At 44.9% G+C, this 72089-nt stretch overlaps 1 protein-coding gene across 1 annotated transcript; it reads left to right on the top strand.

Moving 5' to 3' along the window:
- Positions 1-31998: 31998 nt before the first annotated feature.
- LOC132387116 (killer cell lectin-like receptor subfamily B member 1A) lies at positions 31999-51398 on the top strand. Its single transcript, XM_059959471.1, has 6 exons — positions 31999-32036; positions 37115-37228; positions 44124-44291; positions 48212-48354; positions 49054-49118; positions 50174-51398. Exons 2-6 carry the CDS (start codon positions 37120-37122, stop codon positions 50352-50354), a joined length of 666 nt encoding a protein of 221 aa, XP_059815454.1. The 5' UTR covers positions 31999-32036; positions 37115-37119; the 3' UTR covers positions 50355-51398.
- Positions 51399-72089: the final 20691 nt, after the last annotated feature.

The raw sequence follows: 72089 nt of genomic DNA, 5'->3' as shown, positions 1-72089 counted from the left end.
GTCTCTCCGCAGTCTTTGACAATCCTCCACACGATCCACAACACCACAAACCTTCGGGTCGTTTGAAAACCTGCCAACCCAGATGTCTACCCCCACATTCAGGTCGTTAATAATATTCACGAAAAGGAGGAGTCCCAGAACCGACATTGTGGGAAACCACTAGACACAGCCCTCCAATCCGAATGTACTCCCTCCACCACGACCCCCTGTTTTCTGCAGGCAAGCCAACTCTGAATCCACCTGGCCAAACTTCCCTGGAGCCCATGTCTTCTGCCTTTCTGAATAAGCCTACCGTGTGGAACCTTATCAAATATAGGTTCCGGTGAGTTTTGTTTCGTTAGTTTAGAGTTATAGAACATGTCAGGCAGGATGTTGGAATGTACTCCTTGAAGGGTGAGGGTAGTCAGGGAGACCTTCTCTGTCGCTAACAATGACACCTGCATGAAGTGCATCCAGCTACAGCTCCTAACCTCCGGATCAATCCCGAGAATGATGAGTTTATAGATAGTGGTTTCAGGGAGGTAGTTACGGCAAAGAAGCAGCGCACCGGTAATTGGGTTATCGTCACGCGAGGGAAGGGGGAAAGGGCAGACAGAGCAGGGATCCCCCGTGGCCTTTCCCCTCAACAACATGTATACCGATTTGGATGCTGTTGGGAGGGATGACTGACAAGCTGCGGCTGCCGGATCTCTGGCACTGAGTCTGGTTCTGCGGTGCAGAAGGGAGGGGGCAGATGAGGAGAGCGGTAGTGATAGGAGACTCGATAGATAGAGGTATAGAAAAAAAAAAAACTTCCTTTAATATCCCCCTTGAACATCCCACCCCTTACCTTAAAGCCATGTCCTCTTGTACTGATCAGTGGTGCCCTGCAGAAGAAGCGCTGGCTATCCACTCCATGCATTCTTCTTAATATCTTATACATCTCCGACATGTCTCCTCACATCCTCCTTCTCTCTTTGTAATGCCCTCGCTCCCTTAATATCTGATCATCATCCAAACTCTCTAAACCAGGTAAATCTGCTCTGTACCCTTTCCAATGCTTCCGCATCCTTTCTATAGTGAGGTGACCAGAACTGGACACAGTACTCCAAGTGTGGCCGAACCAGACTTTTCTAGAGCTGCACCATTACCTCGTGACTCTTAAACATAGAACATCGAATAGTACAGAACATTACAGGTCCTTCGGCCCACAATTCCTCCATATACTTGTCTCGTAGTTTATTAAACGTCACTGGTGTATCTGTCTCCACCACTGACTCAGGCAGTGCATTCCACGCACCAACCACTCTCCTAGTGAAATACCTTTCTCTAATATCCCCGGTAAACATTCTTCCCCTTATCTTAAAGCCATATCCTCTTGTATTGAGCAGTGGTGCCCTGGGAAAGAGGCGCTGGCTGTCCACTATTTCTATTCCACTTAAAATCTTGTATACCTCTATCATGTCTCCTCTCCAGGCATGCGTTAACGTTCCGTGTGTCAGACACACGCATGAACCCAAACCCAAAACCTCTCACTCACCCCCATTTCCGCCATAGCTACTCATCGCACGCGCACAATGTCAAACACAGAGTCCCAGCGTACACACACGGGGTGAGACATAGTTTTAAGATCCCTGCACCGTCCGATCACACACTAACACGGTCAGACGCAGATTGAATCTTCCTCCCCGCGGACCTATCACACACTCCAGGGTCAGACGTGGAGTGAAGCTCCGTGAACACTGCCTTTTATAAACGCCCGGGGTCAGACGTGGAGTGAAGCTCCCTGCATACGGCCTTTAATAATCGCCCGAGGTCAGACGTGGAGTGAAGCTCCGTGAACACTGCCTTTTATAAACGCCCGGGGTCAGACGTGGAGTGAAGCTCCATGCACACTGTCTTTTATCAACGCCCGGAATCAGACGTGGAGTGAAGCTTCCATCTACATTGTCCCATCAAACACTCTCGGAGACAGACACAGACACTCATTCCAGCGGTCAGACGTGATGTGAATTTTCTTTCACACCATCCTGTCACACTTTTCCCAGGTTAGATTCTGAGTGTTCCTCCTTGTGCACCGCCCCCACACACTCCCGGGGTCAGACACAGAGTAAGGCTCGCTCAACACCGCCCCTCACACACTCCCTGGATCAGAGAACAGAATTTAGATCCTCTACAAAGTCTAATCACACACAGCTTGATCAGACACAGTGTGAATCTCTCTTTCCTAGGCCCCATCACACTCTCCAGCGATCAGACACAGAAGGAAACTCCCTCAGCGCACACGACGAATATCGGACTGAGAATGATTATCCATCGTCTGCTTCTCAACGCAGCACACAGCAAATTTCAGACACAGAGTGAAGCTACCTCCACACAACCCCATCTCACACTCCCGAGTATAGAACAGTGTGAATCTCCGTCTTTACGTCCCAACACGCAATTCCTGGAGGGTCACAGAGTGAGGCTCTCTCTGAACAGTTCCATCACAACCACCTGTGTTTTCACACAAAGCGAAGCTCCGCCCGCACCCTCCCATGGCACACTCACCGGGTCAGACTCCCTCCACAATATCCAATCACACAATCCGGTGTCACATAGAATAAGCATCCATCTGCATTGTCCCATCACCACTCCTGGGATCAAACGCAAACCCTCTCTCTCTGCGATCCCATCAAACACTCCCGGATTCAAAGTGAAAAGCTCTCTCCACCGGGCCATTACACACTTCAGGGGTTAGACATGGGGTGTATCCCTCTGGGCAGTGTCCCATCAGACACTCCCAGAGTGAGACATGGAGTGAAGCAGCAATGTTACGTCACGCAATCCCGTGTTCAAAAACAGAGTGAATCCACCTCAACAACGTCCCATCACACTCTCCTAGATTCAGTGACAGAAGAGAAAAACCCTCCATGCAGTCCCATCATGCTCACCGGGTCAAACATAGTGTGGAACACCCTCCATCCAATCTCTTCACACACACCGGATGTCAAGCACAGAGTGACGCTTCCTCTCTCCATGCCTGCCCTGTGATGAGGAGCGGGTGAAAGAGGGGGATGATGCCTCACCTCTTCTGCTGGTCAACAATTCACAGATTTGAGCTTTGGCTTCTTTGACAGATCTGTACTTCGTTTCCATCTCAGTGAACTGGTGACGGAGATCGCTGTTCATTCGTATAAGATCGGACAGATTAGAGTTTCGGTGCCATGTTTCGTAAGACTGACGAATCTGTGACACTGAGAGAGATGGTGAGGGATGTTTAGCGTTTACAGTGACACGTGAGTCAGCGTCACGCTACCGAACTGGTCACAGAGAGTGTTTTGTCAGTGTCCCGGTGAAGAGTGTCACAGTGAAGGATGTGCTGGTGGCACAGTGAGAGGCGTAGGCGCCACATTGTCTGGCGTGTCTGTTTCACGCTGAAGGGTTATCAATGTCCCGGTGAAGGTTTTTTTGTTGTTTCCGTGGGGGTCTGCGTCAGTATCGTGCGAGGAATGTCCGAGTTGCTGTGAGTGGCGTGTCGGTATCACTGTGATAGGGGATTCTGTGCCCCGGCGGGAGGTGTGCCGGATCACAATGAAGTGTATCTCGATGTCAAGTCGAAGAAAATGTCACGGTGAGGGCCTCGTGGTGTCATGGTGGGTGGAGTATCTGTGTCACGGTGTGGGGTGCGCTGGTTTCACAGCGAGGGGTAAGTCTGTATCACGGTGAGATTCATGTCATGGCCACGGTGTGTGTGAGAGTGTCACACTGAGGTATGTGTCGGTGTCACGGAGAGGACTATGTCGGTGTCATTGTGAATTTAGATGTCTGCATCACGGTAAGGGGTTTGCCTGTGTCAGGGTGAGCTGTGGGTAATTACCTCAGTGATCTGTGCATCGGCGTTATGTTGAGGAGCGATGCTGTCACGTTAAGGTGTTTTACAGTGACGTCTGAGTATTTATCACGATGCGGTGCGGAGCGGATCACATTGAGGAGCGTGAATATGTCACGGTGTACGCAACCTCAGCGTCACGGTGAAGAACGTGTCAGTGTCACTGTGAGGTGTGTTTCAGTGCTGCCTTGAGGAGTTTATCAGTAACACCGTCAGGGACATGTCGATGTTACTGAAGGGTACCATGCGGTCAGTGTAACTGTCATGTGCGTGTCACAGCGATGATCGTGCCGGTGTCGCGGGTAGGAGTGTATCTGTGTCTCTTTGAATGTCGTGACCGTAATACGGTAAGAGAATTGTCAATGTTATGGTGAATGGCGTGTCGGAGTCAGCATGAGTCTTGATTGTGTTACTGTCAAGGCAGGGTTTTTATCACGGTTAGGGGAGTGTCCGTGTTATCGAAGATAGAGCATAGAATTGTACAGCACAGAACAGGCATTTCGGCCTACAATGTTATGCCGACCCGTAAACCCTGCCCCACATACCTGTCCAACAGCCTCTTAAAATTTACTGATGAATCTGACTCCACTACTGATTCAGGCACGAACCATTGTCTGACTAAAAAAAAAAATAAAATCTTCCTCTAATATCCCCCTTCAACTTCCTACCCCTTACTTTAAAAGCAGGTCCTGTTGTATTGAGCAGTGCGCCCTTGGGGAAGAGGCGCTAGCTGTCCACTCTGACTATTCCTGTTAATATCTTGCATACCCCTACAATGTCTCCTCTCATCCTCCTTCTCTCCAAAGAGTAAAGCTTTAGCTCCTTAATCTCTGGTCATAATCCATACTCTCTAAACCAGGCAGCATCCTTGTAAATCTCCTCTGTTCCCTTTCCAATGCTTCCACATCCTTCCTATAGTGTGGCGATCAGAACCGTACACCAAGTGTGGCCTAACTTGATTTTTATAGAGCTACACCATTAACTCACTTAATGATGCTGTTGGCGAGGAAAGCCGACCAGGTGTGAGCCACAGTGACAGGGCCTCTGGCACTGAGTCTGACCCTGTGGTGCAGAAGGACGGGATGGAGAAGAGGAGATCTGTCGTCATTGGAGACTCGATAGTCAGGGGAGCAGACAGGACATTTTGTGGATGTGAGAAGGAAACCCGCATGGTTTGTTGCCTCCAGGTTTCCAGGGTCCAGGATGAATCAGACCGGGTGCTTGACATCCTGGTACGAGAGGGAAAGAATTAGTGATACATGTTGGTACCAACGACATAGGCTGAAAGAGTGATGAGGTCCAGAAGTGTGAGTTTCGGGAACTAGACAGAAGGCTGAAGATCAGGAACTCAAGGGTGGCGTTCTCAGGAATGCTGCCAGTGTTACGTGATAGTGATGGTAAGAATTGAAGGAGATGGCAATTGAATGCGTGGCTGAGGAGCTGGTACATGGTGCAGGGTTTGAGATTTTTGGATCGTTGGGATCTATTCTGGGGAATTTAGGACGTTTACAGATTAGATGTGTTGCACCTGAAGTCGAGGGGGAGCAATATTCTTGCAAGTATGTTTGCTAGCATGGTTCAGGAAGTTTTAGATTAATTTGCAAGGGGGATGGGACCCGGAGCGATAGAGAAGTGAAAGAAGTGCATGGAGTAAAGCCAGATCAAAAATATAGAGAAGCATTGAGGAAAGAGAATCAGAATAAAGGGTGTAAAGATAGTAAAGTAGAAGGGCGAAAGTCTGTGTAGAATGCAAGAAGCATCATGAACAACGGTGATGAACTGACAGCTTGGATACATAAATAGAATTATGATGTAGAGGCCATGACGGAGACTTGGCTGGCACCAGGGCAGGAATGGATTCTCAATTTTCTTGGACTTCAGTGCTTTCAAAGCAATAGAGAGGTGGGAAAGGGACAGAGGGGTGGCATTACTGGTCAGGTATACTATTACAGCTGCAGAAATGGTGGGAAATGTAGCAGGATCCTCTTTTGAGTCTGTATGAGCGGAGGCAGGGAAAGGTAGGCAGTTACTGTACCTGGGGCAATCTACTGGTAGCAGCAGAGGTACAGAGGAACAGATTGGAAAGCAGATTTTGAAAAGGTGCAAAAATAACAGGGTTGTTATCATAGGTGACATTAACTTCCAAATATTGATCGGCACGTGTTTAATTCCAAGGGCTTGGATGGTGCAGAGTTTGTTAAGTGTGTCCAGGACGGATTCCTGTCACAGTATATTGACAGGCCGATTAGGAGGAATGCCAGACTAGATCTAGTATTAGGTAACGAACCGGATCAGGGCACAGATCTGTCAATGTGTGAGTATCTGGGGGAGAGTGATCACCGCTCCCCGGCCTTTAGCATTATCATGGAAAAGGATAGAATCAGAGAGGACAGAAAAATGTTTAAATGGGGAAGGGGAAATTATGTGGCTATGATTAGCATCATTGCCTCACACCTACTTGCGGGTGTGAATTGGGCTGATGTTGTTGCAGGGAAATGTACTATGTATATCTTGCAGGACATTAGGGATAAAATTTTCCCGGTGAAGAAGATAAAGAATGGTAGGGTGAAGGAACCATGGGTGACAAGTGAAGTGGAAAATCTATTCAGTTGGAAGAAAGCAGCATACATGAGGTTTAGGAAGCAAGGATCAGATGGGTCTACTGTGGAATACAGGGTAGCAAGAAAGAAGCTTAAAAGGGGCTGAGAAGAGCAAGAAGGGGTCAAGAGAAAGCTTTGAGTAGGGTAAAGGAAAACCCCAAAGCATTCTTCAATCTGTGAACAACAAAAGGATGACAAGAGTAATGGTTGGACCAATTAGCGATAAAAGTGGGCAGCTGTGCCTGGAGGCTGCTGGGGTGAGCGAGGTCCACAGTGAATACTTCTCTTCGGTTTTCATCAATGAGCGTGTATTTGCTGACGGTAAGGACAATATGTGTGAGGCTGATGTTCTAGAGCATATTTATATTAAGGGAGAAGAGGTGTTGGAGTTGTTAAAATGCATTAGGACGGAAAAGTCCCCGGGGCCTGACGGAATACTCCCCAGGCTGCTCCACGAGGCGAAGGAAGAGATTGCCGAGCACCTGTCTAGGATCTTTCTGTCCTCGTTGTCCACGGGAATGGTACCAGAGGATTGGAGGAAGGCGAAAAGGTTAGTTCAAAAAGGTTAGTAGGGATAGGGATTGTGTACTAGGGATATAAAATACTGCTTAGGCCACACTTGGTTCTGGTCACCGCACTATAGAAAGGATGCGGAAGCACTGGAAAGGATAGAGAGGAAATTTACCAGGATGCTGCCTGGTTTAGAGAGTATGGATTATGATCAGTGATTAAGGGATCTAGGGCTTTACTGTTTCGAGAGAAGGAGGATGAGAGGAGACTTGATAGAGGTGTACAAGATATTAAAAGGATTAGATAGTGTAGACAGCTATAATTATATTAATTATAGAAAGTGAGCCTTACGTCTGTGGTGGGAAAGCAGTTGGAAAAGATTCTTATAGATTGGATCAAAGAGAATTTAGAGAATCATGGTCTGTTCAGAGACGGTCAGCATGGCTTTGTGAAGGACATATCATGTCTAACAAGCCTGATAGATTTCTTTGAGTTGGTGACGAGGCATATAGATGAGAGCAGTGCAGTATATATGATCCGCATGGATTTTAGCAAGGCACTTGACAAGGTTCCACACAGTATGCGTATTCAGAAAGTCAAAAGGCATGGGATCCATGGAGATTTGGCCGGGTGGATCAGAATTGACTTGCCTGCAGAAGGCAGAGGGTCGTGGTGAAGGGAGAACATTCCGAATGGAGGGTTCTGACTAGTGGTGTCCCACAAGGATCTGTTCTGGGACCTTTAATTCCCGTGATTTTTTAACGACCTGGATACTGTGGTAGAATTGTGGGTTAGCAAGTTTGCAGACGACACAATGGTTGTTCGTGTTGTAGATAGGGTAGAGGATTGTCGAAGTTAAGGGGACGGAAATTCAAGGGGGATTTTGGAGAAAGGTTTTTCACTCAGAGAGTGTTTGGTGCGTGTAATGCACTGCCTAAGTCAGTGGTGGAGGCAGATTTAAGAGGGAAGTTTAAGAAACTACCAGACAGTTATATTGAGGAATTTAAGTTTGGAGTTATATGGGAGGCACAACATTGGGGGTTGAAGGGCCTGTAATGTGCTATGTTCTCACAACTCTTAAACTCTATCCCTCGACTTTTAAATGCTAATACCCCATAAGCTTTATTAAGTACCCTAACTACCTGTGAGGCAAATTTTGGGGATCTGTGGACATGTACACCCAGAGACTCCTGCTCCTCCACACTACCATGTGTACTGCAATTTACTTTTTATACTGCCTTGGAGATTGTCCTTACAAAGTGTATCACCACACACTTCTCTGGGTTGAACACCAACTGGTACTTCTCAATCAACTTCTGCATCCAATCAATGTCTCTGCAATTTTCCACAATCCTCCACATTATCTACAACACCACCACACTTTGTGTCGTCTGCAAACTTGCCAACCCATCCTTCTACCCTCACATTCAGGTCGATAATGAAAATTACAACAAGTAAAGGTCCCAGAACAGATCCTTGATGGAAACCCCTGGTCACAACCTTCCAATCCGAATAGACTTCCCCAACCACAAACCTCTGTTTTCTGCAGAAAAAATAAATACCGCATTCACCTGTCCAAATCTGCCTGTATCCCATGTCTTCTGATTTTATGAATTAGCCTAGAGTTTGGAACCTTGTCAAACTCCTTATTAACCGCCATCTATATCATATCGACTGAACTAGTTTCATCTGTAAGTTTGGTCATCTCCTCAAGTAAATCTATCAGGCTTGTTAGACACGATCTATCTTTCATAAAGCCATGCTGACGATCCCTGACCAGGCCATTATTCTTTAAATATCCATAGATCATCTGTCTAAGAATCTTTTCTAACAGCTTTCCCACGCCCGACGTCAGGCTCACTGGTCTATAATTACCCGGACTATCCCTACTACCTTTCTCGAACAAGAGGGCAACATTCGCCTCCCTCCAATTCTGCGGTACCATTCTGTGGAGAACGAGCACATAACGATCCTTACCAGAGGCTCAGCAATGATTATCCTCAACTCGAGGAGCAGCCCGGGGAAAATTCCGTCAGGCCCCTTAACTTTCCCGTTCTCATGAATTTTAACAACTCCAACACGTCATCTCCACTACAATCAACATGCTCTAGAACATCAACGTTCGTCATATTGTCCTCACCGTCATCAAGTTCACTCTCATTGGTGACTACCGAAGATAAGTATGCATTGAAGACCTCGCTCTCTTCCGCATTCGCCAGGCACAACTGTATCCCATATTTATCTCTAATCAGTCCTTCCTGCTCTCCTGCCTTCTTTTCATTCTTCACAGAACGGAGGAATGCCTTACCCTACCCGCCAAGGCCTTCTCACGTCCGCTTCTGGCTCTCCTGAGCCCCCTCTTAAGCTCCTTTCTTGCTATCTTATATTCCTCAATAGTCCCATCTGTTCTTTTCTTCCCAAACAGCATGTATGCTGTCTTCTTACACCTGCTAGACTTTTCACCTCACTTATTACCCATGGTTGCTTCACCCTACCATTCTTTATCTTACTCACCAAGACAAATTTATCCCTAACATCGTGCATGAGATTCCTAAACAACGACCATATGTCCTGTGACTAGTTGTGTGCCTGTGGCTTGTGGTGTGCCCCAGGGATCAGTGCTGGGTCCATTTTTATTTGTCATCTATATCAATGATCTGGAATGTAATGTAGTAAATTGGATCAGCAAATGTGCTGATGATACAAAGATTGGAGGTGTAGTGTACAGTGAGGAAGATTTTCAAAGCCTGCAGAAGTATTTGTACCAGCTGATAAAATAGGCTGAAGAATGGCAGATGGAGCTTAATATAGACAAGAGTGAAGTATTGCACTTTGTAATGGCAAACCAAGGGAGAACATGCAAGGTAAATGGTAGGGCACTGAAGAATTCAGTGGAACAGAGCGATCTGGGAATACAGATACACAATTTTCTAAAACTGGCGTCACAAGTAGATAGGGTCGTAAACAGAGCTTTCGGCATACTGGTCTTTCTGAATCAAGTTATCTAGGATAAGAGTTGGAATGTTATGGCGAGGTTTTATAAGACATTGATGAGGCCGAATTTGAGTGTTCCGTTTAGTTTTGTTCACCTACTTAGTGGAAGGATATACATAGTGTTGAAATAGTGCAAAAAGGTTTACAAGGATGATGCCGGCACTTGAGAAATTTGCACAGGAAGGTTGGATAGCTTAGGACTTTATTCCACGGAGAGTGAAGAATGAGGGGAGATTTGATAGATGTGTATAAAATTATGGCGTGTATAAGTGGAGTGAATGCAAGCAGGCTTTTTCCACTGGGTTAGGGGAGAATAAAGAAACGAAGTACATGGGTTCAGGGTGAAGGGCGAAAAGTTGAAATGTCACATTAGTGAGGGCTTCTTCACACAGAGAGTAGTGGGAGTGTGGAATGAGCTGTCATTTGAAGTGGTGACTGCAGGCTCACATTTATCATTTAAGAAAAGCTTGGACTGGTCTATGGATGAGAGTTGTACGCAGGGATATGGTCTAGCCGCAGGTCAGTGGAATTAGGCAGTAAAAATAGGTCAGCACCTCCAAGACGAGCCAAAAAGCCTGCTTCTGTGCTGTAATGTTCTATGGTTGGCAGTTGTGTGTCCGTATCACTTTGAGCGATGTGTTGGTGGGGGTTGTGTCGGGGTCACGGTGAGGGAAATGTCTGAGTCATTGAAAGCGGCCGTCAGTACCACGGTGAGGGGTGTCTTGGTCTCACAGTGAAGGGCGTTTCGGTCTAATGTTGGGAATGTGTCTCCATTTTTATTCTGTGCTGTTTGGTCGTTGCGACCGGTGTGAAACTCACCGTGAATCCTCCAGCAGATACCCGTGATGATGAGGGCCGCTGTTAAAACGCAGATTAGCGATATGCTTGAGTCTAATCGGTCTCTACCTGCGGATCGATCACTTACCATGTCGTCTGTGGAAAAAAAAATCGTTTCGTGACTTTGTTAATCGTCATTTTCCCTGATCTAATCCACCCCTGCTCTTGCCACTCTGCGCGTTCAAATCAGTCCTTGCCCTCCTGAAAAGCAATGAACGGAAATGACAGAAAAGAAACTCCACATGCAACTCGAGTTCAAGAACTCTCCCAAATACTCTCATGCACAGTACTGACAAACCTTCCCGCTAGGATATCAGCTCCACTCCATTACAGAAGTAACCCGTCTTCCATCTCTTCTATACAGATACAACCTTTCTTGGAAAAAAAATTACAATGATTCCAAATTTTGGAGCCCTCCCTCTTACACCACGTGCTAAACTGTATGCACTTCTTATATCTAGACTCACTGGGAGGTGCAGTAGTCCCGTCCCTTAATTTAATAGCTAAATCCCTGTCAAAACTTTGCAAAACTAGCTTTCCACACATACGGATTTCATTTGTACATATATGCTGCTCACTCACACACTTAAGAATCATAGAGAAGGAATGGTGTGCTGGGAAAAGGGGATGGAATGCGAGGAGAGTGGGGCCACAGAAAGTGTGTTCAGATTGCAGCCGTCGGAGCTGAACGTGTGAGTTGCCATTTTCTTGCTCCTTATCTGTAATTGGAGTCTGCTTAATCGCCGAAATCCACTGACCTATGACTAAGTGTCCGAGAAAGAGGAAGGAAACAATCCCATCACACACTCTTGGAAACATACACTGCGTAACGCTCCCTCCGCAAAGATCCATCACAAGCTCCACGGTCATACACAGAGTAAAGCTCTGTGAGTGGACTGTGTGCTGTTGGAAGAGGCCGGCTGGGGAGAAGAGATGAGGCGAGGGAAAGGGTGGTGAGATTGAAGGTTACGGAAAGGTTTGCCAGTGCAATTCCGCATGGTTTAAACAAGATTTGCAGGGGGAGGGGAACCAGAAAGTCAGAGAAGATATTGAGGTGGAGGAGGATAAAGGTCATGCGAGAACTGCAAGTATTGTGCTTGGAGAAAAGCCAGATCTAACATATAAAGAGGCTTTGTGGAAAGAGAAGCAGATTAAAGGGAGTAAAATGTGGTAAGGTACAGAGGATAAAATTTGTGTACTGCAATGCAAGAAGCATCAGGAAGAAAGGTGTTGAACTGAAAGCTTGGATACATACATGGAATTATGATGTCGTGGCCATTACAGAGACTTGGCTCGCTCAAGAGCTGGAATGGATTCTCAATTTCCCTGGATTTCAGCGATTTAAAAGGGATAGAGAGCAGGAAAAAGGGGAGGAGGGGTGACATTATTGTTCAGAGACACTATTACAACTACAGAGAGGGTGGGTAATGTAGCAGGATCCTCCTTTGAGTCAGTATGGGTGGAAGTCAGGAACAGGAAGTGAACACTTACTCCATTGGTAGTATTCTATTGGACCGCTGGTAGCAGCAGAGATATCGAGGAGCAGATTGGTCGGCAGACTTTGGAAATGTGCAAGAGTAACAGTGTTGTCATCGTGGGTGACTTTATCTTCCCTAATATTGATTGGCATCTGATTAGTTTCCATGGTTTGTAGGGGACAGAGGTTGTTCAGTGTGTCTAGGACGTATTCCTGTCACAGTATGTTGACAGGCCGACTAGGGGGGGATGCCAAACTAGACCTCGTATTACGTAGGTAACCGGGTTAGGTTAAGCATCTGGGGGACAGTGACCACTGTTTCACGGCCTTTAGCATTATCATGGAAAAGGATAGAATCAAAAGAACAGGATATTTTTTTTTAATTTGTGAAGGACAAATTATGAGGCTATACGGCTGGAATTTTCGGTCGTGAGTTGTGATGATGCTTTTGCAGGGAAATGTACGAAGGACATGTTGTCGTTGTTTAGGGATCTCTCTCCGAATGTTAAGGTTACATTTGTCCCGGTGAGGAAGCTAAAGAATGGTAGGGTGACGGAACCATGGGTGACAAGTGAAGTGAAAAATCTCGTCAGTAGGAAGAAGGCAGCAGACATGATGTTTAGGAAGCAAGGATCGGATGGAATTATTGAATAATATATGCTACCAAGAAAGGAGCTTAAGAAGGGGCTGAGAACAGCAAGATGAGAGCATGAAAATGCCTTGGCGAGGAGGGTAAATGAAAACCCCGAGCATTCTTCAATGATGTGAAGAACAAAAAGATGACTGAGCTGTAGGTTGGACCAATTAGAGAAAAAGGGGGGAAGATGAGCCTGGAGGCTGTTGAAGTGAGCGAGGTCCTCAATGAATACTTTTCTTCGGTATTCACAATTGAGAGGAAACTTGATGACGGTGAGGATTATATGATTAGGTTGCTGTTCTGGAGCAGGTTGATATCAAAGATAAGTCTGTGTTGGAGCTGTAAAAATACTTTAGGACGGATAAGTCCTCGGGGCCTCACAGAATATTCCAAAGGCTGCTCCACGTGGCGAGGGAAGAGATATCCCAGCCTCTGGTTAGGATCTGTATGTCCTCGTTGTCCAGGGGAATGGAACCGGACGATCGGAGGGAGGCGAATGCTGTCCGCTTGTTCAAGAAAGATAGTAGGGATAGTCCAGGTAATTATAGACCAGTGAGTCTTACGTCTGTGGTCGGAAAGCTGTTGGAAAAGTTTCTTAGAGATGAAATCTATGCGTATTTAGAGAACTATGGTCTGATCAGAGACAGTCAGCATGGCTTTGCGAAGGGCGGATTGAGTCTAACAAGCCTGGTAGAGTACTTTGAGTAAGTGATCAGGCATATAGATGAGGGTAGTGCAGTGTGTGATCTACATGGATTTCAGTAAGGCATTTGATAATTTTCCACGCTATAGGCTTATTCAGAAAGTCAGAAGGCATGGAATCCAGGGAAGTTTGGCCAGGTGGATTTAGGATTGGCTTGTCTGCATAAAGCAGAGTATCGTTGTGGAGGGAGTACATTCCAATTGGATGTTTGTGATTAGTGCTGTCTCCCCAGGATCGGTTCTGCGAACCCTAACTTTCGTGACATTTATAAACGGCCTAGATCTGGTGCTAGAGGGGTGGGTTGGCAAGTTTGCAGACGACACAACGTTTGGTGTTGTTGTGGAGAGTGCAGAGGATTGTCGAAGATTGCAGATACATTGATGGGATGCAGGACTGTGCTGAAAATTGGCAGATGCGTTCAACTTGGAGAAGTGTGAGGTAGTACACTTTGGAAGGACAAACTCCATGACGGAGTACAAAGTAAATTGCAGGATATTAGCTAGCGGGGAGGAGCAGAGGGATCGGCGGGTATATTTCCACAGATCCCTGAAAGTTGCCTACCAGATAGTTCGGGTAGTTAAGAAAGCTTATTGTGTGTTATCTTTCATAAGTCGAGGGATAGAGTTTAAGAGTCTTGAGGTAATGATGCAGCTCTATAAAACCATGGTTAGGCCGCACTTGGAGTACTGTGTCCAGTTCTGGTCGCCTCACTATTTGAAAAATGTGCAAGCACTGGAAAGGGTAAAGAGGAGATTTAGCAGGATGCTGCCTGGTGTAGAGTGTATGCATTATGATCAGAGATGGAGAGAACTAGGGTATTACTCTTTGGAGAGAAGGTGGATGAGAGGAGACATGCTTGAGGTGTGCAAGATCTTAAGAGGAATACACAGAGTGGACAGCCAGCGCCTCTTCCCCAGGGTACCACTGCTCAATGAAAGAAGACATGTCTTAAAGTTAAGGGGTGTGATGTTCAAGTGGATATTAGAGGAAGATGTTTTACGCTGAGAGAGGGTGGCGAGTGGATTGCACTGCCTGAGTCAGTGGTGGAGGCAGATACACTAGTGAAATTTAACAGACTACTGGACAGGTATATTGAGGAATATAAGTTCGGGGTTTATATTGGCGGCAGGGTTTATGGGTCGGCACAAAATTGTGGGCCGAATTGCCTGTACTGTATTTTCTGTTCTATGTTGTAAAATTGCCATCCGTTACTTATTCGTCATTTGCACCCATAAATACTCACTTAGAGAAGTTGTCCTGTCTGTTCTGACTGTCCTCTGCAGTGACATTTTCTCAGCCCAGTAATGTCACCGCTCCTCCTTCAATTCCTTCCGATTTTTCACGACTAAAAATAGGGAAACTAGAAAATTCGTGCTGCCCTGTCCCGCTCCTCCTACACTCTGTTCTCAATAATGGCTGCAGTCTCATATTCACTGTGTTGATTCATGCCCTGAGCTCAACTGCGCTTCTTTGAAGCTTCCTGGATTGAAATATACGGAGCTCAGGGCACCCTTCGCGTGATGCACAAACCTTTGATTCCTGCTTCTGTCTGAGGTCTTGGTCTCCATATCGATTCTGCTATCTGCTCTGGAGCTTTGAATCCCATCCCCCTGCAACTCAAGATGAAAAAGCTCTTCCAAAAACTCTCATACACAGTACGGAAAAACATTCATAATGGAATATCAGTTCCCCTCAGGTTCAGGTGTAAACCGTCTTCCATCTCTTCTATACAGATCCCAACAAATGTTGCTGCCCTCCCACTTACACCACGTGCTACACTGCATGCTCTTCCCCTGTCTGTACGCACTGGGCCGGTTAGTGGTATTGTCATTAAATTTAACAGCTAAATCCCTGACCTCACTTGGCAAAAACATCTTCCCGTACATAATGATTTCATTTGTACATATATGCTGCTCAATCACCCACTTAAGAATCTTCGAGAAGGAATAGTGTGATGAAAAAAGAGGAAGGGGATGAGAGAGAGGCCACAGAAAGAGTGTTCAGTTTGCAGCAGTTGGAGCAGAACGTGTGAGGCACCATTTTCTGTCTCCCAGTTTTTGTTTTGAGCCTGTTTAAACGCCGAATCCATGGCCAGGAGTCACAGACAGAGCAAGAATCCCTCCATACAATCCCATGACACACCTCCTGGAAACATATACGGAGTAACGCTCCCTCCGCAACGATCATCACACAGCCCTGGGATCACACACAGAGTGCAACTCCCTCCCTCCATATTGTTTCAACACACACTCCGGGTTTACACACGGAGTGAAGCTCCGTCCACACCGTCCAAACGCAGAGTTCCTGGGTCGGATAACCAGCGAAGCTCCCTAAATATTATCCCATCACACTCCTGGACTCAGACATATACCTCCCGCACCGTCGCAGCACACACTACCGGAGTCAGCAAAAGTATGAAACCCCCTCCCTCCTCCCGTCTCCCCACTCACCAATACCCAGACTTTCGGCTTTCCAGTAGTCTTGAATCTTGTGTGTCTCTCGGAGATGGTGTGTGTGTGTGTGTGAGCGGACTGTGTGCTGCCGTTAGAGGAAGGAAGGGGAGGAGAGAGGAGGCCAGGGAAAGGGTGGTGAGAATGCGAACACTGATACAAGTGGTGTGGAAGGACGTGACCGGGCTGTGCATGCACAGTTGTGGAGAGATTCAGATCCTGGCGATCGAAAGCCAAGGTAGGGGGGAAGGTGAAACACCAGCCATCATCTATCACTCATACTCCGCACCATTACCTGTGTCACAGAGTTGGAGGAGAGTAGAGATGCGACGTAGATGGGGAGCATGTAGCGGTTGGAGTGTATCACGGAGACGGGGCGGGTCGTATGGGTACGTACGGGATGATGGAGACGGCAAAATGTGCAGGAGAGGATGTGGGTGACGGAGACGGGTGTTGCTTGTAGGAGAGGGATGGGTGACGGACGGGAATGGTGTACTGCAGTCTGAGTGACGGTGACTAGGAGTAGAGTAGGAGTAGGGTGACGGAGTCGAGGAGTGGTTTTGGAGAGGGAGGTGGTTATTCATAAGGGGAGGACTGTATTCGAGTTAGAGTGCAGGGCCTGACTCTGTGTTGGTATCGTTGAGTGGTGAGATCCTGCTGTGGCGCAGAGCCTGTCAGTGTGTCAGTGTCACGATGAGGGGCGTGTTCATGCCAGATGCGGGTTGTGGCAGTGACACCGAAACACTTTCAGTGTCCCATTGAAGAACATCTCCGTGTCACAGTGAGGGTTATGTGCGTCGCTCATAGCTTAAGCAGACGGTACTGTCCTGCTGCTTCAAGTCTCACTAATATCTACAGTTTAAGGCTTAGATGCCTTGACCCCTGACCTGACAGCAACTGCCCTTCGAAATACTTCCTGCATTGAAACGGTCGCAGCACAGAACATGAGTCCCAGCGGGCTCAACCTTTTGCTTTCTGACTTTGTCTTAGGACTGAAGAACATTTGTATCAACAGCCACTCAACTACCTGTAATGGCGCTCTTGTTTACATCTCCCAGCAACTCCCGTTTCTACCAGCACTCTTCCCCATCCCTTCTCATGGCAAACCTTACCACAGGGATATTAGATCCAATCCAGATCAGGTGTAAACCGAGAGAGCTGCTCATGGGAGACGAAATGGAGAAGCTGAGCAAGGTAGGGACGGTGTGGCGCCTCCACCAGACCGGAGACTGTGCTCTCCCCTCCCCCCAGTGTTCGCTCGGCAGAAGACAAGCACTGTTGTGAACATTTGTAGATTACCGTGACGTTCAAAATACCCAGGGGCCTCAACCTGCATAACTCTGTATGTGTGTGTGTGTGTGTGTGTGTGTGCGCGCGCGTATGTGTTGGCATGTGTGGTGTGTGCGCGCGAGCGCACGTGTTAAATAAACCGCTAATGGACTTTACCCATCACACATATGCTTGCTATCTTTCTAATTTATACATATTATGTGATCTTTGTGTCGCCTGGGACTATTGGCATTGCGTTTAACAGCCTAGTCCTAACTGTATTCATGGGCATTCCTATGTGATGGAATTACAGTCAGACATCACTCGAAATTAATTGAAATAAAAAGAAACCGTTTCGTCTGTAGAGGTCGCACCATCCGTGGAAGCGATCCCAGTGATACACATACCTGAAGACCTTGTTCCAACCCTAATCCATTAACCACTTGTTAAAATAAATGTTATTTCGAATCGTAATTTCCTAATTATCGATTGACATATCCCTAAAGCAAAAGGTTTAGCTGGGGTGGAGATTGTTAGCTGTGTTCAGGAACGGTTCGTGATACAATACGTAGATAAGCCTACAAGAGGAGAGGCTGTACTTCATTTGGTATTGGGGAATAAACCTGGGTAGTTGTCAGATCTCTCAGTGGGAAGCATTTAGGAGATAGTGATCATAATTCGTTCGCCTTTACAATACCATTTGAGAGAGACAGGAACAGACAAGTTTTAAAAGGGTTGAATTGGAGTAAAGCGAATTATGACGCAGGAAATTGCAGGCTTTAATTTGAAACACTTGTTCTCAGTGAAAAGTAGGAAAGAAATGTGGCAAATATTCAGGGGATATTTGTATGGTGTTCTGTATAGGCACGTTCCAATGAGACAGGGATGCTATGGTAGGGTACAGGAACCGGGGTGTAAAAAAGGCAGTAATAGATCTAGTCAAGGAGAAAAAGAAAAGCTAACAAAAAGTTCAGAGAGATTGATATTGATAGAGAGCTAGAGGGTTATATGGCTAATAGAAAGGAGCTTAAGAAGGAAATTAGGTGAATCAGAAGTGGCCATGAGAAGGCCTTGGCGGTCAGAATTAAGGAAAACGCCAAGACATTCTATAAGTATGTGAAGAGCAAGAGGATAAAACATTAAAGAATAGGACCTATCAAGAGTAACAATGGGAATGTGTGTTTGGAACCAGAGGAAATAACAGAGGTACTTAATGAATATTTTACTTCATAATTCACTATGGAAATGGATCTTAGTGATCGTAGTGATGACTTTCGGCAGACTGAAAAGCTTGAGCTTGGAGATATCAAAAAGACGATGTGCTGGAGCTTTTGTAAAGCATCAAGATAGATAGGCCGCCGGAACCGGATGACATATACTCCAGGCTGCTGTGGGAGGCGAGGGAGCAGATTGTTGAGCCTCTGGCGATGATCTTTGAATCATCAATGGGAATGAGGGATGATCCGGTGGAATGGAGGGTTGCGAATTCTGTTCCTTTATTCAGGATAGGGAGTAGAGATAGCCCAGGAAATTATAGAGCAGTGAGTCTTACATCAGAGGTTGTTAAGTTGATGGAGAGTTCCTGAGTTGCAGGATTTATGGACATTTGTAGAGGTATAGAATGATTAGATTTAGACAGCATGAATTTATGGTAGTTCGTGCCTTACTGATTGAATTTTGGTGGAGGGTAGCTTTGCTAGTCAGGGAAATTGTTACAGCAGTACTTAGTTAGGACAGATCAGAGGGCTTGGCTACCCTCTACCGAGGATGGAGCTGAGCTGAAGTCTCACCACATTAATGGGGTTGTATTATAGACCACCAAATAATCAGCGAGAATTGGAGGACCAAATCTGCACAGAGATAGCTGACAACTGCAGGAAACATATAGTTATGTTAGTCGGGGATTTCAATTTTCCACGTATTGATTGGGATTGCCATACTGTTAAAGGTCTAGAAGGGTTAGATCTTGTAAAATGTGTTCAGGAAAGATCTCTAAACCAATAAATGGCGGTACCGACTGCAGAGAATAGAGTATTAGATCTTCTATTAGGAAACGAGTTAAGACAGGTGACGGAAGAGTGTGTAGGGGAACACGTTGTTTCCAGTGATCATAACACCATTACTTTCAACTTGATCATGGGTAAAGATAGATCTGGTCTTCGGGTTGAGGTTCTTATCTGGAAAAAGTCCAAATTTGAAGAAATGAGAAAGGATCGAATAAACGTGGATTGGGACAGGTTGTTCTCTGGCAAAGATGTTATTGGTTACTGGGAGGTCTCCAGTGGTGTTACTTTGAGAGAGCAGAGTTTGTATGTTCCTGTCAGTATTGAAAGGCAAAGTGAAAGAGAATAAGGAACCTTGGTTCTCGAGGGATACTGGAACTCTGATAAAGAAGACGAGAGAGATGTATAATGTGTATAGGCAGCAGGGAGCTTTGAGTTCCCTTTTTGTCCACAATCTTGAGTATTGAAACTTCTTCATTTTAGTAATACACAAGTCCTGCACCTTACTCAAATTTCCCAGAAACGAAAGCAATTGCAGCTCTGCTGAAATTCTTTGCAGAAATGGACGGAGAAATGGCTGATGAGTTCAACGTTTAAAAAGACAAAGATATAGCACACTATTAAAGACAAAACAGGTTCGATGAATAGAGAGATCTTGTTTGTTGCTCCATGAACGGGGCTCCACAGTTTGCAGGCGAAATAGGGATAAGTGGAGGGGCAGTTAGTTTTGAGGAAGTAGACAGGCTACAGAAGGGCTTAGACAGGGCAAAGAAATGGCATATGTACTGTTGTGTTGAAACATGCATGGTCATGCACTTTGGGAGAAAGTAAAATGGTTGACTATTTTCTAAATGGAGAGAAAGCAGAAAAAAATATCAGATTCAAGGGGACTTTAAAGTCCTTGTGCGGGATTCCCTAATGGTTAATTTGCAGGTTGAACATAGAAATCTACAGCACATTTCCGGCCCCTCAGCCCACAATGTTGTGCCGATGTTGTAACCTTCTCAAGCTGAGTCGGTGGTGAGGAGGGCAAATGCATTTCAACATTTCGACTCGAATATAAAAGGAAAGGTGTGATTCTGAGACTTTATAAAGCACTGGTGAGGCCTCACGTGGAGTATAGTGAATAGTTTTGGGCCTCTCATCTTAGAAAGATTGTGCACAAAGTGGAGAGGGTTCAAAAGAGGTTCATAAAAATGTTTCCAAGATTAAAGGGCCTTAAATGAGAAGTGCTTGATATCCCTAGGCCTGCACTCTCTGGAATTTAGAATGAAGAAGGGTGACCCCATTGAAATCTATTGAGTATTTAAATTCATTGAACGAGTGTGTATGGAAAGGAAAAATTCTATGGTTAGGGAGTCGAAGACCAGAGGACAACGACTTAGAAGATTGGGACGAGCGTTTAGAACAGAGACAAGGAGAAATTAATTTAGCCAGAGAGCGATGAACCTGTGGATTTCCTTGCCACAGGCGGTCGTGGAGGCCAAGGCTAAGATTTCCTTTTGTATATTTTTATCAGAGGTTCTTGATTGGTCAGGGCTTGAAGGAATACTGGCAGAAGGCAGGGGATTGAGGCTGAGAAGTAAATTGGATCATCCACCATGAAATGGTGGAGCAGACTCAATGGGCCAAATGGCCTAATTTACTTAAGTTACCTTGTTTTATTGCACATGCTGCCTTTATTGTGCGAGCTAACAAACGCTGGCAACATCTCATACCAAGAATGAGGTAATGTTAACTTTTCTGCGAAACTTTCTTGGTAATGGAGGAACTGACAGCAGATGTGCAGTTCTAATTTAGTGCACCGCACGGAATCATTCGTAATCTGGCTGATATCCAACAAGTTTTTCCTGAAATCGCTCACTGAGTATATTTGCCTGTTGGCTATCGCCCAAAATTCACTGTATAAATTTATGATATAACCTGACTTTGGCGGAGTCGTAAGGCAACATGATCACGTATTCAAAGGTTAACCGTACACCGATGTCTGTGTCTTTATTTATCTTTGATCCCGGGATAAATAAGTGTCTGTACTTTCTTTAGCTTTTACCAGAGCCCTGCGTTCCCTTTTTGGCCACAATTGAATATTTCTTGAGAATTGAGTACTTCTTCATTTTTAGCAATACACATGTCTTGCACCTTCTTCATTTTTGCCCTCAGAAATTAAAGCCATTGCCGCTCTACTGACATCCCTTGCAGATATGTTTGGAGAAATGACAGTGGAGTTCAACACGGAAAAATGCAAACATATAGCACACTATTAAAGACAAAACTGTTCCGATGAGCAGAGGGGCCATGTGCTCCGTGTCCATAGATCCCTGAACGTGGCTCCACGGTTTGCAGACCAAATGAGTACAGGTGGACTTTTGAGGAGGTAGACAGGCAACAGAAAGTCTTAGAAACGGCCATGAAATGGCCGATGAACTACTGTGTAAGGTATTGCACTTTAGAAGGAAAAAACAAGGTAGAACATACAATTCTAATGGTAAGGCACCGAGGACTACAGTAAAAAACAAAGATTTGGGAATAGAGATATATAATACCCTAAAAGAAGATTCAGAGGTAGATACAGAAGTAAAGAGAGCATTGGTCTTTCTAAATCAAAATATGGAGTATAAGAGATGGAATATTATGGTGAGGTTATATAAGGCATTGGTGAGGCCGAAATTGGAGAATTGTGTATAGTTTTGTTCGCCAAATTACAAGAAGGATATTAATAAGGTTGAAAGAGTGCAGAGAAAGTTTGCAAGGACATTGCTGGGATTTGAGAAACTGAGTTAAAGAGAAAGGTTGAATAGGTTTGGACTTTACTCCCTGGAACGTAGAAAAATAAGAAGAGATGTGATACAGGTATATAAAATTATGATGGGGATAGACAGACTGAATGCAAGCAGGCTTTTTCCACTGAGGCTACGGGACAAATGAAAATCAGAGGTCATGAGTTAAGGGTGATGGGTGAAAAGTGTAAAGGGAATTTTAGGGGGCTTATTCACGCAGAGAGTGGCGCGAGTGTGGAATGAGCTGCCAGATGAAGTGGTAAATGCGGGCTAACTGCTAACATTTAAGAAAGAACTTAGACAGGTTCATGGATGAGAGGTGAATGGAGGAATATGATGCAGGCGTAAGTCTGTGGGACTAGGCAGAAAATTGGATCGGCACAGCCAAGAAGTGCCAAAAGGCCTGTTTTAGTGCAGTAATCTTCTATGGTTCCATGGTTTATAAATGAGAGACCATATCACCTAACGTTGTAATCCCTTCTGTTACGAGAGAGACATAGATGGAGCCATAGAAGGCAAGTGGCGACTAAATTCTCGAACTCACTCCGACTGAGACTTGAAATAAACAGGACCAAAATTGAGTACAGTAACTTCTTCTCCATGGGCGTCTGTGGCAACGAATTCCACAGAATCACCCCTCTCCAGCAAAATAAATTTCTCCCATTCTCCGTTGTAAATGGACATACCTCCATTCGCAGGCCGTGTTTTCTAGTTTTAGTATCGCCCCCCCCCCCCCCAACGTAAGAAGCTTTTCTCCACACCTGTTCTATTTAGGATCTTTAACGTTTGATAGGTTTCAATGAGGTCAAGGAGGGCAATCAGCGTTTTTAATGTTTTTTTAAATGTCAACAGGTAAATTCTGACTCTTCGACCGAAGTGAAAGGCGTTTCAACTTTTCACAGACACCTCGATCTCATTTGTTTATTTTGGTATAATCTCAGCCCATAAGGTAGATTTCTATTAATTACTGGTTTATTTTATAAACAAAAAGTATTTTTGGTTAACGTTTATGCTCCAAGTGCTGTCTATCCTGAGTCATTTAAGGATTTCTTTGTAGCTCTTCCAAATTAAATGAATATATGTTAATCGTGGGTGGAGATTTTAATTGATGTCTGAATCCGGTGATGGATAGGTCTGCTCCCAATCATGTACTTCTAAACAAATCTGCTAGTTTTATTAATTTACTTTAGCTGACTCAGGAATTTTAGAAATTTGGAAGTTGCGACATCCTAGTGTATACCATTTTGTTATATATATCATAACAACTCTAGAATTGATTACTTCTTTATTGATTCTCGATTTGTTTCGTCTATAACTGCGTGTGCGTATGATGCAATCGCCATTTAGGATCATGCACCTTTGAAATTATCAATTAAATTAATTGATGTAACTTTTTGAACGAGACAATGGCGGTTGAACTCTATTTTGCTACAGGATTAAAATTTTGTTAATTTCATTAAAGAACCGATTTATTTTTTTTCTTTTCAACTAACTCAACAGAAGAGATTTCCGGTGGAATATTATGGGATACCTTTAAATCATATATCCGTGGAAAATGATTTCATACTCTACAAAAATTTAAAAACGAATTAATAGTGAAATGTGGACATTGTTTGATAAGAATAAAAACATTGAAAAAAATATTCCTGAGCTTCCAATCTGGAGCTTTATGAAGAGAGATTTGAACTTCAGATGCAACACAGTTTGTTAATAACATCCCCGATTGAAAACCATTTACTTAAAATTAAGAGTCAATGTTATATATGGTGATAAATCGAGTAAATTACTTGTCAACTACTGAAAGCTATTTTGGCGAAACGTCTGATTAGTAAAGTTCGTAGACGTGATATATTTTGCCAGTTTACCATGATAAAATAAATCAGTCTTAATTAATTAATTAAGCTGTTGAACGTTTAGCATTAGATGCACCCATTACTAAAGAGAAAATAAAGAAAGCAATTTTTTCAATGAACTCTGGTAAAGCAGCTGACCCGGATGGTATATATCTGAATTTTAAAAATCTTTTTCAGATTTACTTTCTCCCCGGTTATGTAAGATTTTTGAAGATGCTTTATTTATAGGTAAAATATCACAATCATTTTAGCATCTATTTATTTAATTCGTAAAAAAGACAAAGATCCCACTGAATCTGCATCATACAGAAATATCTTTGTTGAATGTCGATTCTAATATCTTTACCGAAATATTGGCAATTAGATTTGAGAAGGTAAGCCACAAATTGTCTCCGAGGATCAGACAGGATTTATTAAAAATCGTTTTTATGTTAGGAGGTTAATGAATATTGCATACACTACTTCATCTTTTCTTTTTACAATATTTTATTCAGAAAAAAACAAGATTTACATAGTGCAACACATATCTCAACATAACTTGTGTACATTCATGTACTGTAATAAAATTGATCAAAATTTATAGCATAACACAAAAAGGTATACCACTCTGTAATCAAGAATTTAAAGATGTCATACATCGTAAAGTGAATTTTTATACAAAAAAGTTAACCCCTTCCAGCTACCAAATAAATAAAGCTGATGGATGACAATTGATAATTAGAAAAAAAAGACATTCACTTAAGAAGAGAAGATAAAAATATACATAAAAGACTGTGCACTGTTAAACTTTATACATTGCAAAAGTAATTTAGGAAAGTTCCCCAAATATCATAAAAATATTGTTTCGAATTAAAGACTGAGCAGCGGATCTTTTCTAAATTTAATTAAGACATAATATCACGTAGCCATTGACGATGTGTAGGAGGGGTAGACTCCTTCCATTTAAGCAAGATTGCTCTTCTTGCTAAAAGAGAGGTAAAAACTAAAACCTGTAGGCTAGGAGTATTTAAAGTTATATCTTTATTTGCAATAATACCAAACAAGACAGTAAGTGGATTTGGTTCAGGTTGGACCCTAAAAATTTTTGAGAAGGTATGAAGAACTTCCCGCTAAACCTCTTCAATTGTAGCACAAAACCAAAACATATGATTAAAAAGGCATCAGCAGAGTTGCAGTTATTACAAAGTGGAGAAACATTCGGGAAAAATGGACAGTCTCTGTTTAGAAATGTAAGTTCTATGAACCACATTAAGTTGTAGAAGAGAATGACAAGCACAGATTTTTGATTTATTTGATTGCATCTATCATCAGAAATCTGACAATTTAGGTCATCCTCCCAAGATTTTTTTTATTTTATCTAAAAAGTCTTTTCTAGAATCAATCATCAAGTTAGAGGTACAGGTAATAGAACCATTAACAAAAAGGTTTTAAATGTAAAAGATCATCCAGTAAATTTTTATCAGGACATATAGGAAAAGTAGCTAATTGGAAACGTAGAAAATCTCTAATTTGAAGGTATGTGTAAAAATGTGTTTTTGGGAGTGCAAATTTATTTGACAATTGGTCAAATGAAGCTAGAGATCCTGAGATACACTTAATACACTTAATATCCCAAAACACTGAATACCTAGTTCATCCAAGTCTTTAAAGACTTTATCAGTCATGGAAGGGATACAAAATAATTAAGGAGAATGGGAGATGATCATGATGAAATCGCTAAACCAATTTTCTTTTAAAATTGAGAACAGATAATTAAATTTTGTTAACAATTATGTTATCTGTTGTTTTATTTGCTGAAAAAAGAAGAGCATGATGCAAGAAGAGAGCCAATATAGGAATCTTTTATAGAATTATCTTCTAAGGAGACCCATGATGGGCAATCTTTACGATAAATATAATAGGAAAAGAAAGTAATATTCCTTATATTGGCAGCCAAATAGTAAAACCTAAAATTGGGTGGGGCTACTTCATCTAATACTCCAGAATGTGTTATTTCGCCTGACGCCGAGAAGGCTTTTGACAGACATGAATTGGAATATTTATTTATATACTTGAAAATTTTAATTTTAGCCCAAAATTAATATCTTGATTTCAATTAATATATTATACACCTTTGGCTGCTGTATTTACCAATAACCAGAGATTCCACTTTTTTAGGCTTTTTCGAGTTACTAGACAGGGTTGTGTTTTAAGCCCGTTACTCCTTTAAATAAAGCATCTTCAAAAATTCTACATAACCGGGGAGAAAGTAAATCTGAAAAAGATTTTTAAAATTCAGATATATACCATCCGGGTCAGCTGCTTTACCGGAGTTCATTGAAAAAAATGTTTTCTTTATTTCCTCTTTAGAAATGGTTGCATCTAATGCTAAACGTTCAACAGCTTTAATAATTAATTAAGACTGATTAATTTCATCATGGTTAACTGGCAAAATACATCACGTCTACGAACTTTATTAATCAGACATTTCGCCAAAACAGCTTTCAGTAGTTGACAGATAATTTACTCGATTTATCACCATATATAACATTGACTATTAATTTTAACTAAATGGTTTTCAATCGGGGATGTTGTTAACAAACTGTGTTGCATCTGAAGTTCAAATCTCTCTTCATAAAGCTCCAGATTGGAAGCAATGGAATATTATTTTCAATGTCTTTAATCTTATCAAACAATGTCCATATTTCACTATTAATTCGTTTTTAAATTTTTGTAGAGTATGAAATCATTTTCCACGGATATATGATTTAAAGGTATCCCATAATATTCCACCGGAAATTTCTTGTGTTAATTAGTTGAAAAAAAATAAATCTGTTAATTAACAACATTTAAATTCTGTAGCAAAATAGAGTTCAACCGCCATTGTCCCGTTCAAAAAGTTACGTCAATTAATTTAATTGATAATTTCAAAGGTGCATGATCCTAAATGGCGATTGCATCATACGCACACGCAGTTATAGACGAAACTAATCGAGAATCAATAAAGAAGTAATCAATTCTAGAGTAGTTTTGATATATATAACAAAATGTTAAACACTAGGATGTAGCAACCTCCAAATTTCTAAAATTCCCGAGTCAGCTAAAATAAATTAATAAATCTAGCAGATTTGTTTGGAAGTACATGATTGGGAGCAGACCTATCCATCACCGGATTCAGACATCAATTAAAATCTCCACCCACGATTAACATATATTCATTTAAATTTGGAAGAGGTACAAAAAAATCCTTAAATGACTCGGGATAGACAGCACTTGGAGCATAAATGTTAAACAAAAATACTTTTTGTTTATAAAATAAACCAGTAATTAATAGAAATCTACTTTATGGGCTGAGATTGTACCAAAATGGACAAATGAAATCTTGGTGTCTGCGCCTTTCACTTCGGTCGAAGACTCAGAATTTACCTGTTAACATCTAAAAAAACCTAAAAAACGCTGATTGCCCGCCTTGACCTCATTGAAGCCTATCAAACGTTAAAGTTCCTAGATAGAACAGGTGTGGAGAAAAGCTTCCTACGGTGGGGCGGGGGCGAAACTAAAACTAGAAAACACGGCCTGCGAATGGAGGTATGTCCTTTTACAACGGAGAATAGGAGAAATTTATTTTGCTGGAGAGGGGTGATTCTGTGGAATTCGTTGCCACAGACGCCCATGGAGAAGAAGCTACTGGACACAATTTTTGTCCTGTTTATTTCAAGTCTCAGTCGGAGTGTGTTCGAGAATTTAGTCGGCACTTGCCTTCTATGGCTCCATCTTTGGCTCTCTCGTAACAGAAGGGATTACAACGTTAGGAGTTTGAGGTGATATGGTCTCTCATTTATAAACCATAGAACCATAGAAGATTACTGCACTAAAACAGGCCTTTTGGCACTTCTTGGCTGTGCCGAACCAATTTTCTGCCTAGTCCCACAGACCTACACCTGCACCATATTCCTCCATTCACCTCTCATCCATGAACCTGTCTAAGTTCTTTCTTATATGTTAGCAGTTAGCCCGCATTTACCACTTCATCTGGCAGCTCATTCCACACTCGCACCACTCTCTGCGTGAATAAGCCACCCTAAAATTCCCTTTACACTTTTCACCCTTCACCCTTAAACCATGACCACTGATTTTTTTGTCCCGTAGCCTCAGTGGAAAAAGCCTGCTTGAATACAGTCTGTCTATACCCATCATAATTTTATATACCTGTATCACATCTCTTCTTATTTTTCTACGTTCCAGGGAGTAAAGTCCAAACCTATTCAACCTTTCTCTTTAACTGGGTTTCTCAAATCCCAGCAATGTCCTTGCGAACTTTTCTGCACTCTTTCAACATTATCAATATCCTTCTTGTAATTTGGCGAACAAAACTATACACAATACTCCAAATTCGGCCTCACCAATGCTTTATATAACCTCACCATAATATTCCAACTCTTATACTCCATATTTTGATTTAGAAAGCCCAATGTACCAAATGCCGTCTTTACTACTGTATCTAGCTCTGAATCTTCTTTTAGGGTATTATATATCTCTATTCCCAAATCTTTGTTTTTCACTGTAGTCCTCGGTGCCTTACCATTAGAATTGTATATTCTACCTTTTGTTTTTCCTTCTAAAGTGCAATACCTTACACAGTAGTTCATCGGCCATTCATTGCCGTTTCTAAGTCCTTCTGTAGCCTGTCTACTTCCTCAAAAGTCCGCTTGTCCTCATTTGGTCTGCAAACTGTGGAGCCACGTTCAGGGATCTATGGACACGGGGCGCAAGGCGCCTCTGTTCATCGAAACAGTTTTGTCTTTAATAGCGTGCTATATGCTTGCATTTTCCGTGTTGAACTCCACTGTCATTTCTCCAACCATATCTGCAAGGGATGTCAGTAGAGCGGCAAAGGCTTTAATTTCTGAGGAAAAAAAATGAGGAAAGTGCAAGACATGTGTATTGCTAAAAATGAAGAAGTACTCAATTCTTAAGAAATATTCAATTGTGGCCGGAAAGGGAACGTGGGGCTCTTGTAAAAGCTAAATAAAGTACAGACACTTATTTATCCCGGGATCAAAGAGAAATATAGGCACAGACATCGGTGCATGGTTAACCCTTGAATTCGTGATCATGTTGCCTTACGACTCCGCCAAAGTCAGGTTATAACTTAAATATATACAGCGAATTTTGGGCGATAGCCAGCAGCCAAATATACTCAGTGAGCGATTTCAGGAAGCATTTGTTGGATATTAGCCAGATTACGAAGGCTTCCGTGAGGTGCACAAAATTAGAACTGCACATCTGCTGTCAGTTCCTCCATTACCAAGACAGTTTCGCAGAACTGTTGACATTACCTCATTCTTGGTATGAGATGTTGCTAGCGTTTGTTAGCTTGCACAATCAAGGCAGAGTCTGCATCTTATCCTGTTGCCTCAGTTTTCAGCTAGTTAAGCGTAGCAACAGCATTTGGTTTTTGTACAATAAAACAAAGTAACTTAAGTAAATTAGGCCATTTGGCCCATTGAGTCTGCTCCACCATTTCATGGTGACTGATCCAATTTACTTCTCAGCCTCAATCCCCTGCCTTCTGCCAGAGTTCCTTCAAGCCCTGACCAATCAAGAACATCTGATAAAAATATACAAAAGGAAATCTTAGCCTTTACCTCCACGGCCGCCTGTGGCAAGGAAATCCACAGATTCATCGCTCTCTGGCTAAATTAATTTCTCCTTGTCTCTGTTCTAAATGCTCGTGCCAATCTTCTAAGTCGGTGTCCTCTGGTCTTCGACTCCCCAAACATGAAAAAATTTCCTCTCCACACCCACTCGATCAAGGAATTTAAATACTCAATAGATTTCAATGGGGTCACCCTTCTTCCTTATAAAGTTCAGAGTGTGCAGACCGAGAGATATCAAGCACTTCTCATATGAGGCCCTTCAAACTTGGAAACATTTTTTATGAACCTCGTTTGAACTCTCTCCACTTTGAGCACCATCTTCCTAAGATGAGAGGCCCAAAACTGTTCACAATACTCCACGTGAGGCCTCACCAATGCTTTATAAAGTCTCAGAATCACACCTTTCCTTTTGTATTCGAGTCGAAATGTTGACATGCATTTGCCCTCCTTGCTACAGACTCAACTTGAGAAAGTTACATCATCGGCACAACATTGCTGGCTGAGGGGTCGGGAATGTGTTGTAGATTTCTATGTTCAACCTGCAAATTAACCATTAGGGAATTAGGGAAACTCCACCCCAGCTAAAGCTTTTGCTTTAGGGAGATGTCAATCGATAATTAGGAAATTACGATTAGAAATAACATTCATTTTAACAACTGGTTAATGCATTCGGGTTAGAACAAGGTCTTCAGGTATGTGTATAACTGGGATCGCTTTCACTGAAGGTGCGACCTCTACAGACGAAACTGTTTTACTTCATTTCAATTAATTTCGAATGAAATCTGACTGTAATTCCAACACATAGGAATGCCCATGGATACAGTTAGGACTAGGCTGTTTAACGCAATGCCAATAGTCCCAGGCGACAAAAAGATCACATAATATGTATAAATTAGAAAGATAGCAAGCATCTGTGGGATATCAGTAAAATCCATTAGCGGTTTATTAAATACGTGCGCTCGCGCGCGCACACACACACACTCACACACACACACACACACACACACACACACACACACACACACACACACACACACACACACACACACACACACACACACACAGTTATGCAGATTGAGGCCCCTGGGTATTTTGAACGTCACGGTAATCAACAATTGTTCACAACAGTGTTTGCCTTCTGCCGAGCGTACACTGGGGGGAGGGGGGAGCACAGTCTCCGGTCTGGGGGAGGCGCCACACCGTCCCTACCCTGCTCAGCTTCTTCATTTCGTCTCCCATGAGCAGCTCTTGCAGTTTACATGAACTGGATTGGATCTAATATCCCAGTGGTAAGGTTTGCCATTAGAACGGATGGGGAAGAGTGCTGGTAGAAACTTGATTTGCTGGGAGATGTAATCAAGAGCGCCATTACAGATAGTTAGTGGCTGTTGGTAGAAATGTTGTTCAGACCTCAGACAAAGTCAAGAAGCAAAAGGTTGAGCCTGCTGGGACTCATGTTCTGTGCTGCGACCATTTCAACTCAGGAAGTATATTTCGAAGGGCAGTTGCGCTCAGGTCAGGTGTCAAGGCCTCTCAGCCTGACACTGTAGATATTAGTGAGGCTTGAAGCAGACGGACAGTACCTTTTCCATAAGCTGTGAACGACGCACATAACCGACACTGTGACACGGAGATGTTCTTCAATGGGTCACTGAAAGTGTTTCGGTGTCATTGCCACAACCCACATGTGACATGAACACGCCCCTCATCGTGACACTGACACAGTGACAGGCTCTGCACCACAACAGGATCTCACCACTCAACAATACCAACACAGAGTCAGGCCCTGCACTGTAACTCGAATACAGTCCTCCAATTTGTATAACCACCTACCTCTCCAAAACCACTCCTTGACTCCGTCACCCTACTCCTAGTCACTATCACACAGACTGCAGTGCACCACTCCCGTCTCCGTCACCCTTCCCTCGCCTACAAGCAGCCCAGTCTCCGTGACCCACACACTCTCCTGCACACTTCGCCGTCTCAGACATCGGGTACGTACCCATACGCCCTTCCCCGTCTCCCTGATGCACTCCACCCGCTAAATGTTCCCCATGTATGTCGTCTCTCCACTCCTCCCACTCTGTGACACAGGCAATTGTGCGGAGTATGAGGGAAAGATGATGGCTGGTGTTTTACCTCCCCCCGTACCATGGATATCGATCGCCAGGATCTGAATCTCTCCACAACTCTGCATGCACAGGCCGTTCATGTGCTCCCACACCACTTGCATCAGTGTTTGCATTTTCACCACCCTTTCCCTGGCCTTCTCTCTCCTCCTCTTCCTTCCTCTAACGGCTGCACGCAATCCGCTCACAGACACACACCATCTCCGAGAGACACACTCGATTCAAGACTACTGGAAAGCCGAAAGTCTGGGTATTTGTGAGTTGGGAGAACGGAAGAAGGAAATGGTTTCGTACTTTTGCTGACTCCGGTAGGGTGTGATGCGATGGTGCGGGGGGTACTTCACATGTCCGGCCCAGGGAGTGTGATGAGATAATATTTAGGGAGCGTCGCTGGTTATCCGACCCAGGGACACTACGTTTGGACGGTGTGGACGGAGCTTCACTCCGTGTGTGACCCCGGAGTGTCTGTTGAAACAATTTGGAGTGAGCTTCACTCTGAGTCTGACCCCAGTAGTGTGTGATGATCGTTGCGGAGGGAGCCTTACTCAGTGTATGTTTCCAGGAGTGTCTGATGGGATTGTATGGAGGGATTCTCGCTCTGTCTGTGACTCCTAGCCATGGGTCAGTTGATTTCGGCGTTTAAACAGGCTCACAACAGAGATAGGGAGCAGGAAAATGCTGCCTCAACGGCTGCAAACTGAACGCCCTTTCTGTGGCCCCAATCTCCGCTCCTTCCTTTTCTCAGCACACCATCCCTTCTCTATGATTCTTAAGTGGGTGAGTGAGCAGCATATATGTACAAATGAAATCGGTCTGTATGTGAAGCTGGTTTTGCCAAGTGAGGTCAGGGATTTAGCTGTTAACTTAAAGGAGAGGACCACTAACCGGCCCAGTGCGTACAGACAGAGGATGAGCAGGCAGTTTAGCACGTGGTGTTAGTGGCAGGGCTCCAAAATTTGGTGGGATCTGTATAGAAGTGATGGAATACGGTTTACACCTGGACCTGTGGGGAACTGATATTCCATTGGGAATGTTTGTCCGTACTGTGTATGAGAGTTTTTGGAAGAGTATTTTGAACTCGAGTTGAAGGGGGATGCGGTTCAGCGCAGATAGCGGAATCGATATGGAGACAGATATTGCCAAGACCTCAGACAAAGGCAGGAATCAAAAGTTTGTGCATCACGCGACGGGTGCCCTGAGCTCCGTATATTTCAATGCAGGAAGCTTCAAAGAAGAGCAGTGGAGCTCAGGGAATGAATCAACACAGTGAATATGATATTGCAGCCATTATTGAGAACGGAGTGTAGGAGGAGCAACCAGGACAGCACGAATTTTCTAGTTTCCCTATTTTTAGTCGTGAAAAAGCGGAAGGAATTGAAGGAGGAGGGGTGACATTACTAGGCTGAGAAAATGTCACCGCAGTGGACAGTCAGGACAGGAAAGACAATTCCTCTAAGTGAGGCTTTATGGGTGCAAATGACGAATAAGTAACGTATGGCAATGTGACAACATAGAACATAAAATGCAATACAGGCAATTAGGCTCACAATTTTGTGCCGACCATGAACCCTGCCTCCAATATAACCTGCGAACCTATCTCCCTCAATATACCTGTCCAGTAGTTTGTTAAATTTCACTTGTGTATCTGCCTCATCCACTTACTCAGGCAGTGCAATCCACGCGCCACCCACTCTCAGAGTAAAACACCTTCCTCTAATATCCCCTTGAACATCCCACCCCTTAACTTTAAGACATGTCCTCTTTTATTGAGCAGTGGTGCCCTGGGGAAGAGGCGCTGGCTGTCCACTCTGTCTATTCCTCTTAAGATCTTGTACACCTCTATCATGTCTCCTCTCATCCACCTTCTCTCCAAAGAGTAAAGCCCGAGCTCCCATCATCTCTGATCATAATGCATACACTCTACACCAGATAGCATCCTACTAAATCTCCTCTGTATCCTTTCCAATGCTTCCACATCCTTCCTATAGTGAGGCGACCAGAACTGCACACAGTACTCCAAGTGTGGCCTAACCATTGTTTTATAGAGCTGCAACATTACCTCGAGACTCTTAAACTCTATCCCTCGACTTATGAAAGATAACACACAATAAGTTTTCTTAACTGCCCTAACTATCTGGTAGGCAACTTTCAGGGATCTGTGGAAATGACCCCCAGGTCCCTCTGCTCCTCCCCACTAGCTAATGTCCTGCAATTTACTTTGTACTCCGTCATGGAGTTTTTCCTTCCAAAGTGTACAACTTCACAATTCTCCAAGTTGAAGGCATCTGCAACTTTTTGCACACTTCTGCATCCTATCAATGTATCTGCTATCTTCGACAATCCTCTGCACTCTCCACAACAACACCAAACGTTGTGTCGTCTGCAAACTTGCCAACCCACCCCTCCAGCACCAGATCCAGGCTGTTTATAAAATTCACGGAAATTAGGGGTCGCAGAACCGATCCTGGGGAGACAGCACTAATCGCAAACATTAAATTGGAATGTACTCCCTCCACCACGATACTCTGCTTTATGCAGACAAGCAAATCCTAAATCCACCTGGACAAACTTCCCTGGATCCCATGACTTCTGATTTTCTGAATAAGCCTATAGCGTGGAAAATTATCAAATGCCTTACTAAAATCCATGTTGATCACACCCACTGCACTACCCTCATCTATATGCCTGATCACCTACTCAGTACTCTATCAGGCTTGTTAGACACAATCCGCCCTTCACAAAGCCATGCTGACAGACACTGATCAGACCATAGTACTCTAAATATCAACTGATTTCATCTCTAAGAAACTTCTCCAACACCTTTCCCACCACAGGCGTAAGATTCACTGGTCTATAATTACCCGGACTATCCCTACTATCTTATTTGAACAAGGGTACATCATTCGCCTCCCTCTAATGGTCCGGTACCATTTCCGTGGACAACGAGGACATAAAGATCCAAGCCAGAGGGGGGCAGCCTTTGGAATATTCTGTCAGGCCCCGAGGACTTATCCGTCCTAAAGTATTTTTACAGCTCCAACACAGACTTATCTTTGATATCAACCTGCTCCAGAACAGCAACCTAATCATATTATCCGTCATCAAGTTTCCTCTCAATGGTGAATACCGAAGAAAAGTATTCATTGAGGACCTCGCTCACTTCCACAGCCTCCAGGCTCATCTTCCCCCCTTTTTCTCAAATTGGTCCAACCTACAGTTCAGTCATCTTTTTGTTCTTCACATCATTGAAGAATGCTCGGGGTTTTCATTTACCCTCCTCGCCAAGGCATTTTCATGCTCTCATCTTGCTGTTCTCAGCCCCTTCTTAAGCTCCTTTCTTGGTAGCATATATTATTCAATAACTTCATCCGATCCTTGCTTCCTAAACATCATGTCTGCTGCCTTCTTCCTACTGACGAGATTTTTCACTTCACTTGTCACCCATGGTTCCTTCACCCTACCATTCTTTAGCTTCCTCACCGGGACAACTGTAATCTTACCATTCGGAGAGAGATCCCTAAACAACGACAACATGTCCTTCGTACATTTCCCTGCAAAAGCATCATCACAACTCACGACCGAAAATTCCAGCCGTATAGCCTCATAATTTGTCCTTCACAAATTAAAAAAAATATCCTGTTCTTTTGATTCTATCCTTTTCCATGATAATGCTAAAGGCCGTGAAACAGTGGTCACTGTCCCCCAGATGCTTAACCTAACCCGGTTACCTACGTAATACGAGGTCTAGTTTGGCATCCCCCCCTAGTCGGCCTGTCAACATACTGTGACAGGAATACGTCCTAGACACACTGAACAACCTCTGTCCCCTACAAACCATGGAAACTAATCAGATGCCAATCAATATTAGGGAAGATAAAGTCACCCACGATGACAACACTGTTACTCTTGCACATTTCCAAAGTCTGCCGACCAATCTGCTCCTCGATATCTCTGCTGCTACCAGCGGTCCAATAGAATACTACCAATGGAGTAAGTGTTCACTTCCTGTTCCTGACTTCCACCCATACTGACTCAAAAGAGGATCCTGCTACATTACCCACCCTTTCTGTAGTTTTAATAGTGTCTCTGAACAATAATGTCACCCCTCCTCCCCTTTTTCCTGCTCTCTATCCCTTTTAAATTGCTGAAATCCAGGGAAATTGAGAATCCATTCCAGCTCTTGAGCGAGCCAAGTCTCTGTAATGGCCACGACATCATAATTCCATGTATGTATCCAAGCTTTCAGTTCAACACCTTTCTTCCTGATGCTTCTTGCATTGCAGTACGCAAATTTTATCCTCTATACCTTACCACATTTTATTCCCTTTAATCTGCTTCTCTTTCCACAAAGCCTCTTTATATGTTAGATCTGGCTTTTCTCCAAGCACTATACTTGCAGTTCTCGCATGACCTTTATCCTCCTCCACCTCACTAACTTCTCTGACTTTCTGGTTCCCCTCCCCCTGCAAATCTTGTTTAAACCATGCGGAATTGCACTGGCAAACCTTCCCGTAACCTTCAATCTCACCACCCTTTCCCTCGCCTCATCTCTTCTCCCCTGCCGGCCTCTTCCAACAGCACACAGTCCACTCACAGAGCTTTACTCTGTGTATGACCGTGGAGCTTGTGATGGATCTTTGCGGAGGGAGCGTTACGCAGTGTATGTTTCCAAGAGTGTGTGATGGGATTGTTTCCTTCTTCTTTCTTGGACACTTAGTCATAGGTCAGTGGATTTCGGCGATTAAGCAGACTCCAATTACAGATAAGGAGCAAGAAAATGGCAACTCACACGTTCAGCTCCGACGGCTGCAATCTGAACACACTTTCTGTGGCCCCACTCTCCTCCCATTCCAACCCCTTTTCTCAGCACACCATTCCTTCTCTATGATTCTTAAGTGTGTGAGTGAGCAGCATATATGTACAAATGAAATCCGTGTGTGTGGAAAGCTAGTTTTGCAAAGTTTTGACAGGGAGTTAGCTATTAAATGAAGGGTCAGGACTACTGCACCTCCCAGTGAGTCCAGATATAAGAAGTGCATACAGTTTAGCACGTGGTGTAAGAGGGAGGGCTCCAAAATTTGGAATCATTGTAAATTTTTTTCCAAGAAAGGTTGTATCTGTATAGAAGAGATGGAAGACGGGTTACTTCTGTAATGGAGTGGAGCTGATATCCTAGCGGGAAGGTTTGTCAGTACTGTGCATGAGAGTATTTGGGAGAGTTCTTGAACTCGAGCTGCATGTGGAGATTCTTTTCTGTCATTTCCGTTCATTGCTTTTTCAGGAGGGCAAGGACTGATCTGAACGCGGAGAGTAGCAAGAGCAGGGGTGGATTAGATCAGGGGAAATGACGATTAACAAAGTCACGAAACGATTTTTTTTTCCACAGACGACATGGGAAGTGAACGACCCGCAAGGAGAGACCGATCAGACTCAAGCATATGGCTAATCTGCGTTTTAACAGCGGCCCTCATTATCACGGGTATCTGCTGGAGGATTCACGGTGAGTTTCACACCGGTCGCAACGACCAAACAGCACAGAATAAAAATGGAGACACATTCCCAACATTACACCGAAAAGCCCTTCAATGTGAGACCAAGACACCCCTCACCGTGACCCCGACACAACCCCCACCAACACATCGCTCAAAGTGATACGGACACACAACTGCCAACCATAGAACATTACAGCACAGAAGCAGGCTTTTTGGCTCGTCTTGGAGGTGCTGACCTATTTTTACTGCCTAATTCCACAGACCTGCGTCTAGACCATATCACCGCTTACACCTCTCATCCATGTACCAGTCCAAGATTTTCTTAAATGACAAATGTGAGCCTGAGGTCACCACTTCAAATGACAGCTCATTCCACACTCCCACTACTCTCTGTGTGAAGAGGCCCCCACTAATGTGACCTTTAAACTGTTCGCCCTTCACCCTGAACCCATGTACTTCGTTTCTTTATTCTCCCTTAACCCAGTGGAAAAAGCTTGCTTGCATTCACTCCACTTATACACTAAGTAGGTGAATTTGGCCTCATCAATGTCTTATAAAACCTCGCCATGACATTCCAACTCTTATCTTAGATAATTTGATTTAGAAAGACCAGTATGCCGAAAGCTCTGTTTACGACCCTATCTACTTGTGACGCCAGTTTTAGAAAATTTTGTATCTGTATTCCCAGATCGCTCTGTTCCACTGAATTCTTCAGTGCCCTACCATTTACCTTGCATGTTCTCCCTTGGTTTGCCCTTCCAAAGTGCAGTACTTCACTCTTGTCTATATTAAGCTCCATCTGCCATTCTTCAGCCTATTTTATCAGCTGGTACAAATACTTCTGCAGGCTTTGAAAATCTTCCTCACTGTCCACTACACCTCCAATCTTTGTATCATCAGCACATTTGCTGATCCAATTTACTACATTACATTCCAGATCATTGATATAGATGACAAATAAAAATGGACCCAGCACTGATCCCTGGGGCACACCACTAGCCACAGGCACACAACTAGTCACAGGACATATGGTCGTTGTTTAGGAATCTCATGCACGATGTTAGGGATAAATTTGTCTTGGTGAGTAAGATAAAGAATGGTAGGGTGAAGCAACCATGGGTAATAAGTGAGGTGAAAAGTCTAGCAGGTGTAAGAAGACAGCATACATGCTGTTTGGGAAGCAAAGAACAGATGGGACTATTGAGTAATATAAGATAGCAAGAAAGGAGCTTAAGAGGGGGCTCAGGAGAGCCAGAGGCGGACGTGAGAAGGCCTTGGCGGGTAAGGTAAGGCATTCCTCCGTTCGGTGAAGAATGAAAAGAAGGCAGGAGAGCAGGAAGGACTGATTAGAGATAAATATGGGATACAGTTGTGCCTGGCGAATGCGGAAGAGAGCGAGGTCTTCAATGCATACTTATCTTCGGTAGTCACCAATGAGAGTGAACTTGATGACGGTGAGGACAATATGACGAACGTTGATGTTCTAGAGCATGTTGATTGTAGTGGAGATGACGTGTTGGAGTTGTTAAAATTCATGAGAACGGGAAGGTTAAGGGGCCTGACGGAATTTTCCCCGGGCTGCTCCTCGAGTTGAGGATAATCATTGCTGAGCCTCTGGTAAGGATCGTTATGTCCTCGTTCTCCACAAAATGGTACCGCAGAATTGGAGGGAGGCGAAAGTTGCCCTCTTGTTCGAAAAAGGTAGTAGGGATAGTCCGGATAATTATAGACCAGTGAGCGTGACGTCGGGCGTGGGAAAGCTGTTAGAAAAGATTCTTAGACAGATGATCTATGGATATTTAAAGAATAATGGTCTGGTCAGGGATCGTCAGCATGGCTTCATGAAAGACAGATCAACCCAGAGAAGTGTGTGGTGATACACTTTGTAAGGACAATCTCCAAGGCAGTATAAAAAGTAAATTGCAGTACACATGGTAGTGTGGAGGAGCAGGAGTCTCTGGGTGTACATGTCCACAGGTCCCCAAAATTTGCCTCACAGGTAGTTAGGGTACTTAATAAAGCTTATGGGGTATTAGCATTTAAAAGTCGAGGGATAGAGTTTAAGAGTTGTGAGAACATAGCACATTACAGGCCCTTCAATCCACAATGTTGTGCCAACACTCTAACACTGCCTCCCATATAACTCCAAACTTAAATTCCTCCATATAACTGTCTGGTAGTTTCTTAAACTTCCCTCTTAAATCTGCCTCCACCACTGACTTAGGCAGTGCATTACACGCACCAAACACTCTCTGAGTGAAAAACCTTTCTCCAAAATCCCCCTTGAATTTCCGTCCCCTTAACTTCGACAATCCTCTACACTATCTACAACACGAACAACCATTGTGTCGTCCGCAAACTTGCTAACCCACACTTCTACCACAGTAACCAGGTCGTTAAAAAAATCACGGGAATTAAAGGTCCCAGAAAAGATCCTTGTGGGACACCACTAGTCAGAACCCTCCATTCGGAATGTACTCCCTTCACCACGACCCTCTGCCTTCTGCAGGCTAGTCAATTCTGAATCCACCCGGCCAAATCTCCATGGATCCCATGCCTTCTGACTTTCTGAATACGCATACTGTGTGGAACCTTGTCAAGTGCCTTGCTAAAATCCATGCGGATCATATCCACTGCACTGCTCTCATCTATATGCCTCGTCACCAACTCAAAGAAATCTATCAGGCTTGTTAGACATGATATGTCCTTCACAAAGCCATGCTGACCGTCTCTGAACAGACCATGATTCTCTAAATTCTCATAGATCCGATCTCCAAGAATCTTTTCCAACTGCTTTCCCACCACAGACGTAAGGCACACTTTCTATAATTAATATAATTATAGCTGTCTACACTATCTAATCCTTTTAATATCTTGTACACCTCTATCAAGTCTCCTCTCGTCCTCCTTCTCTCGAAACAGTAAAGCCCTAGCTCACTTAATCACTGATCATAATCCATACTCTCTAAACCAGGCAGCATCCTGTTAAATCTCCTCTCTATCCATTCCAGTGCTTCCACATCCTTCCTATAGTGCGGTGACCAGAACCAAGTGTGGCCTAAGCAGTATTTTATATCCCTAGTACACAATCCCTATCCCTACTAACCTTTTTGAACAAGGGGCCAACATTCGCCTTCCTCCAATCCTCTGGTACCATTCCCGTGAACAACGAGGACCGAAAGATCCTAGCCAGGTGCTCGGCAATCTCTTCCTTCGCCTCGTGGAGCGGCCTGGGGAGTATTCCGTCAGGCCCCGGGGACTTTTCCGTCCTAATGCATTTTAACAACTCCAACACCTCTTCTCCCTTAATATAAATTTGCTCTAGAACATCAACCTCACTTATATTGACCTTACCGTCAGCAAATACACGCTCATTGATGAAAACCGAAGAGAAGTATTCATTGTGGACCTCGCTCACCCCAGCAGTCTCCAGGCACAGCTGCCCACTTTTATCTCTAATTGGTCCAACCATTACTCTTGTCATCCTTTTGTTGTTCACAGATTGAAGAATGCTTTGGGGTTTTCCTTTACCCTACTCGCCAAAGCTTTCTCATTACCCCTTCTTGCTCTTCTCAGCCCCTTTTAAGCTTCTTTCTTGCTACCCTGTATTCCACAGTAGACCCATCTGATCCTTGCTTCCTAAACCTCATGTATGCTGCTTTCTTCTACCTGAATAGATTTTCCACTTCACTTGTCACCCATTGTTCCTTCACCCTACCATTCTTTATCTTCTTCACCGGGACAATTTTATCCCTAATGTCCTGCAAGATATACATAGTACATTTCCCTGCAACAACATCAGCCCAATTCACACCCGCAAGTAGGTGTGAGGCTATGATGCTAATCATAGCCACATAATTTCCCCTTCCCCGTTTAAACATTTTTCTGTCCTCTCTGATTCTATCCTTTTCCATGATAATGCTAAAGGCCAGGGAGCGGTGATCACTCTCCCCCAGATACTCACGCACTGACAGATCTGTGCCCTGATCCGGTTCGTTACCTAATACTAGATCTAGTCTGGCATTCCTCCTAATCGGCCTGTCAACATACTGTGACAGGAATCCGTCCTGGACACACTTAACAAACTCTGCACCATCCAAGCCCTTGGAACTAAACACGTGCCGATCAATATTAGGAAGTTTATGTCACCTATGATAACAACCCTGTTATTTTTGCACCTTTTCAAAATCTGCTTTCCAATCTGTTCCTCTGTACCTCTGCTGCTACCAGTAGAATGCCCCAGGTACAGTAACTGCCTACCTTTCCCTGCCTCCGCCCATACAGACTCAAAAGAGGATCCTGCTACATTACCCACCATTTCTGCAGCTGTAATAGTATCCCTGACCAGTAATGCCACCCCTCTGTACCTTTCCCACCTCTCTATTGCTTTTAAAGCACTGAAGTCCAAGAATATTGAGAATCCATTCCTGCCCTGGTGCCAGCCAAGTCTACGTCATGGCCTCTACATCATAATTCTATTCATGTATCCAAGCTGTCAGTTCATCACCGTTGTTCATGATGCTTCTTGCATTCTACATAGACTTTCGCCCTTCTACGTTACTATCTTTACACCCTTTATTCTGATTCTCTTTCCTCAATGCTTCTCTATATTTTTGATATGGCTTTACTCCATGCACTTCTTTCACTTCTCTATCGCTCCGGGTCCCATCCCCCTTGCAAATTAGTCTAAAACTTCCTGAACCATGCTAGCAAACATACTTGCAAGAATATTGCTCCCCCTCGACTTCAGGTGCAACACATCTAATCTGTAAACGTCCTAAATTCCCCAGAATAGATCCCAACGATCCAAAAATCTCAAACCCTGCACCATGTACCAGCTCCTCAGCTACGCATTCAATTGCCATCTCCTTCAATTCTTACCATCACTATCACGTAACACTGGCAGCATTCCTGAGAACGCAACCCTTGAGTTCCTGATCTTTAGCCTTCTGCCTAGTTCCCGAAACTCACACTTCTGGACCTCATCACTCTTTCAGCCTATGTCGTTGGTACCAACATGTATCACTAATTCTTTCCCTCTCGTATCAGGATGTCAAGCACCCGGTCTGATTCATCCTGGACCCTGGAAACCTGGAGGCAACAAACCATGCGGGTTTCCTTCTCACATCCACAAAATGTCCTGTCTGCTCCCCTGACTAACGAGTCTCCAATGACGACAGTTCTCCTCTTCTCCATCCCGTCCTTCTGCACCACAGGGTCAGACTCAGTGCCAGAGGCCCTGTCACTGTGGCTCACACCTGGTCGGTTTTCCTCGCCAACAGCATCATTAAGTGAGTTAATGGTGTAGCTCTATAAAGCTCAAGTTAGGCCACACCTGGTGTACGGTTCTGATCGCCACACTATAGGAAGGATGGAAAGGGAACAGAGGAGATTTACAAGGATGCTGCCTGGTTTAGAGAGTGTGGATTATGACCAGAGATTAAGGGAGCTAAAGCTTTACTCTTTGGAGAGAAGGAGGATGAGAGGAGACATTGTAGGGGTATGCAAGATATTAAGAAGAATAGTCAGAGTGGACAGCTAGCGCCTCTTTCCCAAGGGCGCACTGCTCAATACAACAGGACCTGCTTTTAAAGTAAGGGGTAGGAAGTTGAAGGGGGATATTAGAGGAAGATTTTAATTTTTTTTTTAGTCAGACAATGGTTCGTGCCTGAATCAGTAGTGGAGGCAGATTCATCAGTAAATTTTAAGAGGCTGTTGGACAGGTATGTGGGGCAGGGTTTACGGGTCGGCATAACATTGTAGGCCGAAATGCCTGTTCTGTGCTGTACAATTCTATGCTCTATCTTCGATAACACGGACACTCCCCTAACCGTGATAAAAACCCTGCCTTGACAGTAACACAGTCAAGACTCATGCTGACTCCGACACGCCATTCACCATAACATTGACAATTCTCTTACCGTATTACGGTCACGACATTCAACGAGACACAGATACACTCCTACCCGCGACACCGACACGATCATCGCTGTGACACGCACATGACAGTTACACTGACCGCATGGTACCCTTCAGTAACATCGACATGTCCCTGACGGTGTTACTGATAAACTCCTCAAGGCAGCACTGAAACACACCTCACAGTGACACTGACACGTACTTCACCGTGACGCTGAGGTTACGTACACCGTGACATATTCACGCTCCTCAATGTGATCCGCTCCGCACCGCATCGTGATAAATACTCAGACGTCACTGTAAAACCCCTTAACGTGACAGCATCGCTCCTCAACATAACGCCGATGCACAGATCACTGAGGTAATTACCCACACCTCACCCTGACACAGGCAAACCCCTTACCGTGATGCAGACACCTAAATTCACAATGACACCGACATAGTCCTCTCCGTGACACCGACACATACCCCAGTGTGACACTCTCACACACACCGTGGCCATGACATGAATCTCACCGTGATACAGACTTACCCCTCGCTGTGAAACCAGCGCACCCCACACCGTGACACAGATACTCCACCCACCATGACACCACGAGGCCCTCACCGTGACATTTTCTTCGACTTGACATCGAGATACACTTCATTGTGATCCGTCACACCTCCCGCCGGGGCACAGAATCCCCTATCACAGTGATACCGACACTCCTCTCACAGCAACTCGGACATTCCTCGCACGATACTGACGCAGACCCCCACGGAAACAACAAAAAAACCTTCACCGGGACATTGATAACCCTTCAGCGTGAAACAGACACGCCAGACAATGTGGCGCCTACGCCTCTGACTGTGCCATCAGCACATCCTTCACTGTGACACTCTTCACCGGGACACTGACAAAACACTCTCTGTGACCAGTTCGGTAGCGTGACGCTAACTCACGTGTCACTGTAAACGCTAAACATCCGTCACCATCTCTCTCAGTGTCACAGATTCGTCAGTCTTACCAAACATGGCACCGAAACTCTAATCTGTCCGATCTTATACGAATGAACAACAATCTCCGTCTCCAGTTCACTGAGATGGAAACGAAGTACAGATCTGTCAAAGAAGCCAAAGCTCAAATCTGTGAATTGCTGATCAGCAGAAGAGGTGAGGCATCATCCCCCTCTTTCACCCGCTCCTCATCACAGGGCAGGCATGGGGAGAGGAAGCGGTACTCAGTGCTTGGCATCAGAAGTGTGTGAAGAGTTGGGATGGAGGGTGATTCACACTGTGTTTGACTCGGCGAGCATGATGGGACTACATGAAGGGTGTTTCCGTCTGACACTGAATCTAGGACAGTGTGATGGGAGGTTGTGGAGGTGGATTCACTCTGTTTTTGAACACGGGATTGTGAGTCGTAACATTGCTGCTTCACTCCATGGCTCACTCTGGGAGTGTCTAATGGATCCAAATTTATTCTGTGTGTGACAGCGGGATTACCTGACGGGACACTGCCCAGAGAGATAAACCGCATGCCTGACCCCTGAAGTGTGTTATGGCAAGGTGGAGAGAGCTTTTCACTCTGAATCCGGCCGTGTTTGACGGGATTGTGTGGAGGGGGATTCACTCTGTGTCTGAATCCGGGAGTGTGTGAAGGGATCGCAGAGAGTGAGCGTTTGTGTTTGATTCCAGGAGTGGTGATGGGACAGTGCAGATGGATGTTTATTCTATGTGACACACGATTTTGTGATTAGATATTGTGGAGGGAGTCTGACCCCGTGAGTGTGCCATGGGAGGGTCTGGGCGGAGCTTCGCTTTGTGTGAAAACACAGGTGGTTCTGATGGAACGGTTCGGAGTGAGCCTCACTCTGTGACCCTCCAGGAATTGCGTGATGGGACGTAAAGACGGAGATTCACACTGTTCTAAACTCGCGAGTGTGAGATGGGGTTGTGTGGAGGTAGCTTCACTCCGTGTCTGTAATTTGCTGTGTGCTGAGTTGAGAAACTGACGATGGATAATCACTCTCACTCCGATATTCGTCGTGTGCGCTGAGGGAGTTTCCTTCTGTTTCTAACCGCTAGAGAGTGTGATAGGGCCGTGGAGAGAGAGATTCACACTCAAAATCTGACCTGGGAAAAGTGAGACAGGATGGTGTGTAAGAAACTTCACATCACGTCGGACCGCTGGAATGAGTGTCTGTGTCTGTCTCCGAGATTGTTTGATGGGACAATATGGATGGAAGCTTCACTCCACGTCTGAGCCCGGGCGTTTATAAAAGGCAGTGAGCACAGAGCATCACTCCACGTCTGACGCCCGGAGTATGTGATGGGTCCGCGGGGAGGGAGATTCAGTCTGCGTCTGACCGTGTTAGTGTGTGATCGGACGGTGCAGGGATTTTAAAACTGTGTCTCACCCCATGTATGTACGATGGGACTCTGTGTTTGACACTGTGCGCGTGTGATGAGTAGCTATGGCGGGAATGGGGGTTGTGTGAGAGGTTTTGGGTTTGGGTTCATGCGTGTGTCTGACACACGGAACGTTAACGCATGCCTGGAGAGGAGACATGATAGAGGGATACAATATATTAAGTGGAATAGATATAGTGGACAGCCAGCGCCTCTTTCCCAGGGCACCACTGCTCAATACAAGAGGATATGGCTTTATGTTAAGGGGAAGAAAGTTCACCGGGGATATTAGAGAAAGGTATTTCACTCAGAGAGTGGTTGGTGCGTGGAATGCACTGCCTGAGTCAGTGGTGGAGACAGATACACCAGTGAAGTTTTATAAACTACGAGATAAGTATATGGAGGAATTGTGGGCCGAAGGACCTGTAACGTTCTGTACTATTCGATGTTCTATGTTTAAGAGTCACGAGGAAATGGTGTAGATCTGGAAAAGCCTGGTTCGGCCACACTTGGAGTACTGTGTCCAGTTCTGGTCGCCTCACTATAGAAAGGATGCGGAAGCATTGGAAAGGGTACAGAGGAGATTTACCTGGTTTAGAGAGTATGGATGATGATCAGATATTAAGGGAGCGAAGGTTTTACAAAGAGAGAAGGAGGATGTGAGGAGACATGTCGGAGGTGTATAAGATATTAAGAAGAATGTATAGAGTGGATAGCCAGCACTTCTTCTGCAGGGCACCACTGTTCAGTACAAGAGGACATGACTTTAAGGTAAGGGGTGGAATGTTCAAGGGGAATATTAAAGGAAGGTTTTTTTTTACTCTATACCTCTAACTATCGAGTCTCCTATCACTACCGCTCTCCTCCTCTGCCCCCTCCCTTCTGCACCGCAGAACCAGACTCAGTGCCAGAGATCCGGCAGCCGCAGCTTCTCGCAGGTAAGTCATCCCTCCCAACATAATCCAAATCGGTATACATGTTGTTTAGGGGGAAGGCCACGTGGGATCCCTGCTCTGTCTGCCCTTCCCCCCTTCCCTCGCCTGACGATAACCCAATTACCGGTGCGCTGCTTCTTTGCCGTAACTACCTCCCTGAAACCACTATCTATAAACTCATCATTCTCGGGATTGATCCGGAGGTTAGGAGCTGTAGCTGGATGCACTTCCTGCAGGTGTCGTTGTTAGCGACAGAGAGTCTCCCTGACTACCCTCACCCTTCAAGGAGTACATTCCAACATCCTGCCTGACATGTTCTATAACTCTAAACTAACGAAACAAAACTCACCGGAACCTACATTTGATAAGGTTCCACACGGTAGGCTTATTCTGAAAGGCAGAAGACATGGGCTCCAGGGAAGTTTGGCCAGGTGGATTCAGAGTTGGCTTGCCTGCTGAAAACAGGGGGTCGGGGTGGAGGGAGTACATTCGGATTGGAGGGCTGTGTCTAGTGGTTTCCCACAATGTCGGTTCTGGGACTCCTACTTTTCGTGAATATTATTAACGACCTGGATGTGGGGGTAGACATCTGGGTTGGCAGGTTTTCAAACGACCTGAAGGTTTGTGGTGTTGTGGATCGTGTGTAGGATTGTCAAAGACTGCAGGGAGACATTGACAAGATGCAGAAGTAGGCTGAGAAGCGGCAGATGCAGTTCCTCTCGGAGAAGTGTGAGGTGCTACTCTTTGGAAAGACAAACTCTAAGGCAGAGTACAATGTAAATGGCAGGATACTTGGTAGTGTGGAGGAGCCGAGGGATCTGCGGGTGTATGTCTGCAGATCCTTAAACGTTGCCTCACAGGTAGAGAGGGTAGTTACGAAAGCTTCAGGACTGTTACTTTTTCATTCGTCAAGGGATAGAGTTTAAGATTCACGAGGTAATGATGCAGCTCCATAAAACTCCGGTTAGGCCACACTTGGAGTACTGTATCCAGTTCAGGTCCCTCACTAGAGGAAGGATGTGGAAGCATTGGAAAGGGTACAGAGGAGATTTACCAGGATGCTGCCTGGTTTAGTGAGTATACATTATGAAGAGAGATTGAAAGAGTTAAGGCTTTACTCTTTGGAAAGAATGAGGATGAGGAGACATGATAAAGGTATACAAAATATTAAGACGAATAGATAGAGTGCACAGCCAGCGCGTCTTCTCCAGGGCGCCACTGCTGAATACAAGAAGACATGGCTTTAATGTAAGGGGTGGAAATTTCAAGGGGGATATTAGAGGAAGGCTTTTTACTCAGAGAGTGGTTGGTTTGTGGAATGCACTGCCTGAGTCAATGGTGGAGACAGATGTACTGGTGAAATTTAAGAGACTACTAGACAGGCATATAGAGGAAATTAATGTAGGGGGATATATGGGAGGAAGGGTTTAAGTATAGGCACAACATTTTGGGCCACATGGCCTGTACAGTGCTGTATTATTCTATGTTCCATGTTCTATTCACCCTGTGTCTTGATCCCGGGAGTGTGTGATGGATGGTGTGGAGAGAAATTCACTGTGTCTGATCTTTGTTAATTTACAATGAGACGTTGTGTATGGGATATTCACTCTGTGCTTGACCTCAGGTGTGCGTGATTGTACCCCGTGGAGAGAATTTCACTCTGTGTGTCACCCCGGGTGTGTGTGACAGGAAAGTGTGAAGCGAGATTCACTCTGTGTCTTACTGCTTCTTATTCCTGATTTCCAGAGCAAACATGTTTCAAGGACTGGGTCACAAATAAAGACCGGTGTTATTACGTATCCACGTTTGATACCACTTTCCAAAAAGCGGAGCAAGAATGTTCAAACCGTGACTCAAGGCTGCTGGAAATCAATTCAAGTGATGAAGCGGTATGTGTCACAGCTCGAAAAGATCACACAGTAACACAGGACTCATCGCAAACTTCCGGGGTCAGAAACAGAGTGAATCTCCCTCCACACCGTCTTATCACACTTTCCCGGGGTCAGACACAGAGTGAACCTTCCACCACACCGTCCCATCACACACTCCCGGGGTCAGACACAGAGTGACTCTCCCTCCACACCGTCCCATCACACACTCCTGGCGTCAGACACAGAGTGAATCTCCCTCCACACCGTCTCATCACAAAATCCCCGGGTCAGACAATGAGTTTAGCTCCCTCCTCACCGTCCCATCACACACTCCCGGGGTCAGATACAAAGTGAATATCCCTCCACACTTTCCCATCACACACTCCCAGGGTCAGTCACAGAGTGAATCGCCCTCCACACTGTCCCATCTCACACTCCCGGGGTCAGACACAGAGTGAAGCTTCCTCCACAGCGTCCCATCACACTCTCCCGGGATCAGACACAGAGTGATTCACCCTACATACCGTCCCTTCACACACTCCCGGGGTCAGACACAGAGTGAATCTCCGTCCGCACCGTCCCATCACACAATCCCGGTGTCAGACACGGAATGAAGCTCCTTCCAGACAGACCCATCCCAGATTTCTGTTGTAATCAGCTGAGAGAAGTACATATTTTTCGATTCTACGCATTAATCAAGTTAATTTAACTTCCCAGCGCTTTGTATCCCACAATCTTCTGGACAACAAACCTGCTTACTGGATTGAAAAATGCGAAAACGGGTGAGATTATCACTAATCTGTGGGGTGAAGATTGGTTATTGACATAGTCCTGACGGGAGCAATTGGGATTACGGTCTGAATTAGTTTCGTGGGGAAAGGGAGGGGCATTGTGATTTGTTTGTAGACAGTCCGAGTTTGTCGGGAGCGTGCTGTACAATGGGAACATTTTCGGGCTGAAAGTGTCTGTCGGGGAGGACACTGCAGTGGGAATATTTTGGAAACTGACAGAGGGCAGTGGGGAGAGATCAGTGACAGAGATTATTTTCGTGCTGATGCATGTGGGTTTGGTAAGCGACGTGCAGTGGGATTATTTTGGAGATTTTCGCCTGGCTGTGAGCAAAGGGAGCAACAGTGGGATGCGTTTGGTGAATGACATGTATCTGAGTGGAGAGAGTAGTTTGGATTAGTTTGGAGACATATACAGGGCGGTGGTACACAATGGGATAACGGAATTAGTTTGCGAACTGAGGCTAGGAGGTGGGAGAGAGGGTGCCAGTGGTATATGTCTGGAGGCGGACCAGAGGGTATGGGGATAGCGCGGTGTAGTGGGATATGTCAGGAGACAGACACGAAGCTCTGGGTAAAGGAAGAGACAACGAAATGAACCTGGAACCACACAGGGCTGAGTGTGGAACAGTGGGATTCATTTCGGACAGACATAGGTCTGTGGGGAGACGGTGGGACAGTGGGGTTTGTTCGGGGACTGAAACAGATCAGAGGGGCCTGTTCGATTCGTATGGGGACTGAAAGTGGTCTGTGGTGAGGAAGCGGTTCGGTGGGATTAGTTTGGGGGATACGGGGCTGTGGTGAAACATTGGGTCAGTACGATTAGTTAGGGAACTGACACAGGGCTGTGGGGAGACATTGGGACCGTGGTATTTTTCTGAGTACCGGCACGGGGACGTGGGGGAGAGTGGTTGTGTGGGACGTTTGAGAACTCATACAGGCAATTAGGAGAGATCGAATTCATGGGATTAGCTTGGGGACGGACTCCGCTCGGGTCCTCCACTGAAGCTGTTTTGTCTCTGTTGAAATTGTTTAACCCTCCTGTACAGGACTGTTGGCCAGAGTTTCCTGTACAAGCCCTCTGGAACGACCGTCTGCAGACGGTGCGGAAGTGGTGACTCTTGTGATGTTCCCGATCGGCGGTTCATCTGCGAGAAGTCGGCACCTTTGTTCCCGGATGTTCCTGAAAAGATCCAGGGTCTCTGCCAACAGCCAGTGGAGTCGACATGAATCAAGTGACTGCCCCAATTTTCTCCTCCTTCTCTCTCTCTCCTAAATCCTTTCAAATTCCCTCCCCACACTCTCTGTCCCTCCCTCCTACTCCATCTCCTCTTGTTGCAATCATATTCGCCCCACCAGACACCGACAAATCCCTCTCGCCGTCTATCCCCTTCTCTCTCGCCATTCCCCCGTCCCGCTCTTCCGCGCTCCCTCTACCTTTCTCTCTACCCCCTCGCCTCCCCTTATTTCCTCAAACTTTCTCCGCCCACTCTTTCTCTTCTCCCTCTGCACACCTCTTACATCTCTCTCTCCTTCGCTCTCCCAGACACTTTCTGTCTACCCTCCCCGTTCTCTCTGAACCCTCCGTCTCCCTGATCTCTCTCTCCCTCTCTCTTTCTGCTTTCAATTCACTCTCACCTCAATCCTGTCCCGACTGGTGCTCGATAACCCAAACCTGGGTGAAAGTCTGTCCGCATTCCCTCTGTCTGTGCCCCTCTTGTATCACGGCAACGTGACCTCCCGACTCCTGTACTCAGTGTGACCGGAGAAGACCAGCGGGCCAAGTGTCCTGTCCACTCTTATCGGATGTTTTCCTCAAGAATCGCTATTTCATTTATTATCTGAAACTTATAACGCCTGGAATTTGTTCTTTTGAAGGATCAGTACTGCGCAAAGATGTACAATTAATGTAAACTGCAAATATTAATAAACACCGCAAATATGTCGAGTTTTTGCTGATGCATTGAAAGATGTGATGGCGCAGGGGAAGAAGCTGTTCTTGAATCTCTGTGTGTGGGTGTTCTGTCTCGCGGAGCTGTCAAATACACCTCCTACAATACCACGTTCAATCCCGTTATCATTCCCGGGAACCATCTCCAATGTCTCACATCCCCTGTGAGATAAGAGATCGAGACCTGCTCACAAAACTCCAAATGTGGCCACACCAATGACGTATTGAGCCTGAGACTGACGTCCTTGCGTTTACGTCCCAGTCCTCTCGAAATGAATGCAGTCCTCGCATTTGCCTTCATCACGACCGGCTCAAGCTGCAGGTTAAACTTCTGGGAAAGCTGCACGAAGTCTCCCAAGTCCCTCTGCACCGCAAATTGTTTTTAACCCTTACATACTCTGCCGGTCATGTTTGACCCGTTCTGACATGTGACAGCAGTAAAAACACCCAAATGCCATTCTCAGCCGAAATTTGATGAGTTTTCCTAAAGTGACCCAAAATGCTCAAACATGGAAATACCTAAAAATTTCTAACTTTTGTACAGGTGCAACAAATATTTGTACATTAAAGCTGCTCCGGGTCAGATTAGATCCATATCTATTGAAATGGATTTTTGATCTCTGAAACAATAATTAAGGGTATATCATTCCATTTATTAATGTCAGACAGGCAATTTATACATTCTAAGCAGATCTGTGGTTCAGAATTTTGTGTAGACACCTGTTATGAGGGGATTATTGGGCCGCGTTGAAATTGTCCCGGACTATTCTGTTAAGGAATAGAAAATATAACAGTTTGCCTGCGTTAAAAAATAAATCATCTCCATCTAGAATATAGTCAATATTTTTATTTATCTTATTTTCAAATTGCAGGACCATACGATTCCCTGCACTGTATTCTATCTGCCCCATCGGTTCTCATTCTCCGATTCTGCCTGAGTCCTTCACCAGCCCCTTGTTTTCTCAACACATCCTGTCGCTCGGTACCGTTGCTGCCGACTGTGGTTTCCGGATGAGGGAGTCTATCATCCCGTTGCAGAGGGACGGACACCAGCCCGGGATTTGGAGTCGCTGATTAAAACTGGGAGCACGTGCGCGCTGAATATTCCACATCCTGTCACGCGCACTCGCAGTGCCCGAGACAGAATTCCAGACGACTGGGACGGCGGAGTGATGGGGATTGCTGAGAGGGGAGAGTGGAGGACGGAGGGGATTTAGCTCTCCTTTTGACTTGGGTAGTGTGTGAAGTGATTGTGCTGGTTTTGAGCTGGAGAGTTGTAGTTGAACTAAACAATATCTGAATCGTGCTTGTGTGAAGGGATGGGGAAAAGGGAATTCACTCTGTGTCTGCGATGGACAGTGTCCAGGGAGCATCACGTGTTTGATGTCGGGGATCTGCCATGGGGCGGTGTGGAGGGAGCAGCACTCTGTGTCTGATCCCGAGAGTGTCTGACCTCAGCAGTGTGTGATGGGACAGTTTTGAAGGAAATTCAGTCTCTCTCTGACTCCGGAAATACGTTATACGACTGTGACTGGGAGCTTCACTCCTTTTCCGAAAATTTGGGACAGCGCGGAGGGAGCTTCACTCCTTGTCTGACTCTGAACTTGTGTGTTGTACTGTTGGTGAGGGAACTTGACTCAGCGTCTGACCCCGGGTGTGTATGATGGGATGGTATGGATACCATGGTATGGTATGGGATGGTCTCGCTCAGGGTCTGACTGACGGTGTCAGAGACTCATATATATTTTCCCCTTGAGACAGCCTCCAATCAGAGTTCGAGAGCGGGAAATGTGTGCATTATAAATCAGCGCCTCGCGTTTGTTTGAACAGCAAGCAATCAGCAAGTCGGGTTCATTAGCAAGATAAAATAAAGATAGAAAAATAGGAACATAGAAAACCTACAGCACAATGCAGGCCCTTCGGCCCACAATGTTGTGCCGAACACGTCCCTACCTTTAAAAATATTACTAGGCTTACCAATAGCCCTCTATTTTTCTAAGCTCCATGTACCTATCCAAAAGTCCCTTAAAAGACCCTATCTTATCCGCCTCCACAACAGTTGCCGGCAGCCTATTCCACGCACTCACCACTCTCTGAGTGAAAAACTTACTCTTGACATTTACTCTGTACCTACTCCCCAGCACTTTAAACCTGTGTCCTCTATTGGCAACCATTTCAGCCCCGGGATAAAAGCCTCTGACTAACCACACATTCAATGCCTCTCATTATCTTGTCGTTATACGATGACTCTCTATCGGGTCATATTGGGAGGAAACTAGACCGAATGTTCAGTTCGCAGGAAACTGGGTGACAGTCCGGAGATTCAAAGGGGTTAAACATCCAGTCCCAGTACAGCGTCCTCCTGTGGCCTAATGGAGCAATAACAGTCACATCAGATTGTATGCCTCTGGGCGGGATAGGCGGGTTAAAATGACCAAGTCGAGGTATGCCTCACAAGTCAGGACGACACATGAACATCCATGAATACAGCCAAACGTGACAGCCTTACTCCAGAAACATGGTGCAAAACCCGATATCAACATTTAAACACGACAGAAGGCACAAAAATATGTATAAAGCAGAAAAATACCAACGCAGTTTGAGGCCTTCGGTCAACTGAATAACACTGATATCTGCCGTCGACCACAACAGAGCCTGTCTTCTGCCAAGCGGACACTGGGGGGCAGCACAGACTCCTGCCCGGAGGTCACGCCTCTCTGCCTCACCGTGCTCAGCTCCTTCACTTCCTCTGCCAGCGAGAATCTCTCTCAGTTTACACATCAACTTGAGTTCAACTAATATCTCAGCGGGAATTTTTGCCATAAACATAGGTGGAGTGGACATTCAACTGGAGATACAGGGGGATGAAAACCGTAATGCCATCACAGATAGAAGAAAGCTTGTTGGAACAGATGTCGTTAAGGCCTCCGACGAAGACAGGAAGCAAAATGTTGAGCCTGTTCGGACTCACGTTCTGAGCTGCGTACGTTTCAATGCAGAAGGTATTGTACGAAAGGCAGATGAGCTCAGGGCGGGAGTCAAAGTCTGGAAGCATGTCATTGTAGCCAGTAGTGAGACTTAGTTGCAGGAGGGGGAGGAAAGTTAGCTTAATATTCTGGGATTCGGCTGGTTTAGTCGTGCTAATGAGCAAACAATGCAAACATGAGGGGCGGCTTTGCGTCAGGGAAAATGTCACGGCGGTGTTCAGTCAGGACAGACCGGGGAACACGTCTAGGTGAGGATCTTTGGACGGAACTGAGGAATAGGAATGGTATGAACTCGATCATGGGGCCATATTATCAATCACCTAATAGTGCCGGGGATTCAGAGGAACAAATGTGTAGAGAAACATAAGTTTGTGATATTTTATCAGATATTAACTGTGAGCCCCATTCCGTGAAAGTTCCAGTGGGCCAGTTTCTCAAATGGTTTCAAGAAAGTTTCTTTCATCAGTAGGTAGATATTTCCAACCAGAGAGTGCAATACTGGATCTCCTCCTGCGGAATGGAACAAGGCAGGTGACAAAAGTTTGTGCAGGTGACCATTTTGCATCACGTGGCAGTCCGAGACTTAAAGGGACGATATTGCCATTAGATTCAAGGCGATTATGGAAAGGGGTATTTATGACCTCGGGTTTAGATCAGAGAGAGAGAGAGTGAGAGAGAGAGAGAGAGAGAGAGAGAGAGAGAGAGAGAGAGAGAGAGAGAGAGAGAGAGAGAGAGAGAGAGAGAGAGAGAGAGAGAGAGAGAGAGTTTCACTCTGTGTCTGACCCCGCGAGTGTGTGATGGTGGGACGGTGCAGAAGGAGGTTCAGTCCATGTCTGGCCGGAGGAGTAGTTGATGAGACGGTGTGAAAGCAGCGACACCTGCTGTCTGAATACGGGATCGGACTTTGTTGAGGGTGTTTGACATTTTCTGATCACAGTCGGTGCAATGGAAGTGCGATTTACTGTCTTTTGTTCCTAATTTGTAGTGCAGCCGCGTCCTCAGAACTGGATCAATAACGAAAATCGGTGTTATTTCATATCCTCCTTGGAGAACACTTACGATGGAGCGAGGGAACATTGTTCAAACTTTAATGCAAGGCTCCTCGAAATAAATTCAAAAGAGGAAGAGGGAAGTGATTCCGGGGGTCTAAGATAGATCGAAACATTCCACACCGTCCCATCACAGCCACCCGGGGATAGACATAGAGTGAAACTCCCACTAGAAGCACAATCTGAACCCGGTTTATTATCACTGGCATGTGACGTGAAATTTGTTAACATAGCATCAGCAATTCATTGCAATACATAACAGAGAGAAAGAAAATAATAATAAATAAAAGAAAGCATACTAAAAGAAAGCATAATAAAAGTAAACAAGTAATTCAAACACGTATATTGAATTGATTATTTAAAATGTAAATAAAAACAGAAATGGTTTCCATTACAAATAAGTGATGTGGTGTCCAATGCTTCAGAGTCCATTCAGGAATCGGATGGCCGAGGGGAAGAAGCTGTTCCTAAATTGCTGAGTGTAGCTCCTCCACACCGGTGAGTGATGCAGCCGGTGAGGATGCTCTCAACGGTACAACTATGCAAGTTTTTATCTTAGTCTGAACGAATGAAGTCCCTCCACGCCGTCCCTTCAGACACTCCATCGATCAGACACTGGGCGAATCTTCCTCCACGCAGTCCCTTTAGACACTCCTTCGATCAGACACTGGGTGATTCCATCTCTGTGCCATCTCGTCACATTTTCACGTGGTCAGGTATGGAGGGAGGATAAATGTGACCCTCAGGTTAGACCAGCGTTACTCTGGGTGTCGGGGGTGGGGGTGGGGGGCGTCACTGCCTCCGTTCCGGTCAAACTGAGAAATTTCGTTTCTGTGGATGTGTTGCCCAGTTACAAATCAATCCCACGAAATAACCAGCAGTTCACCATTTGCAATTAAACGACTGGGCTTTATGATTCTTCATTTGACTAGAGGGTTGGTACAGAAAACGAAGAGAAAAAAGGCCCATTTTAAGGAAAGAGTCTAATGCGCTCCTTGGAGCTCACTGTTTTACCGTTTATCCGTTCTCCATCGATTTCCCCCGGGCGTGGTCGACTCACAACCCCATTCCAAGACCTGCAGGCTACGATTTCCCCGTTCTGACATCTTCTCCCTACATCTTCTGCCGAAGAAAAGCCCGCGAGTCCCTCGCTCTCGGGCTCACAGGAAACACCCCCCCCCATCAGGGGACGCCACACATTCCAAAACCCCCGGTATCTCTCGTCATAACACAAACACACTGCTGCTACAGAGAAACCATTACATTAGCAGTGAATCATTAGACCAAGGACGTTGAATTCACATTAATCGAAGGGATGTAATTTCAGAGGAATTTGTGTCCACCTCTATCGACAATGGATACAGAACTAACTGGATTGGAAAATGCAGAAACGGGTGAGGCTTGGACTGTTACAGTTCCCTGGTGTGGGAGGGACACGAGGCCGTAGGGAGAGAGTGGCTCAGTGGGATTAGTCTGCTGACTGACCCAGGGTTGTCGGGAGAGTGTGGTGCAGTGGGATTAAATTGGGAACTGAGTCGGTACTGTAGGAGACGGTACTGTACTGTGTCCTGGGATTCGAACCACCATGGATCCGGGGCTGGTGTCCGAGCGCTAATTAGCGGATTTTTTTATTTTTTTTGTCCACGATCTCCGGTTGCCTGCTGGATTTGCTTTTTCTCTGTTGAAAGTGTCTAACCCTCTTTGACAGGAAGGTGGAATCTTCTCTATAAGTCCTATGGATGGTCCAACTGCAGTAAATGCAATACGGACTGGAGCACCAATTGCAAAAGTAAACACGGATTCATCTGCGTGAATTCGGATATTCCTGCAGAGATCCGAGGTCTCTGTCAACACCCCGTGGGGAGGATTGAATTCAAATGAATGCGTCCCCCTTCTCCCTATTCAACCCCACTTCTCCCCATTCTCTCCACTTCTACCCCACTCTCAAACCTCCATCATTTTACTCCTTTCCACCCTCTCTTCCCCTCCTTTCTACCCCAGTCCGCTCCTCTACTCGCATCCCAATTCTGCCCCATTACTCTCACGCTCCCCCCATTTACACCCCCTTTCTACTCCACTCTTTGCCCTTCTCCACAACTCATTCCGCTTCTGCACTGGCACTCTCCCCCTCCGACCCCATTCTCTGCCTCTCCTCTTTCCGTTCTCTCCACAAACTGTTACCTCGATTCTGTGCACTCTGTCTCTCTGTCTCTCAATTTCCCAACGCAGGGGAAGCAGACAGTGCAGATATCTGTGCATTTCCTGGCTTCATACCCACGCTCCCAGGAACAAAGTCCCATGCTTCTTGCCTTCAGTCCGTATCTCAGACCCTCTAGTCCCGGGAACATCCTTGGAAATCTCCCTCCGCACTCTTTCCAGCTCAATGGCATCATTGCTACACGAGGGCGACAGGAACCGAACATCGCCCTCCAAACGCGGCCTCACCGACGCCTTGTACAACTCCAACATGAACTCAGCACGCTTCAAATTAACGTCAAATTAACGTAAATTGGGAGTATTAATAAATACTGCAAAAGAGGTGAATACAGACGGAGTGTTTAAGTGTTCAGGGAACGTTCGCAATCTGATGGAGGACGGGTTGGCTTTTACATTGTTGAGTTTACAGGCTCATGTACCCCGTCCCCGATGGTACCGATGAGCACAGGGCATTTCCCGGCTGGAGAGGGTCCTTGATGATGGATGCGGTCTTCCCGAGTCATTCCTTCTTCAACATGTCCCAGATGGAAGGGAGGTTTGAGTGAATGTTATCTCCACCCAGATGGATTCAACATTCTGCTCCATAGATCCCATATCGTCCCCCACTATCGCCCTGACCTCAGCCTCAATCAAGAGCGCTACCCCACCTCCTTGACATTCCTGCTCATCCTTTCGTATTCCCTGATATCCTTGGATATTGAATTCCCAATCCTCTCCACTTTGCAACCACGTCTCTATAATGACCACTAAATCATTTCCCTTTGTACTGATTTGTGCCACAATTTCACTGACCTTATTTGGAAATCTACGGACTTTCAGATAAAGTGCTTTTACACTCATTGTGCTTTTAAAATCATGTCAGCTTTCTCTCCTTACACTTGAAGTTTCTTCGTTTCACTTCACTCCACTCTTACTTTCCTCTTTTTTATCTGCTGATGTTACTTTAACTTCATCCACACTTTTCTCTTTTACTTTATCCTTACTCCGCCAATATATTGCACACATCCCCGCGTTATGTGGCTATCTGGAATCCAGGTCCCATCACGGCTCAGGTGTCGCCCGTCGCGTTGGAACAGCGCCCTCCTTCCCAAATACTGTTGCCAATTTCTCATGAATTCAAACCCACTTTTCCCACACCAATCATTGAGCCACGCCTGTAACTCGCTAATATTCTTTACATTAAGCCAATTCCACATGGCTGAGGCTGTAACCAGGAGATTACCTCCTTTTTGTTTTAGTTTTTTCTTAAAAAGTCCGTCGCTGCTTAATTCCCTCAGCAGAAGCGTTTACCTCGATCTACCGATGTGTTGCATATACATATTGACTTGGTTGCCACCGCCGCCTGCCGCAAGGAATTCCTCCAATCACCCCTCATGGCAGAGGAAATCGCTCCGAACATACTTTCTTAATTCTCATCCCTGCATGCTGAGGCTTTCCCCGCAGGCTTTTGTCCCGACCCCACCATCTCTCTCCCCATTCATTCGAACGAGGAATTACAACATTTGATGGGTGTCGATGACGTCACTACTCATTCATCTGAATCCCAGAAAGTACAGGCCCAGATTCAACAAAAGCTCCTGAATCCTGGAATCATTTGCGCGAAACTCCATTTCACCGTTCACAACGTTAACACATCCTCCCCTACATAAGGTCCAAAAATATGTCCATAATACCCCAGATTAGGCCTCCGAAAAACGCCTTAAAATTAAATAATCGTCTTGATATCTTAGCCTGCTGGAATGCAATGCGACTGTTGTATTTGCCTACCTCACCGCCGACTCCATCAGTTAATTAAACTACAGGAAATACTACACGAGGACTCTCAAATCCCTTTCGGCCGGAAATTGTTGAATGTTTTCTCCATTTCGAAAATAGTCTGCACATTTATTTATTCTATCGAATTGCAAGACCATAGCACTCTATTCCATCAGTCATCGCTTTGCCCATTTCCACAATCTGTCTCAGCAGTTTTGTAGCCCCTCTGCTACTTGAATCCTGCCTGTGGATGGGAAATGGTATGAGCGATCTGCAATGACTTCCCGATGAGGAAGTCAAACATTCGGTTGCACAGGGAGATACACTGACCCGGGATTTGAAGCTTGTTGACTATAACTGAGGAAATGATTGTGCTGATCACTGAGCTGCTGTCGATAAACCGCAGCCTGATGGAGATATTCCAATTCCCCAGACGGTCCGAGGTCACTTGGAAGCAGGAGAGTCAAGACACTGCAGACCTCTTGTGGAGAGAGACAAGGTCAACGGAGTCAACGTGTTGACTGTGCACAGATGCTAACATCCGGGAAATTTTCAAATAATTCAGGAGGCTTTCCGGGTGATAGATTGAACGTACAGAGCGGTAGTTACACGCACGGTGCAGGACACAAGAAACTATAGCTAGCACGAGGGGGCGCTGTTTTAATGTGAATGGAAGCAGTTACAGAGGAGTTGTCAGGGTTTTTTTTTGTTTACGCAGAGTGCGTGGAATTGGCTGCCGGCGCTAGTGGCTGTGCCGGATACGATAGGGCCTCTTAAGAGACTCCTGGACAGGGGCATGGAGCCTCGAAAATATAGTGTTATGGGTTACCATTGGTGAATTCCAAGATAAGAGCATTTTCGATAATGCTTTGGGGGGCGATGGGCCTCTATTGTGCTGTTTGATCGGAAATGTTGTGACCGAGCTACACTGACTGTGGTTCCCCATGAGGAAGTCAAACATTCCATTGCAGAGGGAGATGCACTGCCCCGGATGTGGAGATTGTTGATAAGAGCTGAGGAAATGATTGTGCTGAACTCTGAGCTGTTCTCAATAAACAGCAGCACGATGTGGGTGTTGCAAATGTCCAGATTGTCCAAGGCCCAATGGAAAGCAAGTCAAGTCGTGCTCCATTTGGCTCCCAATGGCATGGCAAGGACGAGTGACGAGGGAGTAGAAGGATAAGGGTTAAAGGGCAGGATCTCCAGGGTAGTGATCTCAGTATTGAAAACCGAGCACCATGCTCTCCGGGCCAGAGCCAGTGAGATTATACAGTTTACACTCATGGGTGTCAACTAGTTCCAGAGGGATGGGACCAGAGTGCCAGAACAGTTATTGGAGACGGATGGTGATAAGAACTCACACGGAGGTAGTAATCAGATGGTTGAGATCAGTGCAAATATTGTGTCGGGGTGCACAGATTTCAAAGCAGAAGGATCGGCGTTGGCTGAAAACAGTGCTGAAGATGAGGTAACTGGTTTTACAAACCGAGGCAATTTGTACAAAGGAGACGCTGTTGAGGGGGAAACATTGCAGCCAATCGTCTGAGATGCATGGTAAATTGTCAACACCATCGAAAAGGATCAACACAGGACTGAAGGCATTAATCTGCGGAGGATAATGGATGAAGTGGTGTTTCCGTGGGTAGAGGCAAAGAGTGCGAATGGACGGAGACTTATGTAGGTTTACTGCCGGTGTCTCTGCAGGGGCACTAACAGGAACATTTCAAATGTCATTAGAAAAGGGGATGGTGTCGTAGGATTGGCGAATTGCTCATCTGGTTCCATTGTTTAATAAGAATTCTCGGAGTAAACCTAACAATTATAGGCCTGTAAATTTGACGTCAGTAGTGGGTAACATAGTGGAAAGCATTCTTAGAGGTGACATATATAATTATCTGAATGGACAGGATTTGTTTAGGAATAGTCAAAATGGATTTGTGCGGAACGGTAAGTTTGACAAAACCTACTGAATTTTTTGAAGAGCTTACAAGGAAAAGTTGACGAGTGTTAAGCTGTGGATGTTGTCTATATGGACTTCATTAAGGCCTCTGACACGGTCCACACGGAAGCTAATTTAGGAAGATTCAATCGTTAGGTATTAACATTGAAGTAGTAAATGAATACAACAGTGTCTGGATGGGAGATGCCAGAGTGTAATGGTGGATAACTGTTTGTCCGGTTGGAGGCCGGTGTATAGTTGTGTGCCTCAGGGATCTGTAATTGACCAATGTTGTTTGTCATGTACATTAATGATCTGGATGATGGGTTGATAAATTGGATTAGTAAATATGCAGATGATATTAAGACAGGTGGCGCTGTGTATAGTGAAGTCGGTTTTCAAAGCTTGTAGAGAGATTTAGGCAAGTTAGATTTCGTCATGAAACAAATGGATGGGTAAATGGACAGGAATGGAATGGAAGCTTATGGGCCGGGTTTAGGTAGATGGGTCTAGGTGACAGTAAGCGTTCGGCACGGACTAGAAAGGCGGCGATGGCCTGTTTCCGTGCCGTAATTGTTGCATGATTATTAGGTTATTAAATCTCCTCCTTTATTTTTGTTTGGTTATAAAAACTCCTATGCAGCTTCTCTGTGACTTCAACATAATTTGTTGATCGGAAATGTTATGACCGAGCTGCACTGACTGTGGTTCCCCATGAGGAAGTCAAACATCCTGTTGCAGAGGGAGATGCTCTGTCCTGGATCTGGAACTCGTTGATAAAAACTGAGGAAATGTTTGCGCTGAACTCTGAGCTGTTGTCATTAAACCACATCCTGACGTAGGCATTGCAATTGTCCAGATGGTCCAACGCCCAGTGGGGAGCATGTCATATCGTGTTGCATTTGACTACCCATGGAATCGGTGGGACGAGAGACGAGATGGTACAGGGAGTTAGATTAAATGGTAGGACCTTCAAGGTAGTGATGAAACCCAAGTCACGTGCTACTCAGTCAATAACCAGAAAGTTTACACATTTCACACTCATGGGTGCCAACCGGTTCCAGAGGGATTGGAGCCAGAGCGGAAGAACAGTGACTGGAAAGATCGTTGTGGCGGTCGACCTGAGAGAGCGATGTCCCAGTGGTTGGCTGTTCGGCAGTAAGTCTGCCTCTTGACTCGGAAGGGGTGGGGAAGAAGGGACAAGCTGTGGTGACCGGGGATTCGTTAATTAGTGGAACAGACAGGAGGTTCGCTGTGCCAGAATGCGACTCCGGATGGTGTGTTGCTTCCCGCGCGCCCGGGTCCGGGTTATCTCACACCGAGTCCTCAGCATTCGCTAGTGATGTGACCAAAAGCCAGAAGTCTGTTTACTGAAGAGGTGTGATTAAATTCCTTCTGAATTTTCTGAGGGAGAAGCATAATTCACATGCATCAGTATCACAAACGGATGGGGATAATGGCTGGGATGCCTGCAGAGAAGAGATGGCTGAAGTTTCTGCTAATTGTACATAATGCGCAGTTTGCATATGTCCCACAGAATAAGCTATTCTCAAATGGCAACGGTAGGCAACCGTGGCTGACGAATAGCGTTAAGGACTGCAGTTAAGCCCTGGAAAGAACATAAAAAGTGGCCAAAGTGAGTGGGAAGATGGATGATTTGAAAGGTTTTAAAAACCAATAAAAGAACGAAAAAGGCTATAAAAAGGAAATAAAAGAGGAATATAATGACAAAGTATCCAATAATACTAATCAGGATACTATGATTTTTTTTCATTTATACTATGGCTAATAGGTAGGTGAGAGTTGATTTTGAGCCACAGGAAAATAATGCTGGTGAAGTATTAATGGGTGTCAAAAATGGCAGATGAGCGTAATTTGTACTTTGCATATGTCTTCACAGTGAAGGATACTAACAGTGTGCCAGAGACCAGTAAGTGTCAGGGAGCAGGCGTGAGTTGTTATTGCGGTTACAAAGGGCAATGTGCAAGGTGACTGAAACTCAAAGCTCTCACGTGGATAAGTCGCCTGGAACAGACAACCCACATCTCTGAGTCCTGAGAGAAGTTGCCAAAGGAAAAGGGCTGCATTCGTCACAATCTTCGAAATCACCTAATTCCCGCAAGGCTAGAAGTTTGCAGAAATCCCTCCAGTCTTTGAGAAGGAAGGAAGGCTAAAGAACTGAAATGATTGGCCAGTCAGCCTAACCTCAGTTGTTGAGAAAGTGTCGGAGTCTATTTTTAAGAATGAGCTTTCGGGGTGCCTGGAGAGGAATGATGAAATAAGTAAAAGTCAGCATGGGTTCTTCTGAGGGAAATCTTGCCAGACAAATCTACTAGAGTTACTAGAGGAAGTAATACACAGAGTGGAAAAGGATAGGCAATGGATGCCATTTATTAGAATTTTCAGAAGGAATTTGATAAGGTGCCACAAATGAGGCTCCTTAACAAGACAAAATCTTAAGGCGTTACGGGAGAGATATTGCCATGTTTAGAGGAATGTCTGAGAGGCGGAAGGCTGCCAGAGGCAATAACAGGGGCCTTTTCTGGTTGACCGACCGTGTCTGGTGGTGTTCCTCAGCTGTCAGTAATCAGCCCACTATTTTCACGTTGTTTGTCAACTGTTTGGATAATAATTTGAATGGTTTTGAGGAAAGGTTTGTGGATTATACAAAGATAGGTGGAGGGGCAGGTAGTACTGAGGAGGCAAAGCGATTGCAGAAGGACTGAGACAAATGGGAAAAACAGCAAGAAGGTGGCATACGGAATGCAGCGTTCGGGAATGCATAATAATGCCTTTTTGGTAAAAGGAACATTAGGGGAATTATTTCAATGTGGAGGTTTCAAACATCATCGGTGCAGAGGTACTGGTTGAGTCTGGGATAAGAAGGCAAATGCAATGTTGGCATTTATTTCAAGGGGAAACGAATACGTAAAAAAAAAAGATTAGCGGGAGGCTTTTTAAGCAACCACAAGGCCGCACTTGGCAAAAGATTTGTCTCCATATCTGAGAAAGGATGTGTTGTCACTGCAGAGAGTCCAGCCGAGGATTATGAGTAGAATTCTGGAAATGAAGGGGTTAACATGTGAGGAGCTTTCGGCAGCTTTGTGCCTGAAGTCACTTGAATTCGGAATAATGCGTGATAATCTTGTTGAAACTACCGAAAGTTGAAAGCACTAGATTGGGTTGATGTGGAGAGGATGTTTCCTCTGGTGGTGATATCCACAACTAGAGGGCACACACTCAGAATTGCCAGGTGATCAGTTAGAACAGAAACAAAGAGCAGCGCTTGCTGCTGCACAGAAGCGAATATGCGGAATGTTCTGCCACAAACCATGGTGGAAAACAAGACCGTCATTATATCTATGGGGACAGTTTTGACAGTTTCCTTACACAAAGCAGGTGTCTGGAGCTGAGTGCGATGCGGAATCAGCCATGATGGGAATTGCAAAGCAGTTTCGATGGGCTGAATGGTCTAATACCTTGTATATGTCTTCTGGTCGCATGATTTCCAATGTCAGCGATTTCATTTTTATCTAAGGGAACCAACATTGCTCATAATACTACAAATGAGACCTCTCCAGTGTCTTGCAAAGCCTAAAAAGTAAATCTTTACTCTTATATGCTAGACATCTGGAAATGAATACGAACATTGCATTTGTCTTCCTCACCACTGACGACACTTGTAAATTAAATGTGAAGGAATAATGCACCAGGACTCCAAATCCCATTGCGCCCCAGATTCTTGATTTTGTTTAAGAAAATAGACTAGTCTTTTTTTTCCGGCAAATTGCATGAACATTTCCAGGCACTGGTTGGGATACCAGTACTTAGAAGATTTTTCTAATCTGTATAAGATGTGCAACACTACCACCAGATCGGAAATGTTATGACTGATCTGCACGGACTGTGGTGTCCGAATGAGGAAGCCAAACATTGTTTTGTATGATTTGGAGCTTGTTGCTAGAACTGAGGAAATGACTGTGCTGAACGCTGATCTGCTGTCAATAAACCGCAGCGTGACGTAAGTATTGCTAATGTCCTGATGGTCCAAGGCCCAGTGCAGAGCAAGTGAAATCCTGTTCCTTGTGGGTATCAATGACAGTGATAGGTTCTTGCCTGACTAGCACGTGGCTCGGAATTCAAAACTGAGATCACGACTCTGGACATCTTGCCCTTTAATCTAACTCATCCCACTGCCTCGTCATTCGCCCTAGCCATGCCATCGGTGGCCAAGCCGAACACGATCTGACTTAGAAACATAGAAAACCTACAAAAGAATACAGGCACTTCGGCCCACAAAGTTGTGCCGGACATGTCCCTACCTGCCAAATTTCTAGGCTTACGCATAGCGCTCTATTTTACTAAGCTCCACGTACCTATCCAAAAGTCTGATAAAAGACTCTATCGTATCTGCTCTGTACCTTCTCCGTAGCAGCTTAAACCCGTGTCCTCTTGTGTCAAACATTTCAGCCTTGGGGAAAAACAACTCTGATTATCCACACGATAAATTTCTCTCATCATCTTATACACATCGGTCAGGTCAGCTCTCGCCCTCCGTCACTCAAACTATTCTCATGGGACATTCCCCCCAATCCTAGCAACATCTTTGTTATCCTCCTCTGTACCCTTTCATGGCTTCCACGTTTATCCTGTAATGAGGCGACCAGAACTGAGCTCGGTACTCCAAGTGGGGTCTGGCCAGGGTCCCGTTTAGCTGCAACATTACCTCTCAGCTCCTAAATACAACTCCACGATTGATGAAGACCAATACAGCATCCGCCTTCTTAAACACAGAGACAAACTGCCCAGCTGTTTTGAGCGACCTATGGACTGGGACCGCAAGATCTCTCTGATAGTCCACACTGAATAATACTATATTAATGCGGATTATCACTATCTATAATACTATGAACTACAATACTATACAGTAATATCATATTCCGCCATAATTTTTGATCTACCAAAATAAACCACTTCACACTCATCTGGGCTGGACTCCATTTGCCACTTCTCAGGCCAATTTTGCATTAGCTCAATGTCCCGCTGTAAACTCTGACAACACGCTACACTGTCCACAACACCACCATCCTTTGTGTCATCAGCAAACTTACTAACCCATCCCTCCACTACCTCAACCAGGTCAGTTATAAAAGTTATAAAAATCACGAACAGTAAGTGTCCCTGAGTTACACCACTGGTGTACGTCCTCTATGCAGAATATGACCGTCTACAACCAGTCTTTCCCTTCTGTAGGCAAGACAGTTCTGGATACACAAAACAATGTTCCCTTCGATCACATCCTTCCTTCCCTTCTCAATAAGCTTTGTATGGGGCATCTTATCAAATGCCTTGCTAAAATCCATATAGACTACATCCACTACTCTTCCTTTATCAATCTGTTTAGTCACATCCTCATGAAATTCAATCAGGCTTGTAAGGCAGGACATGTACTTGGCAAACCCATACTGACCATTCTCAATCATATTGTACCTCTCCCAATGTTCATAAATTCTGTCTCTCAGGATCTTCTCCAACAACTTACCAATCACTGAAGCAAGGCTCTCTGGTTTATAATTTCCTGGGCAATCTCTACTAACTTTCCTGAATAAAGGAAAAACAACAATAACTCAAATCCTACGGAACCTCTCCCGTCCGAATTGATGATGCAAGTATCATCGCCAGAGACTCAGCAATCTCCTCCCTCGCCTTCCACAATAGCCTTGGGTACTTCTCATCCTGTCCCGGCGACTTTTCCAAATTGATGCTTGACTAAAGCTCCAGCACATCCTCTTTCTTAATATCTACATGTTCAAGCTTTCCGTTCTGATGCAAGTCATCACTACAATCACCAAGATCCTTTTCCATAGTGAATACTGAAGTAAAGTATTCAGAAAGTACATCTGCTATTTCCTCCGGTTCCATGCACACTTTCCCACTGTCACACTTGATAGATCCTATTCTTTCACGTCTTATCCGCTTCCTCTTCATATAATTGTACAATACCTTGGTGTTTTCTTTAATCCTGCCCGCCAATGACTTCTCATGGCCCATTTTTGCTCTGATAATTTTCTTTTTAAGCTCCTTCCTGTTAGCCTTGTAATCTTCGAGATCTGCAATATTAGTTAGGTCTTTGAAACTTTTGTAAGCTTTTCTTTTCTTCTTGACCAGAGTTATTACAGCCTTCGCACAACACAGTTGCTGTGCCCTACCCTGTCTTATTTGCCTGTCTCATTGGAACGCGGCTACGTAGAACACCAAACGAATATCTCTTGAACATTTGCCACATTTCTTCCATAATTGTCCCTGAGGAGATCTGTTTCCAATTCAAGCTTCCGGTTTCCTGCCCGATAGCCTCATCATTCAACTTACACCGGTTAAACGCTTTTCCGACTTGTCAGTTCCTAGCTCTCTCCATAACAATTGTAAAGGTGATAGATTTAACAACACTATCTTGAAAACGCTCTCCCACTAAGAGATCTGACACCTGACCAGGTTATTTTCCCAATTTTGAATCAAGTACAGCCTCTCCTCTTGTAGGCTTATCTACCTATTGTGTCACGAAACCTTCCTGAACACACCTAACAAACTGCACCCCATCGAAAACCCTTGCTATAGTTTCGAAGTTGTTGCGGACGGGTGGGAGTCAGACTGCCAGAACAGTTCATGGAGAATTTGTGGAGGCAGATGGTTGGAAGACCTCCGGCAATATTCGGAATCATATGGTTCCGGTCAGTGCAACTCGTGTCCTGAGCGGCAGACATTTCAATGCTGAAGGATCGTCAGAAAGGCCGATAATATTGCTGACGATGAGGTAACCGGTTTACAAACATCAGCAATGTATACTGAGGAGAGGTTGATGACGGGGAAAATTTGCAGTCAATCGGCTGTGTTGCAAATTAATAGGTGGACAAAATCGAAAAAGATGAATAAAGGTCTGAAGGTGTATTATCCGAACGCGCGATGTCTGGAAAACACAAATCTGAACTTGCAGCACGGTTGCTGATTGGCAGGTCTGATGTTGCGGGCATCACTGAATCATGGATGAAAGATTATAGCTGGGAACTTAATGCCCGAGGAGACATATTAAGTCGAAGACAGAGGCGAGAATGCAGAGAGGGCGTCTGAGCTCTGTTGGTAAAAACGGAATCAAGTCTTAAGAAAGAGATGACATCCAAGCAACAGACACAAAATGCTGGAAGAACTGGAAGGCCGGGCAGCATCTGTGGGAAAGAATACAGTTGACGTTTCGGGCCGAGTCCGTTCAGCAGTGACCTAGGGTCGGATGGCGTTGAATTATTGAGGTTAGGAATACTGAAGTGCCTGGGTAAAATCATCTGATCGATACGGTTTTCAGACACACAGACAGGGGTAAGTATCAGGGGTAAGGCAATGCTGCAATCGTCATGGGTTACTGCAGTATACAGATGGATTGGGGAAATCAGGCTAGTGCTGTATTGCAGGAGGGGTATTTTTAGAGTGCCTACGATTTGGCTTTTTCTTTTGAGCAGCCCGTGGATGAGCACAACTGGGGATCCGGTGTTCTGGATTGGATTTGGTCAGTCAACCATATCTCAATAGAAAGCTTAAGGTAGAAGAACCCTTCTGCGGCGGGTTATCAAATATGAAAAAGTTTCATCCTTAAATTTGAGAAGAGGAAGCACAAAATAAATGCATCAGAAGAATCTCACCTGGTACCTCAAAACCAGTTCCATAGCACGGAAATCCCAGCAGCGTCTCTACTTTCTGCGAAGGCTGAGGAAAATCCATCTCCCACCCCCATCCTCATCACATTTAAAGGGGTTGTATTGAGAGCATCTTGAGTAGGTGAATCAGTGCCTGGTTCGGAAATTGCACCGTCTCGGATCGCAGGAACCTGTAGCGGATAGTGAGGTCAGCTGAGAAGATCATCGGGGTCTCTATTCCCACCATCACGGACATTAACACTACACGTTGCATCCGCAAAACAAACAGCATAAGGAAGGACCCAACGCTCCCCTCCTGCAAACTCTTCCCCCTCCTGCCGTCTGGGAAAAGGCACAGAAGCATTCAGGATCTCACGACCAGACTATCAGACTATTCAATACCCAGAGCCTGGATTGTCACCTTACTGCCGTATAGCCCTGTTTATTTTTTATTGTAAAGCTTGCACTGTTTGTGCAATTTATGCAGTCCAGGGTAGGCCTGTAGTATAGTGTAATTGTTTTATTTTTTCTCTCCGTGTTGTTGTTGTTTTTTTTTAGTTAGTTCAGTCTAGTGCAGCCATGGGCAAACTACGGCCTGGGGGCCATATGCGGCCCGTTAAGCTTTTTAATCCGGCCCGCAGAACTTGATGAAATTATATTAATAACCCTTGTTAACGTTTTTTCCCCGCAATTCTAGCGTTTTCCCAATAGATGACGCACTCTATATACATTTGTGGCGACCCATTTCCTGGCACATCCGAACCGGCTCACAATTAGCCAGCGTTCCGGCTAAGGGAGATAGCCTGCGGGGATTTGCGAGCACAGAGCTTTGGAGCCTCTGCGCCACGGGGGGCAGGTTGAGGGAGGCTTAAAATTGAGTCTGGGGTTTTCGAATAAAGTTTTTTTCTTCGACTGCAGTTACCGACTCCGTGTCGTAATTTTAGCGCTGCATGTAGCACACCGCTACACATTGACCTTTGTTGAGGTGCAGCGTATTACTCCACATTTCCGCTTTACTCTTTGTTCGGCTCGAAACTATTTGTGTGAACAGGCGTTCAGCGTCATGAACATCAACAAAGCCAGCCACAGATCCAAGTTAACTGACCAACACCTCAGATCCATCCCGAGAGTCGCCACAACAAAACTAAATGCAGACTTTGATGCGCTGGCAAAAAAGGGAGACCAACAATACTGTTCCCACTGAAATTAAAAATAAGTTTCTTCGTTGTCTTATGTAAAAAATGCATTTGAAAATGTTTTTTTCAATGAGCCTTACATGTTACATGTCATTTCTGTTAATTGATGGACATGAGTATGCGCAGGCGCACGTACGTTCTCAAAATAAGAAAAAAAATGCGCTCCAGATCAAATAACGCGCTCCGCATACTGGCGCGCTCTCACTGTTCTGTCCTTGTGCTGGTCGTTGTTGAGTTTTGGCACAGGGGACAATTGAATAAGAAGGAGCAGGACAAGTAGACCTGCATCTCCTGCCGTTTTTGAAATAAAGACAGCAGGAGGAGAGTGATGATGATAATATCTTGAAGGATAACAGAATTTTCAGTGCTTTAAATTAATAACTGTTAGTATTAAAAAGCTGTATTTTATTTAATAAATAGCTAAATACCATGGGACTTCAAAGACAGATATTTTGTTGTAATGCATTTGTTCATTTTCAATTGAAATTAAAGCACATGTTTTCTCTATATCCCATGATAGTTTTATTTTCTCTTATGAGGTGTATTACCAGAACACTCCGTCCATCTGCTCCAGGTCCGCACCCCCTGTCAAATCCTAGAACCCTTTGAGGCCCACAAGTCAAAATGTTTGCCCACCCCTGGTCTAGTGTTTGTACTGTGCCATGTAACACCATGTTCCTGATACACGTTGTCTCATTGTTTTACTATGTACTGTACCAACAATAATGGTCAAATGACAGTAAAAGTTTCCCGACTTGACTTGAATATCACGGGGGGTGGTGGGAGGAATTACAGAGGCATGAGGGCAGAGTTGGCCAGAATTGAACAGTGAAGAACACCAGGCACGGATGACGGCAGAACAGCTATGGCTGGACTTTCTGGAAGCAAATGGGAATAAGCAGGATATGTACATTCCCAAAGAGGAAGATCTGTTCTAAAGGGAATCTGCCACAATCGTGGATGACAGGCGATGTCAAAGACCACATGAAAAATAAAGAGTGTGCATATAAAAGAGCAAGGATTATTGGGAAGTTGGACGAATGAAAAGTGTTTAAAACAAACCTGTGTCAATTTAAAAAGTAGCTAAGGAGGTAAAGATGGAATATGAAATTAAACTAATAATGGTATTAAACAAGATGTCTGAAGTTCTCTCAGATAGGTGAAGCTGAAAGAGATGCGACAGTGGATATAGGACTGCTGAAAAATGATGCTCGACATTTAGAAATGGGGAGAAAGAAATGACAGATCAAATGAATAATTGTTTAACACTAGTCTTCAATGTGGAAGACACGACCAGCAGGATGAAAAGAACTGACAGATCAAATGAATAAGTATTTTGCACTAGTCTTCACTGTGGCAGACACGACCAGTAGGATGGAAGTTACAGGTTGTCAGGGTTTCGGAAGTGTGAGAAGTTACCATCACTGGACAGAAGGTTCTTGCGATACTGAAAGGTCTGAAGGTAGATGAGCCAGCTGGACTTGATGGTCTACACGCTTGGGCTCTGAAAGAGGTGGCAGAAGAGATCGTGGAGGCATTAGTAATGATCTTTCAATAATCATTAGATTCTGGAATGGTAATTATCCTTCAAGAATCACTAGTTTGTGGAATGTTTCCAGCAGAATAAAATTGTAAATTACACTCCTTTCTTCAAGAACGGAGAAAGACAGCGAAAGGAAACTCTAGTCACTGGCTGGGAAGATAGTGGAGTAAATTAGTAAGGAGGAGGTTTCAGGGCATATGTGAAGGTCCACGATAAAATAGCCCAAAGTTGCTTTGAGGGAAAATCTTGCCTGACTAATCTGTTAACATGTTTTGATAAAATGGTACGCAGATCGGCAAAGGAGGATCGGTTGATATCATGTTTTTTCATTTGTCAGAAGGCTACACACGAGGCTGCTTAACAAGCTACGAGCTCATGGTATTGCAGGAAATATGCTAGAATGGAAAAAGCAGTGACTGATTGGCAGGAGTGGAATAGGCATGGATAAAGAGTGGGAAGAAAGGATGATTCTTTTATTTTGTTGGATGCAGGTGACAGATCGTGTTCCTCAGGGGTCTATGTTTGGACCGATAAGTTGAACATAATATCTCAAGCATTTCGGAATATAATTGGTAACCTTTTGACAACGTTTGCAAGAGATATGAAGATAGGTGGAGTGGAAGACAGTTTTGAGGAAGTGGAGAGG

The sequence above is a fragment of the Hypanus sabinus genome, unplaced genomic scaffold, assembly GCF_030144855.1.
Source record: "Hypanus sabinus isolate sHypSab1 unplaced genomic scaffold, sHypSab1.hap1 scaffold_154, whole genome shotgun sequence".
Classification (NCBI taxonomy): Eukaryota; Metazoa; Chordata; class Chondrichthyes; order Myliobatiformes; family Dasyatidae; genus Hypanus; species Hypanus sabinus.
The sequence above is the reverse complement of the archived record's forward strand: the minus strand, read 5'-3'. Positions and strand labels throughout refer to the sequence as shown.

What these genes read in the sequence shown, in the direction of transcription:
- LOC132387116 (XM_059959471.1), top strand. Translation starts at nt 37,120, where the DNA reads ATGGGAAGTGAACGACCCGCAAGGAGAGACCGATCAGACTCAAGCATA. An exon ending in ATTGCTGATCAGCAGAAGAG is followed by an intron (nt 44,292 to 48,211) that starts GTGAGGCATCAT and finishes CCTGATTTCCAG; the next exon opens with AGCAAACATGTTTCAAGGAC. An exon ending in TCAATTCAAGTGATGAAGCG is followed by an intron (nt 48,355 to 49,053) that starts GTATGTGTCACA and finishes TTAACTTCCCAG; the next exon opens with CGCTTTGTATCCCACAATCT.